Source organism: Erigeron canadensis, chromosome 3 (genome assembly GCF_010389155.1).
Source record: "Erigeron canadensis isolate Cc75 chromosome 3, C_canadensis_v1, whole genome shotgun sequence".
Classification (NCBI taxonomy): Eukaryota; Viridiplantae; Streptophyta; class Magnoliopsida; order Asterales; family Asteraceae; genus Erigeron; species Erigeron canadensis.
Window position 1 is genome coordinate 7642358 of NC_057763.1, and position 72089 is coordinate 7714446.

The 72089-nt window shown below is 34.3% G+C and overlaps 2 protein-coding genes across 2 annotated transcripts; both read right to left on the minus strand.

Moving 5' to 3' along the window:
- Nucleotides 1–27715: 27715 nt before the first annotated feature.
- Nucleotides 27716–39517, minus strand: LOC122594373 (protein DETOXIFICATION 16-like). The gene is made up of 9 exons (XM_043766839.1): nucleotides 39263–39517; nucleotides 38629–39173; nucleotides 38020–38106; nucleotides 37880–37936; nucleotides 37563–37801; nucleotides 33197–33315; nucleotides 33032–33118; nucleotides 32787–32819; nucleotides 27716–27742 (listed from the first exon to the last, which is right to left on the minus strand). Exons 1-9 carry the CDS (start codon nucleotides 39515–39517, stop codon nucleotides 27716–27718), a joined length of 1449 nt encoding a protein of 482 aa, XP_043622774.1.
- Nucleotides 39518–63505: 23988 nt separating this feature from the next.
- LOC122590448 (keratin, type I cytoskeletal 9-like) lies at nucleotides 63506–64333 on the minus strand. The gene is made up of 2 exons (XM_043762652.1): nucleotides 64275–64333; nucleotides 63506–64131 (listed from the first exon to the last, which is right to left on the minus strand). Exon 2 carries the CDS (start codon nucleotides 64121–64123, stop codon nucleotides 63641–63643), a length of 483 nt encoding a protein of 160 aa, XP_043618587.1. The 5' UTR covers nucleotides 64124–64131; nucleotides 64275–64333; the 3' UTR covers nucleotides 63506–63640.
- Between the last annotated feature and the right edge of the window lie 7756 nt (nucleotides 64334–72089).

A 72089-nucleotide genomic window follows, 5' to 3' on the forward strand; every position in this document is an offset into this window, starting at 1 on the left:
TACAACTAAGCACTATTTTCTATTCCTAACATTCTCCCCGTTAGTGCTTGGTTGTCCAACATCACTTCCTTTGTTGTCTCCTTCTCTTGTTTGCTCGTCTTTGCTTGTTCTTTTTCTTCTTGTATCTTTGAGCAGCATTTGAGGTTGATGGCTTGTCGATCTTTGAACTCCAGAAGGCTCTCTTCTTGTAGCTATTCCACGTATCGTTCCAATACTTCTTCGGAATGAAGTGCCAATTATCACCTTTAGGACGTTCATCTGGTAACTTGATATTATCTTGGAAGTTCACAAGAGGAATGTTATGAGGACCACGTTCATGGCTAGGATTCCAAAGAACCCATGAACCTGTCTTGGTGTGAATGATTCCTTCTTTGGGCTTAGGAGTTCTTGTGACAATGAGATCTCTAATCCTTTGACGCATATTGAGAGTATCTCTGATACGTCTTATATGATCTTCTCTCTAAGACTTGATGTTTTCATCCTCTTCATTGTCAGAATCTTCATCTATTGCACTCAGAATGGATTGGCAATATTTCAAAGTACCATCTGAATATTTTGGAAACTCAAAGGCATGAATGAAGATCTTTCTCTTAAGTCGATTGATGAAGACGAATCCATCCAAGTCTTCAATCGGATCTCCAATCTGAAAAGAATCTAGCTCATAACCTCCGGCTCTTTGATTTGGTCTTGTAAGATTAATTCTGCTAGTTCTTCTTTCTAAGCCAATTTGGAAATCATTGAACTCATAAAATCTGATCAAAGCTTGAATATGACTTTTCAATGCTTCATAGGCTAAGAGTTGATATGGAGTCTTGATAATCAGATAAGCATATTGATTGTAGAGGTAAAGTATGTCTGAGATCGTCATGTGTTGAAAAGATTCTTTTTGAACAACATAGACATTGCCATCAGCTCGGCAAACTTTGAAACGAACAAGTCTGAGATTGTTGTTTTTGAGAGGAGCAAACAACTGAAGGACTTTAGTGATTGATATTTGAAATTGCTGATACCACCATTCAGCTCTTATAGAACTTTCTGCATTCATCAGCTCCATGTATGCATCTCTTTGACCTTGATGTCTAAATAAAAAGAATGCTCTTAATCGGTTCAAGGTCATGTTGAGTCTTTCATCTGATGAGCAATAGATTTGAAAGGCTCTTTCTTCAAGGAATCTTGCTCTGCATACAATCTCTTCAGGTCTTGTGCTCAAATCCAAGATCTGTTCATAATTCTCGGCAAAGTAACCCTCAATGATCTGCCAGATTTTATCTTTTGAGATCCTTGGGTGTCTCACTCCTTGACCAAGTTCATTGGGAGTCTCAAGATTATCTGCATTTCTGAGGTGATAGACTATTTCTTAAAAAATGTCTTTTCCATATTCTTGCTGAGATTGAGAAACAGCTTCTCTATTTGGAGCATCATCAGGATTATCAGAATCAGAATCATCATCAGTATCATTTCCTGGCTGAAATGGATCAGGATCACTTGACTTATCAGAACTTGACGTTGTAGAGTAATAGTGAGAAATGTGTCTGACAAGTGGAGGTAAGTCATCCGAATCTTGAGCTTAACTTTCAACTTCTTGTTCTAGCTCCCTTAGATTTGTATGTCTTAATTGTTCAGCCAGTTCTTGATTTTGAGCTCCTCCTTGATTTTGGTTTTCTTCTTAAACAACTTCTTGAGCAATTTCTTGACCAACTTGTTCTTGTGTATCTTGACCCTCTCTAATATTCTCCCCCTCGGGGTGATCATCAGGATCTTGATCATCTCGACGCCTTGAGATATTAGCAAGTCTTCATTGTTGGTCAAGCTCTTGCACTTGCTTTTGAAGAGCTTCAATTTCAGCTTGTTTTTCAATTTGAGTACATCTGGCTGACAAATATGCAAGAAGTGAATGAAAATTTTATCTTTTATGTGATGAAAGACGTGGTTCTTCAGATCTTAACCGATTCATACGTGCAACAATAAGAGTGTCGGTTGATAAAACACTGGTAGCAATCCTGTTCGGGGAGCAATCACTTAAGTATTCAGCGTCAGATTCAGAAGAAGAACTGGAGGAATGATGTGGTGAATTCGTATCTGGAAATGATTGTGGTCTTGGTGTTGGTGGTATTGTTGTTGTAGTTGTTGTTGTTAGAATTATTGTTGTTGTTGTTGTTGGAATTGTTGTTGTTGTTGTTGTTGGAATTGTTTGAGGTGTTGTTGTTGTTCGGGATGGTGTTGGAGTAGCTACTGGAGTACCAATGCGTAAAGTACCTCCAGTACGCAATCTAGGTAATGGTGATCTTGTTTCTGAGGCGGGAAGTTTACCGGTGATGATGTTTCGTGAAACAAGTAACTCACTTCTTTGACCTTCTACAACACCTTCGACAAAATGAGTGATTAATCTTTGAGCCTCGGGTGGTAATGGAATATCAGAAACTGGCACATCAGTAGTCTCAAGTGATTCTACCGAGTGACTTGAAGACATCATGACTGTCTCAGGATTTCCTGTTGGTTTAGGAGTATGAACAACAGTTGATGATTCGGCTTCGCAACCAGAATCTTGTGGAAAATGGATGTAAATAACACCGGTGTCACTTAGACTTACCGTTATACCCAAAGCACGAAAAGTTGACGCAACAGAATGAGCTCGTAAGAATTCAAACTGTCGCACAGCTGATCTAGCTACTAGGGCACCTTCGTTCAAAGCTGGCGTGATGTTAGCAATGGAAGGACTTCCAAATAATCCTCGAGAGGGCACAAGATCCAATCTCTCTATGTTTGTTCCGGCAGCATCACGTAGATGTGCATAGGGTATCACAATCGGTGTCTTAAATGTGCTAGACACACATGCAAAAACGAAGTTCAAGAGAGGGGCAGGTGTCTCTTGTGATTCAACATCCACAGACTCTGAAGGAGAATGGAATGGAGTACGTGGTTTTTGCCCATGTGAAAATGAGACGTCATTCTGTTGAGAGATTTCCGAATGGCTTGCGGAGGTTTGTACATGCGAGAGTTGGGAGCTCTCATTTTCTACCCTATGGCGAACCCGGCGTTGAAAGACGTTTGATACTAAATTGAGGCCAACGTTTTCTTTTTACCTTTCACCTAGCCCTGACCTCTCAACCTCTCCGGTATTTTCAACCCCTCCCTCATTCCCTCCTTGTTCCTCCGAGATGTCCATGACATCATCAGCAAACTGATTTGCATCATCAGAATCAAATGCATCATCACTTGAATTATTCACATCTTCTGGTTCGGTTGCTTGAAATCGATCATACTCAAAGCGAGATTTCTTGAATGTTTTTCGGATGTTTACAGGAATAGATTTCTTTTGGCCTTGAGTATATGTCGGTTGAGGGGATCGAAAAAATGATGATGATGAAGGTACGGTTGAAGATGGAATTTGAGATGAAACCGATTGAGGTTGTGGTTGTTCCATGGTTGGTGGTACAGGAGAAATTATTTCTGGAACAGGTGAAGATTGATGAATTGGTATTTGAGGTGTTTGAGGCAATTTAGGCGAAGATGAAGATGATGGTCTTTGAGGTGATGGTGTTCTGGCTGATGGTGATCGTCTTAAATTGGTTGTCTTGGGAGGTGGTGATCATATTGGCTTTGGAGACCCAGAAACAGAAATTGTCTCCTCAGAAGATGTAGGAGAAGAAGGTTCAGCAGGAGTTTTTCTTTTGAGTTTCTTTCCTTTTGATGATCTCCCCTTCTTCTTCTTTTGATGCACTTGCTTACTCAATCTTAACACGAACATTTCACCTTTTTGTTTCTTTTTCTTGGGCTCACTGGAACTGGATACACCCTCACGCTCTTTTCTTTTTCTCTTTGACCCCTCACTTGGTAACCTATGTATAGCCTGGGTAGGAACCGAGAGGCTTTCCGGTCCCAAAGCTATTCTAATCCAGTCCAAATAAGCTTTCTTATCATCATCGGAATCAGAAACCATGTCTAACAAAAATGATGGAATCAGAAAAGTATAGTCAGCAGCTCCTGAATCTCTGACATACTTGTAAAAATGAATAGTCACTTGGGTGCTGTTTTGAAGTCTTGGAATGCTTCGATCATGTCTGACTGCACTGTAGATGATTGCTGTTAGAAATCGAATGAATGGAATATACTTCTTAGGAGCAGATACTTTGCCATTGAACAATACTATCAACTGGTCCCACAGAAGTTGAGCTATGTCATAGTGCTTGTTGAAAACAACACCATAGAAGTTGTATAGCATTGGCTGAGTTAGATTGTCCATGCCTCTTGTGTATGGAGATAAGCAGTTGCTGAGGATGGAATATACATAATAACAAATCTTTGGTAGATTCTTCAATTTGAAATCCTTTGTCTTGGTTAAAGGACCTTCATAACCAAGAGAAATCAAACCAGCAAACATCTCTTCATTGGACTCAAAAGTATCATAATCAGCATGTTCATTAGAGTTTGCTTCAGGAAGCCTTAGGATCCTTCGGAAATCATCAAGATTGAACTTCAACTCATCAGTTCTATCACCAGAATGCAACTGATATTGAAAGTAGCCTTGACGACGAAGTTCAGGTGATTTATATTTAGCTTTGGCTCTTGGAATTGTTGGATCTTGAGGTTGAACAAAGGTAATGGATCTCTACAAATCAAAAAGATAGACTTCAGCTAAGTCTAGTTCAACGGTAAGTACATATGTGAGAGGGTGATTTTGAAATATTCTTGAAGCGATTGGAAAGCCGGGAGCAACAAAAGGATCAAACAATGCTCTGTTGTTTCTCATATTACTTGTGTTACCGGCAACAAGAATCTCTTCAATCGATTCATTTAGAGAAACTTCTTCGTCATGCTTAATATCATCTTGATGTTCCATTTTTTGATATTTTTCTGATTTTAAGACATAAAACAATTTAACGCACACATAAAACAATGTTTAAACAGCAAATAACAAGTTACACACAAGTGATTTATATAAGATACAAAGAGGTTCAAAAAGGCGATCAACTCAGTGTATTCTATATAAATAACTTGATATGAGAAAATAAACACAGAATAGCCAAATACATATTCCTATATATAAACTTACAAAGAAGTTCACAAAGGTGATCAATTCTCTGCACTTTTATATATTTTCACATGTACTTAACTTTGAAAATAAGGTATAATCATATAAGTACAAAATATTTGAGAATAGTAAGGAAGTACACAAAGGCGTTCGATTCCTCGTATTTCAAATATATTGCAATTATATGACAATACAAAGCATTTTGTCACTCCACACAAAATTTTTAAAAATTTGAAAAGAAAGAAAAAAAATTTTGAAAATTTTTTCTAAGTATGGAAAGCCAGGATGATCTTGCTGAGATCGTCCTCAGGTTGAACTCAGGTTTGAAAAACAAGACGACTTAGGTGAAGATCGTCTTATCTTTTGTTTTTGGGAAAAAGTTTAAGTATAGAAAGGAAATTGGGACGATCTTGTATAAGATCGTCTTAACATTTATCACTTTGAAAGATTTTGAAGTGAAGAGAAGGTTTTTGAGACGATCTTAACAAGATCGTCTTGAAAACAAAGTGATAAAACACTTCACTTCTCTTTTGAAAAATTAGACATGACCTTCCCTTATATTAATAAGTCTTAGTTTTGAGCAAACCGATCTCTTTCGAGTTCAGTTACCCATTCAATTTGATTTTCAAAACAATTCAACATCGACACAGCGAACAGACCCTAGGATGATCCTGACAAGATCGTCCTGGTCTCAGTCTCATGGGTTAAAAGGCAAAACGAATGTGTGGAACTAGGACGTTCTTGGCAAGATCGTCCTATTTCCAAGTTGTTTTGGAACCAAGACGGTCTTGGAAAAGATCGTCTTAGAGCCAAACAACCTTGAATCAAGGAAGACTTTTGCCAAAGTCGTCCTATTTCCATCAGGTCATCACACAACACAAACTGAATCAAATTAACATCTAAGCATAGCAAAACACCTATAAGATATACTGAAATCAAGATTTTACAATACAAATCTATTAAATCGAAAAGTAACCTAGATCAATATGAAGATCGTTCTATGTCGTCTTCCTCAAAAGAACAGAGGTTCCAGTTTTTGAATTTTTCGAAAACACAATTTTTAGGCATTTAAACATGTATAATTCATACACATATAACCTAAACATACTTTTAAATCATTCAAACATCACAGATTCATTAACAGATGCATAAATTTCGAGAAAATATGAAAAACAAAAGTTACATTCAAACTCGAAATTCTACCTGAGGATGTGATTAGATGATAATGATGTAATGGAATGAAATGATCAGTAAGAAAGTAGCAACAAAACCCTTATTTTTGTTTCAATGATCAGCCAAATGAGATTTGAAGTGATTTGTGTGAGAGACTGTGTGTACGTGAGTGTTTTTATGAACAAATGAAATGGATATAAAAAACATTTTCCCACCATCTTATGAAAGAAGAAAGCAACTCAGTCGGGTCGGGTCTAGTGGGTTTGGACCGGATTGAAAGTATTGGATTCAAATATTAGAAATTGGGCTTTTAACATGGGATGGGAGTTTCGATAACAATATAACAAAAAAAATTATTAAGAGAGAAAGAAAAAAAAACTTTTGTTTTGTTTTGTTTTTTTATTTTTTTTGATATTATTATTTTTTATGGATTTTTCATCTTTTCAAAATTTGTTTGTTTTTCTAAAATTAGCAATAAGTTTCTCTTCAAATATTACAAATACACAAACTCCCCCTAGATTAATGAATTATCCTTTTTTTTTCTCCCCCTCAAACATTGCATGATATTTAAGCACATTGCACATAAGCATATCATCAATGTTTGACAGATAATGAATGAAAGAAAAGAGATGAAGGATTTGTACAAAACATGCAGAGGCAAGTAAGTGCATTGGTAATGAGCACTTATTTGAGATTGTTGCTTCAAAAAAACTCATTCCAGGATCATGTGTTGAACAGTATCCAAGGTTGTAATACTAAACACAGACCTTTATTACCTGCAAAACACAATCAAGTCTTCTTAGGTACCCACCTTTGAATGGGTCCTTTTGAGTTAGTGGAATCAATCAAGGTATACAAATGAGGTTTACGAATAAGAGGTTTATTCTTAAGATCCATCACAATCCCATTGGGATCAACAATCAAAGGTTTTGAAATCACAGTAGAAGATTTAGAATTTGATACAGACCAAGTTTTAGCTAAATTACTCAAATTTGAATCAAATTTCCTATCAGAAATTTTCTTCTTGTGATCATTAGCTATCAAACTTCTTCTAACTAGTGATTTATCATACACTTGTGTTTTAGCATAGCTGGTAGATTTTATCAATGAAGATTTAGAAATCCACTTATGGTTACTAGCTAAGCTCTTCTCTCTAGTAGCAAATAAATTCTTAGAATTAGATCGAGGAGTTAAAAACACATTTTGATTTTTGCTTTGTTTTGGGAAAAATTTGATATTCTGTTTCTTTGGAGTTGCAATAGTGAACCAACCATATTGATCTCTATAACTAGTTATACCATTAGATTTATCTTTTATTAACAAATCTTGGCTAGATTTAGACATCTTGAGTAAAGAACTAGTTTGAGAGATAGCTTTAGAAGCAGGGGTTCTAGAAACAAATGAAATATCAACCTTGAACTTTGAGGTAGTAGGAATGGTCTTTTTACCTTTGACAGCTGGAGCATGTTGACCTTTGGGTGAATAAAATGAAGTTGGAGCAATCTTAGACTTAGATTCCTTCTTTGGTTCAACTTTATACTTTTTGGGTGAAAGTTTTGCAAGTTCTTTTTCAACTTCTGGTTTAAAAACATGATCAGTTTCCAAAAACTTATCAAATTCTTCAACAAAAAAATTTGGTTAAGTAGACTTTACATCTTTTGTTTGAACTTCTGGGTTGAAAACAGTTTTGTTAGTGAACTTTTCAACTAATTCTTTTGCTTTAGCCTTAACATCTTTAGGAATCTCAATCTTGTGCTCTAAGTTCACTTTATTTTGGTCAACAGGGGTTATCACAGGGGTATCAAAAGAAAGTATCTTCTTGACAGAGGCACAATGTTTAGCTTTCAGGGCTTGAACTTTCTCTTCAATCTAGAAGAATGATGATAGCATTGAGGTGGACATATCATGAATCTCTTGAGGAGAGATGCTATCAACCTGCTTATCTTTGTTTGAATTCTCACTCCCATTGGATGGAGTGGAGCAATCAACAGAAGTTAGATCATGCAACATTTTGGTAGGGGTGGTCTCACTTATCTTTGCAGAATGATCTTGAGTTTTCAGATATTCAATGACTTTTTGTTGAGACTCAATCTTTTGTTTTAAAACTTCAATTTCCTTTTCCAATATGGTAGTTGGAATGTAAAATCTTTGGGAAACTTGTTTTAAACAATCTTTTTGAGAATCATTTTCAGTAATTGAAATGTTGTCGATTTCTTCTAACTCATAGATGGATCTGTTATGAGTTTTCTTATACGTCTCATTAACAGCAGCATAATCTAATCAATATTAATCTGAATTGGTTTTGGTCTTTCAACATCATCTGACTCAAAGTCATTCTCAGATGGTCTGATGAAATCTTGAATCATGCCTAGTCTAAGAAATTTTTCATCATAAAGTGGACCAAGGTCTTCTTTTTGGATTTTTTCTAAGTGTGTTGGATTCTCATAACCCAAACCAAGAAGAAGTTCTGATCTGTCAATCTTTGACTTATTGTAATAAGCAGTGAAATTCAGAAGAGGATTTTGTTCAATTTTATAGATTTTTTCTTGATAAAATAGAACATTTGCTTTTAAATCCTCAACTTGTTTTTGAAGAGTCTCAATTTCAACTCCTTTGAGAAAATAAGTACTGTTTAGATCAGAAATCTGTCTTTCATGTTTTTCACAATTGGGTCTAAAATCTTTCATTTTATTTGTGAGAAATTCAACATCAGCTTGTCTTGCATTTGCTCTTATCCATTCATTGGTTTTCTCAAGCTTTAAGGTTTCAATGGTTTGCTTGAGTGAATGGACAGTCTCTTCAAGGTCTTGACATTTGTTAGTCAAATGAGCATTGGGTGAAACAACTTGAGAACTGTTACTTGACAAATGCATTTCTTTTAAAGAATCATAGTTCACTTTGAGAGCTTCATGAGTTATTGAGAGTTCTGAAAAATCTTCATTAATTTTATCAAAACTCTTGTTTAGCCATTTTTAAATTGTTTTTCAAAGTTAGATTTTGCTTTGTCAAGGTAGCAGCAGTTGTTTGGACACCTCACTTGTTGTTGCTTGTGAAGTAGTTTGTGAAGGAATGGTTGTTGAAGTAACAGATGTCATCAAGCATGTGAGATCTTCAGAATCAGAATGTGAAGAAACTTGACTTGAAGTGTCAATGATCTTTTCTTGAACATGGAGAGACTCAGACACAGCAAACTTTGTAAATTCATCCCATATCTCCTTGGCATTGTGATCATAGTTAACAGTTGTGAAAATCTCATCAGAAAGAGATTGATGGATATAGGCTTTAGCTTGCTTGTCAGCATGAACTCTTGCTTTTTGATCATCAGTCATTTGTTCATTTGAAAGAAGAAGTCCATTGGCATCTTCGAATTGAGCTGGACCTCCAAGAAATGATTCTCGAATGAAGACACCATTTGATTTGATTTCAAGAAAATCCATGAATTCTTTTTGCCATTTGGTATAAGAATCTTTATGAAGAATTGGAGGCTTGATGGTTGACAACACTGGATCAATGTTAATTGTTGTCATTGAAATGAATAAAAAAAGATTTGTGAATTAATTTTGTTGTTTTTGATTTTTGGAAGGTAAAACGATCTTGAATGAGATCGTCTTAAGAAAAGAAAGTTGTTTTTGAATTTTGGACTAGAACGGTCTTGATAAAGATCGTCCTAAGAATTGGTATGAAAAATTTCTAAGTATGAGTGAAGGAAAGGTAGGACGATCTTGAAAGAAGATCGTCTTGGAAACTTGTCTAAGAAAGGTAAGACGGTCTTGAAGAAGATCGTCTTAGAAATCTTGGGTAAAATTAAAAAAATTTAAGTATAGAAAATTTAGGAAATTTGGACAGAATGATTGTATGTTTTCAGAATTGTTGAGCAAAACCAATCTCAAAGAGATTAGTTACCCAAGGAAGTGTTTGATTCTCAATCACAACAACTTCAAAAGATCAAAACACAACACAGTTCACAAAGAACTCAAAATGTTAGGACGATCTTGATGAAGATCGTCTCAGCACCAATGTCAGAAAATCACTAGGACGATCTTGAAGGAGATCGTCTTAGAGTCCTTATGAAGATCGTTTTAGGGGAAACTCTGCAAGAACACAGAAAATGACAAAATAGTCGAATATATCACTATTTTGCTTGTATCTTACTCAATTTTGAGAGTTAAAACTCGATTCAAACACAGAAATGCTCAGAATTCAATCGCGCACAACCCTAGCAACAAATTCATAGCCCAAATCAACTGAAAATTCAAAATCTCATCAACTTTCCAAAAATTTTGGATTATGATCAATACTGTGAATTGGATTCTGAAACTTAACAGGATGTTTTTCGAGGTGATTTAGAATGTATTTGTGAACAAAAACAAGAAAATTGAGTGAAAATTGATGGTGAATAGATGAAGAACAGAGACGGTTATTTTGAAGAACACGAATTGTCAAATTTGAACAAAATTTGCATCAATCTGTGTGAAATTTGTTATGGATTTTCAACAGATTGTTGTTTTGCTCTGATACCACATGTAGAAACAAGTTTTGATTCGTGTTACGATGCGGAAGTAAGGTGATCAACAATGGTGGAAGTGTGTGTGTTAGTGTGTGTTCTTGAGAGAGAAAGGTGTGTGTGTGGAAAGCTTGATTGATTGATCAGGAAAAGTGTTACAAGCTTCTTAAAAGTGTTAAGGCTTGAGGAGTATTTATACTCTAAGTATATTACAAAAGCTCCCCCTCAACCTTTCAATAAGTACATAAAATACAATGTATAGAAATACAACTAAGCACTATTTTCTATTTCTAACAAGTTCAATTCATTAACTAATAAAACAAACACCCAAATGTTCCAAATAAACATAATACCACACCCAAATGTTCTAGATAAACATAATACCACAAAATAAAACTTCGTCTAAATCCAAAAACAAATTCAAACAAACTTCAGTTAAATCCATAAGCAAATTAAGCCTCATTCACTTGACCTCATCATTTTTTCTTGCATAGCCATCCGCACAGCAATAGGACATCTAAGTAATGCTCGTGTTTCATCAACATGTTTAACGAGATATAGATATGCGTTGAATATGTCGTCGTGTGTCATACCCATGAGCTCCAGTTCCTAGTAGATCTCGCTCTCTGAATATACACGTTGACTAGAGCTTCGTATAGCTTCAGCAACATTGTTAATGGAATTCATAAGATGACCCTCGGAATTTTTTTCTTCCTCCAACTTTCTTTTCTTTTTTGTCCCTTTGGTTATAGTTGGAAGCTTCGACTGGGAAAGTAATGGGTTTGACAAACCTTTAGTATCATTGTGAATTCTCCAAGGTAACCGCATTGGTTTCAAGCAGTTTATTGACATATTCAATCGTCTCTATTCTCTTCACATTTTCCATCTGCTTTCTGCTCTCCTTTGCGGTTATAGCCTATGTACCTGATGCTCTATCTTTTGCAAACAACTGCCGCAATTCATCGTAATGACAAATTTCTTTTGTCTTTCATTTCGCAGCTTCAGGCTTCTCTTACATATAATCAAAAGGAAGTTGTATTATATTATAGAATTATTAAATGAACAATGATAATATAGAGTTTTGAGTCAACCCAGCCCATTCAAACCCGTATAAAGAGTAACTCATAAAAAGAAAACTTACACTGATCAGTTGTTCCCACACTTCTTCTTCGGCATCAATCAATCTTGTTTCCGGGTTCCATGCATATCTACTTTGTGAAACCCCTCGAAAAAGATCAGAACATTGTGAAAAATGTTCTTTGAGCGTTTTCAGTCTGTTTTTCAAGTGATATTTCTTAAACTCCTCATTGAGCGTTGATGTTAATGCATTTAACATATTGGTATATGCTTGAAGCGTGAAGGAGCCATCAATTCTGTTTTCGTCTTCCTGTTCCTTAAGCATGGCCTTAATGAATGCCTCATCCATCTTGGAAGTCCACTGAAACCATTCTTCTTTCACAGTAGCACCCTCATGATGCTTTTTAACTGTGTTTAATCTATGCATAGTAATCAAGCATATCAAACTTAAACAAGTAGTCTAAATAGATATATAAAAAACATCCACTAATAAATGGTACCAACAAAAAAGATTAGGTAAAATGTTACTTAATATAAATCTCATGATATATCTTACACGGAGCTCTAGCTCCATATCCGAAGCAGACACGTAGGCACCTTCACACAGGTAAAATTACCTGTATCTATATCTAAGACGGAGCCCGATTTCCGCTCAATGTAAACACTCCGGAGCTCCTAAGGTAACTAATACCCAGCTCCGAGGAAATATATAAGAAAGATCGGGTATAGATCTTTTCCATGATTATTCGATTAAACATATATATTAAGCTCCGAGCATATCGGACATGATTTGTACAAGACTACCACAAATCTCCTCAAAGAAGAAAATAAGATATTCTCAAAGGAGGAAGAGATTTACCCTAATTCTACTACCCTCTTCTCCAAGTTATTTACCCTCTATATAAATAGAGGAGGATGTCATACGGCACAGGATACACATCATATACACGGCACATTCAATATACAAACATATAGTTTATTCGACCTCCGAGTACAACCCCAAAACGAATCCCTTAAACCCTGAGTCGTATACAAACGGCTTGGGATCAACAAACGATAGGGCGTAAAGCGGTCTACGACCCTCTGACCAGAAGGAAATCACCGAAAAAACACCACCAAAGCCTTCATCCCACACTCACACCTCCGGTTGAGCCATAGTACAATTATTTGATCAAACAAATTGGCGCCATCCGTGGGACCCCCCAAAAAAAACAACAATAGAAATAATAAAAACAAAAAGAGAACCCCACCCATGATAACAATAATCCATGGCCGATGGAGATTATTCTCCAAGAACACCTGGTTCAGGGGGATCCCGAACACCCCCAGGAGGATCAGACTTCAAGGACAGGTTTTCTTTCGAGACGACCGGTCAGAACTATCGCCCACCCATCATTACAGCGGGTAGCCATAACTCAAACCTGGGTGAAATGTCGAACGTGCAGAGTGCCTCCGGAAGACCAAGAGTGATTCACCCAAACTTCAAACCAAGATAGGTCCGTGGTGATCGCCCAAAACGGTACCCGAGTAGATCTTCGCCACTGGAACGCGCCATAGAGTGATTCGCACCGATGGAGCGTGCGTCACGAGGATCCGCATCGCAGGAGCGCGCTATGGAACGAACCGCCATGGAGGAACGTGCATCAAACAGATCTGCACCAGAACCAAGCGGACCTACAGTAACATTGCAAGGCCAAGGGCTGGAAAAATTGGTGTCACAGTGCCCAAACCCCTTTAAAATCCTAACGCCTCCCCAAAGCCAGAATTCTAGAGGGCCAACGATGAGCCCACTAGATCAATGACTGAATAGGTCCACGGTGACACCTCCCCGGAGCAGTAGTGGGTTCATATTAACACACCTCCAGAGACCAAATCCGGAGCAGGTTAGGTCAGGCTTTGCATCTATAAGTCAAAGAACACAAATACCCGTAGGAGGTAGTAACGGGGCATCCACATCAAGTGAGCACGAGATAAATGATGCATATGTACGAGCTAACAATGACACCCTAAGCACAATCATGAACCGCTTAAGGGAAGCAAGTCAGATTCGCAATGTCACCAGGAATCTGGAAAATGAGTACGATTTTGACTCGGTAGATGAACACATCGAGATGAAACTTACCCCGTGAAGAGCAAATAGGGGAACACCCCCCTATCAGGAAAGGCGAACACAAGCAACCACAATCCCGCCAAGGACAATGGGGATACAGATAGGAGCAAGGCCAAACCCAACCATCCAAAGAGAAGAAGCGCTTCAAGAACCACTCCAAAGGCGTACACCTAGGACTAATAGAGGTCCGGAGATTCCTCCAGAACCACAACAAAACAAATAGGTAGATCTCTCTCACCTGGTTAACACAGAGAGCCCCTTTTCCATGACCATACAGAGTCACCCCCTACTGCCAAAAATGAAATACCCACAGCACTTGGGCTACTATGATGGGAAGAGTGATCCGGACGACTTACTAAAGAAGTTCATCAGAGCGGCTCTAATCTAGAGGTGTGATATGCCAACTACGTGCCATGCATTCTCCTATTCATTAACTGATGATGCACGGGAGTGGATAGATGGTTTACCAAAGAATAGCATCGACAGCTTTGAAACGCTCAAGACTAAATTCAAATCCCAGTTCAACATGCAAAAAAAGCACAGGAAGATACACATCACTGTGCACAATATCAAACAAAGAGAAGGTGAAAAGACAAGAGATTTTATTGTCAGATACGCCAATGAAACACAACAAGTGCAACGGCTACCAGAAAGTCAAAGAATTTTGGGACTCATCCATGGGCTGCGCATAATAGATCTCATAGAAAACCTGAGCACCGATCTGCCTGAAACCTATGATGGGCTGACAGGCAAAGCTCACATCTGGTTAAATGCCAGGGAAACTATGAACGCTAACTTCTCCTTGGGAAGGAAGCGGAAAGAATACAAGATAAGACAATCAATCGGGAGGAAGAGGCAAAGACAGTGAGATCGATATCGTGTTCAGTCTCACTAAAACTCTGAAGCAGATTTTACTCACGGAGCGGATCGCTTCGACTTTCCCAACCCCAACCAAGCTCATAACGAAAAAGAAAAACATGGAAAAGTACTGTAAGTATCACAGGGACCATGGGCACGACACAAACAACTGCAGAAACTTAAGAAGGGCTATAGGAGAGGCTGTAGAGTCGGGAAAGTTGGAACACCTTTTCAAAGGAATCCGCAAAGCAATAAGAGTAAAAAGCGAACCAGACAAAGCTGAGAAAAAAAAGTGGAAGCGAACTCATCATACGCAAATCGACTAAGGGTACTAGTGATAATCCGTAATCCTCTCTTTGACATCGCGTTATTTAACAGAAGAAAGCAATGAAAGATAGTAAGATTACCTGGTAATGATCGAAGAAAAGGCAACACGGGAAGGATTTTTCAGAGTACAGTTATGCGAGGCAAAAACCCTTTATGATAAAGCAATAAGTTGGTATTTATATGGGTAATAAATCACGGGTAACTACCCAGTGATAAGTTACCCCGGGTCTTGTTCCAACAAGTTCCCACTAAGGGATAAACCATCATTATGGTGATCCGACCTTAATGACATTTACATGCCTGATTAAGGAACTACGAGGCACGGAGCAATGGAGCCCATTTTCTTTAGCTTCAAAAGGTATGATGATTACTTAATTCTTTTATTTTTAAGTCTAATGCGATTTTCTACAGATAGAACCTTCCATCAGACTGGGGGACTTGATGATATACCCTATGCAGAGCTCCACCTCCCTATCCGAAGCAGACACGAAGGCCCCTTCGTACAGGTAAAATTACCTGTATCTATATCTAAGACGGAGCCCGATCTCCGCTCAATGTAAACACTCCGGAGCTCCTAAGGTAACTAATACCCAGCTCAGAGGAAATATATAAGAAAGATCGGGTATAGATCTTTTCCATGATTATACGATTAAACATATATATTAAGCTCCGAGCATATCGAACCCGATTTGTACAAGACTACCACAAATCTCCTCAAAGAAGGAAATAAGATATTCTCAAATGAGGAAGTGATTTACCCTAATTCTCTTACCCTCCTCTCCAAGTTATTTACCCTCTATATAAATAGAGGAGGAAGCCATACGGCACGGGATACACATCATATACACAACACATTCAATATACAAACATATAGTTTATTCGACCTCCGAGTACAACCCCAAAACGAATCCCTTAAACCCTAAGTCGTATACAAACGGCTTGGGATCAAAAAACGATAGGCGTAAAGCGGTCTATGACCCTCTGACCAGAAGGGAATCGTCGACAAAACACCACGAAAACCTTCATCCCACACTCACATCTCCGGTTGAGCCATAGTGCGATTATTTGATCAAACAAAATCAAACAACTTGCACCACACATGTGCCAAATGAAAATTAAACAAACGAACTTAATTAGACATATCAATTTCATTGTTCGGATCAGACAAGTATGTGTTCCACATTTCAGTTGCAATTGAGTTTCTTATATGTTCCCCTCCCTCATCTATTTCTCTTTGAGATCGATATACTTCTTCTTGTTGTGCCTTTAAAACTTCTCGTGCCACTTCATCTTCAAGTTCTTTATCATGATCTACTTTGAGTAAAAAGTTGTGTAAAATACAACATGCCAAAAATATATCTGATTGCGTATCAGGAGAGTAAAAAGGTTTGTTTGACCTTCAAATTATAGCAAATCTTTTCTTAAGCACTCCGAACGCCTGTTCAATGGAATTTCATAATGATGAATGACGAAGGTTAAAGAGTTCTCATTGATTCTGAGGTGCCCGAGATGCGTACTCCTTCAAATGATATCTAACGCCTCTATAAGGTGCTATAAGTGTGCTTCTATGAGGTAAACCATGGTCAATCAAATAAAACTTACCTATAATCACATAAACATAGTAAAATAACTTTCATAATATGACATTACAAATTTTTAAAAATTTGGTCGAGATATTACCATCGGGAATAACTAGCTTATCATTTGTACTAAGGGCATCTTTTATTATCCTCAAGTCTGATGTTGTGCCTTCCCAACCACTCAAAATATACGTGAACTTCAGATCGAATGTACATGCGACTAACACATTAATTGTGGGATAAACTTAATGGCAACAATATCTAGATGTATCTTTATTTGACACTCTCACACGAACATTTGTTCCGTCAATTGTCCCAAAGCAATCTTTAAAAAAGGGATAAAATCTCTTCTTTTCTTGAATCTCTTTCGGAACAACATCACCCGTAGGTTGTTGAATGTATTTTAATCTTCTAATGCTATTGTTGCGTTCATAACTCTATGAAAATCTCTATTTATGGCTAATTCAGATCGACGATATAACAAAGAGACTACAGTTATTCTTACATCATGCCCTACCAAATGCAAAAATTTAATAACTTGTTCTTCAACCGAAATACGTTGAGTTGTTCGAAAGCCACCCTCACTTTTTAATTTTTGACACAATATATTGAAAGCGTTCTCGCTCATGCGAATATGTTTATGGTATGAGCCAGTTATGGAGAGGTAGTGAAATATATCTTCATGATCACGTATGTAGTAACGTACATGTTAAGATGGCCCAAGGGCATGGGAAGACAACCCTTTTGGTCCATTCTTTTTATCTATATATATATTGTAAAGTGAGGGACAACAAGAGGAGGTCACAACAAAAAATAGGTTTCTCTTTATTAGAGAACAAGAAAAAAAACACATACTCCTTCCTTATATCATATCTCAAATACAATATACATATCTACTTACAATTTTGATATCACATATAACACAAGAACATTCATATTTAATATCCGCCAAAGATCGAAACATCTCTTTGGAAAAATCATCGTACACCTTAGTTTCGTGAAGAATTTACTAGGTTTGCACTGCGTAGCATGAGATCATGATGATTTTCGTGGTTAAACCCCTTTGTGATTGAGCTCAACAACCCATGCTCAAACATTGGCGCCATCCATGAGACCGAATAACATATGCCTCGTGTCTTCATCACCATTCAACATACAATCAAGATATGGTGTTCGGTAAGTTTTCATCACACTTTCATGTTTTCTCAATTCATCAAAATATACAATTATTAGTCGTTGTATAATGGCTAGTGCATCAGCAGCCACTACATAAATAAGAATGACAAAATCTATATTTCTGGTATTCCTTTCCGCTTGTTACTAGAGAAATGAAGTTCGGACTAGAAATGTTACTTTCAATAGTTCAGGGATCAATTGTATAAATAGTTTAAGTCAATTTCAATTTTAGTTGAGTGGGAACCATTGTATAAGTACACCCAATTATATGAAATAAATCAGATTTGTGTGTAAAATAAATTCCTCTTTCTTTAAAACCCTAAATTCTTCTATCAATTTGGTATCAGAGCCAAAGGTCCTCCGACCTTTGGCCGTGATTCCAGCCGCTATTCATACGACTTTTTGCCATTCATTCCGGCGTCAATCGCATCTTCTTCTCCTCACGCGATGACGACACAAAATCAAGAGTTGGAAAAACTCGCTAAGGATGTGGCGCGTATGGATCAAGTAACCGTCACTGGATTGAGCAGTTTACAACAAACAATTGAATCAATCCGCCAAAAAATGGAGCAGAATCGACAACAAATGGAGCAGAATTTTGCTCGGATTGAAGGTCAACGGCCAGTCAGCGCTGTAATTCCAGGAAATGCTAAAAGAATCTCTAATAACTGCCTTACAAAACTCAAATTCCCTAGGTTTGAAGGTGATGATGTGGAAGGTTGGCTGTATAAATGTGAGCATTTCTTTTCTCTTGATGAAACCCCTGCAAATATTAAAGTTAGATATGCTGCTATAAATTTAGAAGGTAGAGCTTTGTCGAAGAGTACACTATGAGCATGTATTTAAAAGGACTTGAGCCTGAAATCAAATGTCCAGTTAGGATGTTTAAGCCTAAAACATTGAGTGAAGCATATTCATTGGCTAGATTACAAGATAAGGCAAATAAAACACTTAATGTCAAATATGGATATCACTCTAGTAGCAGTGGTTATAGATCTACTAATTACAAGAAGACAAATGCATTAACTAGTGTTGCAAAACAACCTATACTGGCCAATCCTATCAATTCAATTCCCTCAACATCCACTTCCATAACTTTAGTTCCATCTACCTCTTCTTCCACTACAATAGTCCCCAAGACTGTCACAAACAAGTTTTTAGATGATAAAAGGGCCAGGGGAGAGTATTTTTTCTGCAATGAGAAGTTTGTCTCTGGACATAGTAGAGTGTGTAAAGGGAAGAAACAATTATTCTTAGTAGAGGTGGATGAGTATTTAGAGGGAGAAAATGATCCAAGGGGTGGAAAACAGAATACAAAATTGGCTTTGGTACAAGAAGATCTACAGATCTCTTTAAATGCTATGATGGGCATTCCCTCATACACTACCATGCAAGTGGTTAGATCTGTAGGAACAAGAAGACTCCACATTTTGATTGACAGTGGCTCCACTCACAATTTTATAAATATCTCTCTAGCATTAAGATTGGTGTGTCCACTTATTGAAATTCCTAATGTGAAAGTGTCCGTTGCTAGTGGGGGCAATGTAGCTTGTGCAACACTTAGCAGGGATTTGATATCGTCTATTTTTTATATATTTATTTTATGCGATATCATTTATTTTATTTTTAGATTATGCTTATTTTATGAATTTTTATACGGTGAATGTATAACAAAAAGTTTAAAATCAGTTGTTTTTAACTCAAGTTTGCAATACATATTACAAGTTAGACGAGAACAAAGCTCAAGATTATATGACATGGAAGTAATTTTGTTTGAGTTCAGCTGGAAGGAGTTTTGGTTCCATTCGTGGGCTTCCAAACGCAAAGAAATAATAAAAGTGGTGCATATGTGGGCTCGGCCCACAAATGGAAAAGAGATAAACGTGACAGCCAACTAGCCCATTTATGTTGAAGATAGTATTAAGCCCAAATTAGTTAAAGTTGGGAAGCTGCTGAAGTCGGTTGGAAAGGGTGCTACAACAACATACATATATATAATTATATGTGTCACATTAATTAGCCGCAAGAGAGGTACTTGGAAGGACTTATTTGTACGTGGGGTTTTTAGTAAGAGTGAGGTCGGCAAGTAAAGGAGGAATTGGACGGTGCAAGAGGAAGCCGCAAATAAGGTGAAAGTCGAAGTTTATTTTTTCGGTTCTTTGCTTCTATCGAACAGCAACAACAGCCGTAGCATCTTTCACTCGTTTGATTCTTTTCTCTTTTATTATTATTAGTTGCTTAATTATAAGACTATAGTACTATACAATATTATTATGGATTTTACTTATCTTATGATTGTTAGTTTTATTTGTCTTGTCATGAGTAGCTAAGTCTTTTTATCATCTATTGAGATGAAGTGATACAATTAAATAATGGTTGTATAATCTTTTGAATTCAAGTTGATTGTTAAACGTTTTGTTAGATCTTAATGTTTTGAGTTCTTGTGCTCTTATCTATTGATTTGTTGATAATGTATGAATGATTTAGAGGTATCTAAGTTTAGGAGTACATTGTTCTAGTTGATTAGGTATAGTCAATAGGTGTTGAATTGTGGTAACGAGTTGATAAACGGCAATAGATAATATAATTCAAAGTGTTAACCGTTTGGTAAAATCAGTAGACGAAATTGTTTACAATAACAAATCAAATTAGTCAATTTAGTAGGTCTTGATAGGGAAGGTGGTAATCGGAACTTAGAGATTGAGCAATTGGTTAATGGGTTCGGATAGGGTAATAAGCTAGGTGCGCAACTAGTGAGTTCTTTGTCTAACCTCGTTATCAAATCAATATAATTGAATTGGTTTTAACTTAAATGCAACCTGAATTTGTAGTGTCATGAAGTCAAAGTAGATGATCTTTTAATTAATCTTGATAAACAAATTCTCTTTTCGATTAATTCTACGGAATTACTAACTTTTTCAGTATAACTAACTATTCTCAAATCCAACGTGACGGGAGTCCTTAAAATCCAAAGCTTTTCTAAACTACATTAAACTCGCTAGCTCTTGATCGGTCTCTGTGGTTCGACCTGGACTTACTTTTAAACTATATTGCATACGAACGGGTCCACTGCCCGAGAGTGTGTAGTAGTCGGTTCTAGGGTATTTCTTGTTTTTAAAAGTAAGACTAGATTTTACACATCAAGTTTTTGGCACCGCTGCCAGGGATCGAATTTTAAGATTTTTAGTTTGATATTTTGTAGTTTGATCCTTTTTCGTATTTCTTTACGAGAAAGTTACTTGCTTTATTAGTTTAGAGTAGTTTAGTTTTATTTTTTCTTTTAATTAGTTTATTAGTTTTTTTTTTAATTTAGTATTTTGTGTTACACACTTGCTTTTCACGGCCTTATTAGCTTATTCACATTCAGATCTTGGTGACTTGACCATGGAGGAGTTTTTAGAGAAATTTATGGAGCCCGGAGATATTTTGAGTAAGATAATAATACAAGAGGCTCAAGAAGCTGATTTACTTTCATTGTCATTGGTGAAAGTTGATTTAAAAGAAATTGATCCATTAGACTCCATTCCTTATGCGAAGAAACCAACAAGTTTGTTACAACCTGACATGCCTTCGACTAATTATATTGTTTCTCCTTTCCATCTTTGGTTAGGGAATTTACTTTTCAGATGTATGTACTACTACTATCACCCCACTTAAATTTAAGTGTGGGGGAAGACACCCTAATTCTTTGTAAATACCATTGGAGTCAAACTAATGACTCGAACAAAAGTTAGCGCTTCCGGGAGGCAACCCGAAGTTAGGTAGTTTTATTTTAATATCTTTTGTCTAGTTTAAATGTCATTTTTTTTTTATATAAATTTTAAAAAGTCCAAAAAAATTGAAAAAGTTAAAGAAAACAAAAAAAATTTGAAAAAATTAAAAAATCCAAAAAATTTTTTGAAAAATAGAAAATACAAAAAGATTTTTTATTTTTAGTTTAGTTTGTTTATTTTTCATATTTATAATTTTTACTATTATTTTTAGTTTTTTTTTTTAGTTTTTCTTTTTATGTTGGTATTTTTAATTTGTTTGTGGAATGTGTTTATCGCTTATTTTTGGAATCAACCGAGCATTCGGAGCATGCACATTAAACCCGGGAAGTTTCTTTTTCTTTTTTTCTTCTTTTATTTTGTTTTTCCCTATTTCCCTAGTTTTAATTAGTTTATTGTACATTGAGGTAAACAGGAAAAAACGGGTGAAAATTGTTAAGTTTTTTTAAGGTTTCTATCTTTACATGCATGTTTTTAGTCAAAATTTTAAAAACGTTAGAGTTAGCTTGGTTAAAGACGAAAAGTGATGAATTTGTGGGTTTCAAAAATGTTAGAAAAATAACATAACTAAACATGAAGTTGGTTGTGATTGGCTTTCATATATCTATTGCTTGTGACATTTCATCTTTCCAATTAATAGTAGGTTTGTCTTGAACTTCAACACAATTTAGGATATTACAAATGCATGCGTTAATTGTACTTAATTGAAATATGAATTAGTTAATGACTCCATCATATGATGTACCGGTAGACACAAAGCACCATAGTTCCACTCTTGTGGGGAACATAACTAGTTATATGGCTTTGAATGCATGCTTTTCACTTTGTGAATTGATCTTGTCCTTAAATCTTGTGAAAGAGCTAGTGTTGTTACTTCATGTATTAGGGGTTTATGCGGGAATGTCTACAAAGTAAAAAGCATTAAAGGCCACAAAGCCATCACAATGGTGAAATTTAAAGGCCATGAAGCCATCCCAAGGGGGAATAAGTTCAAATTCAAAGTCGTAAAGAGTACAACGTACAAATGAAAGCAATGAAGTTGAATAAAGTGTTGTTTAATTTGTTTAAGGACATTTTCCGTATAGGTTTCTAGTATGTGTTTGTTTTGATGCTTGTATCGATTGCGGGAGTATGGCTAGTTATGGGATACATAAGTGAGCTTATAAACTTGAGTGCGCTATGAATCTACAAAGTAGAAAGTACTTATGGATACCCAGAAGTGTCGAGTGTTTAAGTTGACAACAATATCGGTAATCGTCTTGGATTGTTAATTAAATCGCCCATTTATTTGTAGGCGCACATCACTCCTTCCACTAATTGGTATAATGAAACCTCTGTGATTTTAGTCACACATGCTAGTCTAGTTATTGATGCATGTTATATGAGATAATGTCTTGCTATGGCTTGAATACTCCTTGATTTGTGACAATATTAGTCAGTGTTTGCTGTCAAAGGGCCTGATGATGCCACTTAACTATTTGATATCTATATTGAATATTATCCTGAAGAGTATTTACCTAAAAGGACTCATATAAGAGTCCACCATTAGCTAAATGGCATCCATGTTTCTTACTACTATGGGGCTGCACAAATTTGAAGTCATTTATAAACATTTTGCCAATCCCTTGTGGCTGCCTGAATCAGCTATTGCTGGTACAAACTACATAGTTTCGAAGCTTATCATATACGGGTTAGGGCTGCCCCAAAATTCGAGTAGCTGCAAGTCTACCAACCTACTTTTGGTTAATGACTTTTGAAGATGCTTTATGAAATGCGTAAACAAAAAACTTTCTAAGGCTCTATCAAGCACTTTCTGTGAGCGTTGTCGAGTTTGACGTTTCTTGTACATACTTTGCTAACAAAAAAGATGCTTTTTAATGAACCTTTTAAGAATAGCACACATCATCCGTATGTGAACAACATTGAAAAGGAACCAGAAGTCATGGATGACACAGGTGTAGACCGACGGCTTTAGATAGAGGCCAACTTTGTGCACATTAGGAAGGTGTTGGCAAGTTATTTTGCAGCTCATTGTTTAATAGAAGAAAAATTATATCAGTTACTTGTTTGAGATGGCACTTGACAATGGATCTTCATTTATATTCTCGAGATACATGTAAGGTCTTGTACCCTTTCACAATATTCAGCTCCACATACATGCAATGTAGATACTCCGTTTGCTCATGGCTAATGATAGTGGAAGTACTGCCAAGTACATAAGGAAGTATCAACCAATGAAAATACTGGTAATTATTTTGAAAGACATAACCAGAAATTGGAGACCCTGCATATACAGTGAGCATTGTTGACTTGCTGCTTAAATGCATAAAATTGTTATATCGACCCGAGGCTGGTGATATAAGGCTCGGGGAGGATTTTCGTAATGCTAACATGTATGAGTATCATATCGACAAGACATGTAGCTGATGCAACCCATAAAATTGGGCTACTTTTAACCCATGTAACCCATAAAGTTTCTTTTCTGATTATGTGAACATTATTACATTTGTGCTATTATTGGTTTGAACCTAGGCAGCCTTTCGCCATATCTATCAAACACAATTTTTGCATCTGCATATGTGCTCGGTATGAATTTGGACACAACAGTCTGCAGCATTATTATCAGTGCAGGTACATATAATACATTGGCTTTGGTTTGTGATGTGACCTCGCAGATTACTCTCTCGTTTTAGAGTACGAATCCAGATCAGGCCACAATCTCCATACTACTGAAATGAATCCATACCTTATAGTAGAGTAAAGTTTAAGTTCGGTTCATTTGGTTCACTGTTTGGCACCCCTAGGATTTAGCAATGTCATCTTAGAGGGTTTTACGGCATGCATCCATTCTATATAATTATTTGGGGCTAGATTGCAGCACACAAAGTTGGACTGCTGAATTCAAACAAGGATATAAAGATACCTTGCTAGCTACTTCCCTCCTACCTTTACCAGATCACATTCATCGACCTTTTTCTACAATGTTGTTGGCATTACTCTTTACCAACACCGAGGGATCTCCCAAATCTTGTTCTGCCAGCAAAAAATGATTCAATGATACAAGATCTTGAACCAGTGAGCAGGACGATTTCACATCACCCCAACTTGGTGAAAAATAATCTTTAGAGAGATCAAAACTTCCAGCTCTGAATGATTACACGAACTTGGTAACTTTCCAAGTTTCTTAGCTCCATGCTAAAATCAGGATTAAAAAGATGCAAAAGTTTCGAGGTCACCTGTCTCAGAATAAGCATCAAAATCAAGAGTACGACCCACCAGGTCCCACTCATCGGCGATGTCTCAACGTCATCGGGGACCTTTCTCTTATCATACATATGGAAACATTGGGTGCTGCATCTGAATTATGTTATTCAGTGTATATACATGAATGACATAAGCAGTATTCAGTTATAAGAAAAAGACATCAGTAAGAATCCAAAATGAAAACATATACGATGAAAGAGAGAAAAAGCTTTAACTTTATTTTAATTTATTGGTAAACTAGCAAATTAACCCGGTTCATCCCGGGTTATTAATAAAGTTTAATAATATTAAGGGTTATTAATAAAGTTTAATAATATTAAGTTACGTCGATGTTTAAGAGTTTCGGGATTGTTCAACCATACTAATAAGCTCGGAATAGTATACCTTATATTTTGAATAAATATAATTAGTTTATTAAACCGCAAAATATGCAGAGAATTTAAATTTGCTATGATAAAATTATTTAGATTATTGGAATTTAAAAGACCATGTAAAAAATATTAGAGTGTTCAAAAGAAAATAAAAACTTATTTTTTTATAGAAATAGATATTATAAATAACAAAAATAAAAAGAATAAATTTAAAGAAGTAAAGTGCTTATGATATCATAAGTAAATTAAATAAAAAAAAATCTAAACTTTAAGAAAGAATTTAAAGATGACGAATAAGTTGTTTTTATAAAATGATGATTTCATAACAAGTGTCTTTTATTTAATATACCTAGGTTGATTGATAATATTAAGACGAAAATAAATGATGATATTATTTATGAAAATTAACAAATATTTTAAGAAAAATTTTAATTAGATTATTACATGAGACTTAAGTTAGCTAGAAAAAAAATAAATCATAAATCAATTACAAAATGAGTTAAGTTTTAAATGGGAAGTGATATGCGTACCAACAATTGATAAAATTACTACACATGTGCTTTACTGACTTGTATAATATATTATAAAAGTTGTACAATGTGGTAACTAAGTTATTATTTGTGGTACTAATATCACTTCCCAGTTTAAATAAGATGATATTATAAATCAAGACAATAAAAAAGAGGTAATTAATATGAAGCATTCTAATAATGTCAAGTAACCATTATTTAAAAATTAATAATAATGTTATAAGAATTATATTTGATGATGTTATAAAAATTTTGTTTTATTTATATAAAAAGATTTTTTTTTTCCCTAAAAGCTGAAATCAAACAATGAAAACAATCTTTGTCGTCTACTATTGATGGTCCTACAAACAAACAAGTTAAATACAAAAGCATATTTTGAACAAAGGGATAAATATTCGGCTAATGTCACCGCCCAAACTTTCACCATTCTTTAGTTGAGCCTACAGTTGTAAATCAAAGGATTAAATAACAAGAGTTGGTGTACAGTAGTGGTTTGTTGTTCCCATAGGATCTCAGGTTCGAATTTTCTATCTATCAACTTGGAGGCAAGGTTTACTCCTATTAATTGGTGTACAGTAGTGGTTTGGTGTACAGTAGTCTCTCTATGAGAGTTTGTTTTGGGTATACTCAGATTCAAGTCTGGGAGGCAAGGTTTACTCTTATTAATTGTTGTGTCTTCGGGCGGATTAGTTTGGGGTTTTTCCCCATTGGGTATTTGAAATAGGCATTTCTACTTCGAGAGAGCTCTATAGCACGGACTTAGTTAAAACAACGTATGCTACCCGCTGTCAAAACGCGACACAGAGTTTCAAGCGAAATTTAACTTTCAAAAAAAAAACAATTTAATAATTTAGTGTCTTATTTACAATATACATATTTTTTTAACATATATTATCAACTACCAATTACATCAACTACTTATACCATTCGATGTAATCACCATCACCGAGAGCTGCAGCCACCATCAGATTGTGGACACTGTCATAGCCGTTAATTGCATAACCTTAATTTCTATTCGATATGATATTTCAAATATTTAATATATAAAGTTATTTTCTGAGAAGACTAGCTAGCTAGAAATCCTAATTAAATTTATAAGGGAAAATATGAATCAAAGTCAAATCTACAATAATCTACTCATAATTTAAGTTAATTGAACAATTATGGAAAATCCGATCCTAGGACTAACACAAAATAATATCACCTGAATGAAATGGAAAATACATAAAATCTTGTTTCATTATAAAATTTAAGTCTATTTACCATGCCAACTCTGATATGCTCCTGAGTCCTGACAACAGAATATATTAAATCTTTCTTTAAGAAAACACACACATTTACCCAAGTTATTTTGTTTGTTTGTTCGCTTGTTTGCAATTATAGTACTCATATATGAAAATGTAAAACAACTTTAGTTTTAGAGCTAAAATTTGAAAAACAGTTGTTAAAATGAAAAGCTCAGCTCCATCAAAAGATAACCTACAAACTGAATCAGAAAATGGCAACAAATTCAACAAATCTCTTCAAGTCAGCAACTACACCTATCTGATCTTCTTGTGTGTTTTCATAAATACTTTAAGTATTTGATTAATATGTTTCATGTTTTGACATTAATTGGATATATATTTTGTTGCAGGATTTAAACGGGCTGTGTTCGCAGCTTCACCAGGCAGCAGAATCATATCAATCTACTTTCTTAAAATCTAAGCAAAAGCAGCTGTGAGCAACTCTACCCACTTTATATTTCCATATCGAGTTCTCCCATTTTATTTTATTTTCTATTATGAAGTGTTTCAACCTTCATTATGACAAAAATCGATATTGTTGTAACAGTAAGAATAATGGTTATGATCTGCACAACAACATATTAAATAGAACCACTACCATTTCGGTGTATATCACTTATAAGCTATAACTTGTAAGTAAAAAGACTATATCACCAGTCACACCACGGGGAGCTGCGTTAGACTCTGCTAGGTTACAATTGTCTCATGAGGCTTACACCAAAAGTCTTGCAAGTGAGTAAAATAAAGCTTACTGTTTTCTGTTTGTTAATTAACTAACATCAAAAATAGAACTGATACAACCATTGCAAAAGGTCTAATTAACTTGAAGAATATGCCAGGTGTACGCTCAGTACCTCCTAACCCGTATAAATTACAATGAATCACTAATTAAATTCCTAAAGAATGCACCACAACTTGTATTTACAAAGATAGAAGAAAATAGTACATAGGTAAAGTTTAGATTCTCAAAACATGAAAATCTCCTAGCTTTATATGTGATTGTATTCTAGAAACTCTGTTTGATAGTCCACTTTGTTAATGAGATATGTACAATCACATTTGCAGAGTTATAAGGAACACAAAGGAGTACATATGCAGCGCTTTGGTGACTGTTGTGGATCATTTAAGATCAGTTTCAGCTAATCTTGATCAACATTTATCTACAACTAGCTCAATCTACCAAACTGATAAGAAATTAAGGCTACTAAATCAAGTGAGTCACATTAATCACCTCATGGAACTTGCATTATCTGATTATATTGATCGACTTGTTTATTGATTTACCCAATAGAAGTTGCTGACCTGCCAAGATTATTCTCACAAGATTGCTCTAGCCAAAGTTTCCGAGAGGGAATACAATCCAAAATACAACTCTCGTTATATCAGACCACGTACGACTTTAGTCTTTTTTTTACAGTTTGTTTCCACTTACTAATGCCTGATATACAATATTATGCCAAAATCAGCCATCTCAGATGTCAAAAATATTAACGAAGATGATGAATTTGTCGTGGATGAAGAAGTCCCACTCTTTATGTACACTTGTAGCCGTTACAAGCCACCATCACTTCTTGAGAGTTCAATAGTTCCAGGTATATATCCATGACATCTGGATAGACACCAATGTTTCTTTATTTTACTAGTCTCATTGTTGTGCTATGTTCTTTTCCAGTTTTGCCCGTTAACGATAACCTATCTGCTCAGCCAAAATCTCAAGATTTTCTGTTACAGGTGATGTGTGTATATCAATAATTTGGTTAAGGATTTCTTGTTTATGAAGATAGACATAGACAGATGAGTAACTGATACGCAGGGTTAAGTGTTGCTTTTAATAATTGTTAATTTGTTCTCCAAGTTAGGGTTGTCCTATTTAAATAAGGCTTGTAGTCACCGTGTAGGAGGTGTGGATTGAGTTTATTGTTATTTTACTATTTTAATAAGAGCCCAGCCCAGCCCAACATTCTGTCACCTCTTGATCCGTATCACTACTCCCCTCCCCACAACACACCTTGTCCTCAAGGTGTGGCTTCAAACTCTAGTTCAATCAATCTTAGCTCCAGGATTCCATGGTTTGGGTGGACCTTCCATCACGTCTGCCTCTTATTCCTCTGGGTCTATAAGTAGACTAAGGCACCTCAAATCCTTCTCTGGACAACGATGACCCAGGCCAAGCTTACCATTACACCAAAAACATAAACCCTTAGCTCTTTTATCCGCAAACTCAGCATCACTCAAGTGTTTTGTCTATGTAAGATCCCCAACTACAACATCTATATCCCCAACTGTTGATTTAGTACCAAACCCAACTCCGCACTTGAAATCTCCTTTAACAACCTCAGCCCTGTCGCTAGCTCTATCATCATCAATCATATTTGCTAGTTTAAGTATTATATAAACCCCGCGGTTGTAACAATCGAACCGCGGTACGTATCTCTGGCTTTAATCCGTTTATGAAAGTACTGTTGAGTCTTGGATTCGCTGACCAAATTTGCTCGCTGACGTATGTCGTCAGCGAGTGTTTAGCGAGTCCAGTGACTCTTCAGCGGGTTGGATGTTGCCCAAATTGTTGGTCAAGGCGGGAAGATTTCAAACCAGATGATGACAAAACTCACATGGTGGTTCTTCCAACTGTAAAATACCTTATATGGTAAAGATAAAAGTTGGGACCAAAACAAGGGTTTTCTCTCTCATACCCGTTTTGGTAAAGAAGCCAAGGGCCCTTGCATAAAAGTACAAGGAGCCAATGGGACGTCGACAACCACCATCTATCACCATCAAAGGAAGGCTGTGTTGACCTAATTTTTCCTCTATAAAAGGCAACACAGCCGCATTGTATCAAGTGTGTTTGTCACCTCAAAAGTGTGTGTCACTTGTAATTGTATAAGTTTTTAGTGTGTCTAGACTTAGCAATTACTTTGTTCATTTGTATTCTTGTAAGTCAAGTTTGTAATATCGATCATGTATTCATCGTTTAATCAATGATACATATGATTATACTTGCATAGATTTATTACATTTGAACTTGTCTTTATTCTTGTTGTTTACCTTCTTATTTACTTTCTTGTCTAGCTTAATTATAACATAAGTTGTGCATTCGTGGACTGTCAAGTACTAATCATGATCCGTTCAACAATTCCCCCCAACTGCGTCGCCATCCTCTCGAACAAGCTCACATATTCCCGTACAGTGCTTCCTACTTAATGGACAAGAACTGCTCATACAAATCCCCAGCTTGAGAAGGTTGAAAACGGTCCAAAATACAAGCCTTCAGCATATCCCAATGATGAAAAGGTTCCCGCCGCTCCCTCCAACGAAACCAATAACGCCTGATCTTCCAAACAAAACGCAGTAGCCCGCAGCCGATCCCCTAGTTGTGTGAACCTTTGGACATCAAAGAAGCGTTCCATCTTATAAATCCAACCGTACACATCGTCACCTCCAAATAAAGGCATCTTCAGCTTCTTGAGTCGGTAATCAGCCCTAACAAGAGGCTAACCCCCAGTAAAAGGCTGACCCCCAACCCTAATCCCCTTAAAGAAAGAATCATTTCCCCCGTTCAATATACGAGAACCAGATGCCCTGTTCGTATCAGATCCCTCAAAACCAGAAGCTGGAGGACGATGACCCTCTTTGAAGATACCCTCCTTCCCATTACCACTACCCCCATAATCTAACCTACTGTTCGAGTAGCTGCCACTGAAACTCAGGGATTGAAGTCACAGACGAAGCTGAAAGAGTTGGTGTCGACTGAGAAGTCGAAGCTGGGGTTAACGGCTGAGATGGTGTTAGTTTAGCAAGTGCTGCCAATAATTCTGAATGTGCCATCAAAAACTCCGAACGTCTTTTATCACCTATTGCAGTCAACTGATCACACGTCCCCTTCAATCCTAACAGAGCCTTTTCAATAGTCTCCAAACGCGACTCCGTTGTAACCAGAAATTGTTGAGTGCTGAGTTGAAATTGCTCAGATGCAGCACGTAACTGCTGCACTTCCCTTTCCAAATCAGACGCCTCTGTTGATGAAGATGTTTTCTTCGGACACATTCCTCAGGTAGCAAGATGGTAGAGGTAGCAAGATGGTAGCTCTGATACCAATTGGTACGGTACAGACCAGATCTTCACAACAAAAGAATGTAAGACAAAAAAATAACTAACAAAAGTCGGCTGTTGTATTATTAGATAGATAAATACTGAGTTTGAGTCTTAGCAGCTCCGAATGAAAAAAGACCGTGAATAATAACTAAACACTAATAATTCTCCAATGACCTAAAACACGGTGGCTAAAAGCCTTATTTAAATAGGACATAACCCTACCTCTAACTTGGAGACCACATAAAAAGTAAGTAAGTAAGTAACTGCTCAGTGCCACTTTTCGCGGGTTTTGAGCCCCAATACCTTTACGGTGTATGGGGGAGGTTAAGATGTAGGCAGACTTTACCTCTACCTAAGTAGAAAGGCTGCTTCCAGTTTCTACCTAAATGGTAGAAAAGGCCCCCCAACCTTTGCATGGGATGAGGATCGAACCCATGACCTCTGTCTCCAAAGACAAGGATGTTTACCACTGATCCAACCATGCTCCTTTTACTTGGAGACCACATAATTAACTAATAATAATAAACCGTAATTAATTAATAAGGGCCCAGCCCAGCCCAACCTTCTGCCACCTCTTGATCCGTATCAGTATCTAAACTTTTCCAATATATGCAGGAGAAGAGTAAGAGAAGGGGTGGTATATTGTTTAGGAAGTCACAATCCGACAACGAAATATTGTCTGTAGGTGGAAGTCGAAGAATATGATTATATAATCTAGTTTATCAGAATTCACATAATAAATGATGTGAAGCTTCCTCAATGTACGTATTAGTCCATTGTCATGGGTTTGTGGTCATCATGACAAAAAGAAGTTAAGTTGCAACTTTTTAAACAAATTGATTAGTGTGATACTTCAAAATGATTGAATTGGTCCGTACATGACAAACATGTATATGATGTACGGAAAGATCATTACTCTCGGCTAATACAGGATGAGCATTAACAAATACTAATAAAAATGCTCATCAACAAATTAAGTTATGCATATTATTTATAAAAAAAATGAAGATAAATGTTATATCGATCGAAATGGATAAATTTATTGTTCAAAAAATTAAAATTTGTGATAAAAAAGATACACAGATTCATGTTTTTTTCATTGAGAATCCACAAAATATTTGCAGACGGACTTTTTCTTATGTGAGCTAAGTGACATGGTTTATTTTCTAGTTAGATTGATTGGGTTTGTCAAATGTTTGATGCATTGTTTTTTCTAGTTAGATTGATTGGGTTTCTCAAATGTTTGATGCATTGTTTTCGAGCGATACTATGGACGAGAATTGTTCATTTTCTTCTCTTTTTGTTTGTTGAGCAAGGTTTGTGCGGTCTTGTAGCTGAAGAAAAATATGGCTCATACACCCCAAAACCAATAGACATAGGATTATGTCGGGATATAATTACACTTTCTATATATTGGTTCGAGTAATATCTATATCTGTACAATATAATGAAGAAGTAAGCCTCCTCTAGCTTATTATCCTTAGATTTCCCTGTTAAGTGTTACGGATAGTTTCTTGTATCTACTTTAACATTGCTGTACAATATTTCGATCGTCCACACATTGGGTTGTCTCTATCTTCGATTGAGTTCCTTCTTCATACACATTGGTGGCTACAATACTTTCATCTCTGATAACAGAATCATTCACTCTATGATTAGCCTTCTTTGCCTGCAATTTCAAGAAATTAAACAAACACTAGAATGAGCTTCTATTGTAAGTATATTCCTCTACCGTTTTTTTTTTTTTTTGTAAGTATATTCCTCTAACTACATACTTGATGACAACACTTTCATATAGCATGATCATATCAGTTAGATGGAAGTCACCTTATACAATTCATATTGATTCTGAGAAACAAAAAATAAAATAAGTATACATACTTCGCTTTCCCAATTAGTGCGTACAGTCAAAATCGAAAGGGATAGCGCTTGTGTGCATAATGCTGCAATGATCCCCAACCAAAGCCCCTGCATAATTGCAGAAAATTACTAAGAAAATCTTTCAAATGAGTGCTGTTAATTGGAATAAAACACAAATGTCCTTGCCTTTCCTCCCATATGAAATACAAAAGCAAATAAGACAGCCAAAGGAATTCCAATAAGATAATAAGCTCCCAAATTCACAATTGCACCTGTCTTCTGTCGTCCGCTTCCTCTAACAGCACCTAGCCAATTGAAGTCAAAATGTATTTGTAATTTGAAAGGAATTAATGTTAATGTAGTATAAAAGTATAGATAATAGATGTGAGTATATATGGTGACACCGGTCACATAATTGATGAAATTTTTTTTGAAACAGTGTTTTTGGGAGCGTGTTTTGTCACACAAGTTTTCGCAAAAAATTTTTTATAGAAGCGGGTAAACCGGCTTTTCAAAAGCCGGGTTCAATAAAGTTGGTTCGAGACCAGCTTTCCAAAATCCGGGTTCAAAAAAGGGACTTTGAAACCGGCTTTTCAAAAGCCGGGTTCAGAGTTGTCAGGTTGATGTGACGACACGAGCAGAAAGCAACAGTGGACATTGGCACTAACTTCGAAACCGGTTTTTGAAAAGCCGGTTTCGAAATTTGTATATATATATATATATATGTTTCCTTTGCAAACCATATATGTGTATGTATACGAGGTGAAGAAGAACAAGTCAATAAATTAAAAAAAATATGGCAGGTCAAGCATCTTCTGGTAGTGGTGCATACCCAAATATCACTAAGGCTGGAGCATGGAACTCCATTGAGTCTCACATGGCTGCCGATTTCAAGGTTCAAAAGGACGTGGAAGGCATAATTGATTGTTTAAAACAAAGAAAGTCGGCTTTCGAGGCCGAACTTGCAGAACGTAACACAGTGATCAATCCGAATAAAATAGACCGAAGGTATTTGATGTATCTGCAGTCGAAGGTCGAATGGATGAACATAACCATTAACAATCTTACTCATGGCTCTATGTCAATAACGAGCCAACTTGATGAAGCGCAGCGCTTTCAACCTTCATTTGGCCAGGTGGGTAGGCGGCCTGACGGTTACGTGACTGATCCGGGAGAGGAATACGCAACACAAGACCCCGAACGTGCAGCCTCACCTCACTATGAGCCCGGTGAATACATTCACCGTAATGACGGTGACTGTTGGCATTTATGTAGTTGTTTCTTTTTTCAATAAAATTGAGTTGCAACAATAAAATGTTGTTTTTTATTTTTTTGTTTTTTAAAAAATTAGTGACAAAAGGATACCGAATAAGAAAAAACAAACATAAGTTTCATATTGAAACTGCCTAAAAAAGATTAAAACAGCATCATCTTACATTAAAACACCTAGGAATTCAGGAACTAAACTTATTAAAACAAAACACAAAAACAACACAAACTAACGGAAACAGATAAGCGACAACATTATTGTCATATTCAAAGGCCAGGGCATGTCTTCTTGTTATGGCCCAATTGACCACAAACACCACATCTAGCTTGTTGCCTTGAGGTTGAAGATCTGCTGGTAGAACTCTCATCCATCTCGTTCCGGTACTGTCTGGTGCGTCTCCTACCCCTTTGCGTCACCATTTTTTCTGGGTCTCCCTAGATCTGCCAATCTACCTGCACCCAATAATTCACCTCTCGGAGGGGAGCAAGTGCGACATTATACTGATTTATCCACGTCCTAGTTGTGTACCTCTTACTTGGAAGATTAGCAGCTCTCTCTTGTCTATATCCGCAAATAGCAATGGCATGAGAACATGGAAACTTTTGATGTTGCCAAGCTACACAAGAGCATTTTTTCCTATTCTCGCCCATGACAACATTGTAACTGTACTCGCCTTGTGCATTTCTTTGGTTTGTTCGAACCGTGTAATTTCCTGTTCGTTCATCAAACACTTCCACCTTATGGCTTGTTGAGGCTCTTTCACGCATTTGATAAACCTCCCACATTTTGTGAGCTAGTGGTGGGTTCCAACTACTGGCCTTCCGGTATTAGCTGACAAAATGGTCTCTTGTCCAAGTAAAAGTGCTCTCAATTAAAGCTCTAATAGGTAGCATTCGAGCCTTACCAAGGATATTGTTTTGGCACTCGGCAATGTTCATCGTTAAGTTAGCCCACCGACGAAGCCCCGAGTCATGCCTTAGACTCCACTTATCCAAACCAATGTTCTCAAATACGGCCAAACAGCATCATCTTCATCTTTGACTTGATTAATCGCCCAAGTATACTTGGATGATTGGGATGTCGAACCGATAACCCAAGCCAGATTTTTGATTCTCCTGTTCTTGAAGTGCGAGTTCACGTTGCTACAAACGTGCCTCAAACGATACCGATGATGCCACCCCTCAATTTGGTTCACTGCATTAAGAATGCCTTGGTGACGGTCTGAAATGATACACAAATCATCCTGCCGCTGGATCCGACATGCTCTTCAAAGAGATTTAGAAACCATGCCCAACTTTCATTAGACTCTTCATCAACCAAGCCAAAAGCGACCGGCAATAGTTGTCCATTGGCGTTCTTCATCACTACAGTTAGCAACTTACCCTTGTAGCTGCCTTTCAAATGAGTGCCATCGACAAAGATCACCGGAATACAACGTTGGAAATCCCTAATTGCCGGTCCAAACGCCCAAAATACAAACTTGAATGTATGTATATGGCTTGAATTGGTTGGAGAATGGAGCCATTCCACAACAGTGTCTGGGTTAGCACGTTGTAATTCAGCAACATACTTGGGCAATGCATCAAAGTTACTCGGCCAAGTTCCATACAACCTTTCAATTGCTAACCTTCTTGCATTCCACGCCTTGGCGTAGCTCACATCAACATTGAAAGTTGTTTTTACTTGCGCCTGGATCTGTCTAACTTTTAAAGTTAATTCCTCACGCACTTGCGACAAAATTTCAGAAGCAATCATACTTGTTGTCATACATCGGTTGTTGTTAGATATCACTTCTCCATAACAATTGTGACTCTCCACCCACTTTGTGATCTAAAACAATCCTAACCTGTTTCTGTTAGACCCAACTACAACCCACCTACACGGGACCCGGTCCATGACACCACGATAATTCTTCCCCCTGGTCATGCACTGTGCTTTCCAAAACGTTGGCCTCGTATCCATAACAATAAGTTTTTTGTTTTCTCTTATGTTCCAAAGCCTAACAGCGTGTACAAACTCCGCCTTGGTTTGAAAAAACATTCCTTTTTCTATCACATTTCTTTCTTGCGACCAAAATACCACATCTTCTTGAACTTCATTGAATGGCATTAGACGATCTTCATTATCATCTACAAGATTAAGAAGTTGTTCATGCTCCAAAGGACCTTGTACATGAGCCCCTTCTTCTTCTTCATCTCCAGATACATCCTCATCAACGCTATATGCGTCGATGGTATCATCGCTTGTATAAGGTGCCTCGTCACTTGATCCACCACCCATTGGGTCAATTTCATGATCTTCAACATGTTCATCGTCTTCATCGTCATTGTCTTCGTCACCGTCATTATCTTCATCACTTTCGTTGTCTTCATCATCTTCTGGCTGGTTACTCCCTTGAAAAAAACACTGGCTTTGAGTCAAGCTTAACAACTGGTTTGTAAAAGTAGGCTCGAACTTCACTTCAAATTGCACTTCACCGAGATGATAAATCATTGCCAAAGTATTATCATCCGTAATTAAATTCCTAAAAGGAACACCCTTAAATTCATACCACAAATATAATTGCAATTTGAAGTCTTGTTTTGAAACACCAAAACAACTGTAAGTCATATCACAAATTTGTGAATAAGTCATTACGTGAAAAAGTGGGAAACTTATTCTTTTCGATGGATCTCCATTTTGAAGGATCCCATTTACGAATGATACACGGTCATCCCATATTAACAGAACTACAATTGGGTTGAATGATGATGAAGATGTCATTTTTTATAAATATAACTATTAAAGTGTTTGAAATGTTATCTGAAAATATTTGTTGAAATACTGATAATGATTCAAGATACATCACATATACTATATATAGATAAATAATGAATTAGGTTTACATGTGGTATTAGGGTTTCACCAGGTCCTAACACGTGTTAGGGTTTCGGCCGAAACCGGCTTTTCAAACGCCGGGTTCAGGCTTTAGTCACATCGCACTGTACCAGTCAAAGATTCTCTGCAAGTTGCTACTGTTCCACTTGACAACTCTGAACCCGGCTTTTGAAAAGCCAGTTTCAAAGTCCCTTTTTTGAACCTGGCTTTTGGAAAGCCGGTTTCGAACCAACTTTATTGAACCCAACTTTTGAAAAGCCGGTTTACCCGCTTCTATAAATTTTTTTTGAGAAAACTTGTTTGACAAAACACCCTCCCAAAAACACTGTTTCAAAAAAAATTTCCATAATTGATAGATACATTAATTTAAAGCAGCTCATTGATAATTCATAGACTGGATTTAACCTGAAAGCACAGATTGGATGCCTTCAATAAAATGAGATCCTGCAAGAAGCAGCAGCATTTGTCCAATGTAACTCGCAACTTCTTTGTCGCTACTATAACAATAACCCCATAATTTTCGGCCTGAAATCAATATTATTGCACCAAATACACCTTCAGTCACCGTAGAAAACATGGAAACATGTATTGCTACACGTGCTACTTGTGCCCGTCCAGCACCTAATTCATTTGAAACCCTTACGCTGCAAACAATATGGAACAAATGTAAGAAAACAAACAAATTAACTTGATATCCGATTACGTTGAATGCTCAATATCACCTTGTAGCACCGCCTAAACCAAGAGGAATTTGGAACATCATTGCGGCTATATTCAAACTGTCACACAGATAAATCACATCTTTAGATGACAAAGTACATAATACAGAACTCAATGTTTTGCGTAAAAGCCATCGATTAACCTTATAGAAAGAACTGAAGCTTCAAACTGTGGATTAGGAAGAAGACCAGACAGCAACACCATCATCTCAAATGACCATATCTCTAAACTGATAAAACATGCAAGCAATGACGAGTTTCTTAATATGGGTTGACAAGAAAGGCAAAACTTTCTTTACTGTATATGAAAAGTTACTTCTGGATCTTCTCTAAACAAATAAAGATAGTATATTGGCCCATTCATACCAGTTTAGTGAGAGCTCAAAAGCTTTTGTAAACATCATCGATAAATAAAGGATGTTTTTAATGGCGGCCCTAATAACTTGCATAAAAAGTTCGTATGTTGCATATAAAAAGTCCACCTCCTAAACAATGTTATGCACACATGGTTGTCATTAGCAAATATAAGTAACAACCAATGTTGTCTTCCACGGATCTTGAGTCTCAATACCGTCTTCGACTATGGTATGGGGGAGGTTGAGATGTAAACGACATTCACCCTACCTAAGGTAGGTTGTACTAAAGGTAGAAAAAAACTTCAAGCCTTGCTCTACATGAGCTGTCTCTAGAGGCAAGGACTGTCATTAGCAAAACTTATAAATATATGAATCTAGAGCCTTTACCAGCATTACCAGATCATGACTGCAGAAGGAATTGCAAGCTTCAAAAAGGTTGGAATGTTAATGAAAGCGTCTTTTGAGAAGCCAGTCCAAGTCTTCTTACACAAAGATGCAACACGAACATAAACAGATAAAAAGATCACATTAATCCAAAGGGAAATTGCATTAGCCAATGCTGCACCTTTACTTCCCAACCCAAATTTAAATACCATAATCCAACATAGTAAAACATGAAGCACAGTCGTAATCCCAGTGATTAACATCACAGGAATAACATTGTTTTGAGATTGTAGAAAACGAACAAGGCATTGGAGTAATGCATATGCAAAACGACAAGGGATCATATATCTTGCGTATAACCCGGCTTCAGCTGAGATTTCAGGATCCTGCCTCATGAACACAAGCATTTTTTTTGCATAAAACCATATAACCGCTAGAGGGACACTAACTGACATTAGAACAATCATCGCTCTTTGCATATGAATTCCTAACAAGTGATACTTTGTTGCACCAAAAGATTGACCACAAAATGTATCTAAAGCACTTGACAGTCCAACCTATTCACCATCGAAATAAAATTAAACTTTAAGCAATTGTTAAAGCAGGGGAAAAGCAGGGACAAAAAAAAGATGCATATAAAACCAACCATTAAACTTAAACCAGTGACAGAAGTAAAAGAAGTAGCCACTGAAGCACCGGAGAGAGCCAGCTTCCCCAAATGACCAACAAACACTAGCGAAATCATTGATAACGCACACACCAGCAGATTCACAATAATCAAAGGCCCTGCTAAGTATAACAGTTTCTTGAATTCACAAAATATCTTCTCTTTGCTGTTGGACGCCATCCTCTTTTCTGAGTTTTGACCCAAATGTGGTCTTTGATGCTCATCCTCTTCCATTCCTAATATATTTTTTTTGTCAGTAATCGAAATGGCAATTACATATATAGTGAGATGTAACCTCTAGCACCAAGTTGTTCTTAAGATATCTCCTATCAATGTTATTATACATCACATTGTCTTACATGCATTATAAATTTAGTGATGCTTTAACCTCTAGTATTCGATGTAACCTCTTGCACCTACTTGTTAATAAAAAATATAACTTTTGTCCCATTCGTTTCTCTTCAAATAAGGTTGTTAAACTCTTAAGAGTCACGAGTCGACGCTTACGAGTCGAGTCCTTTTACACCAAAAACGAGTCGACTCGTTAGGTGACTCATTTTTATCCAGATTCTTACGAGTCGCTGCGTGAGCTTGGAACGAGTCACGAGTCGCAAACTTATAATTATTGTAGATTGATACTATGGTGATATATATATATATATATTATATTTAATTTTCTACATTATTTTGTGTGTTATCTATGTAGTTTTGATTATTTTAATGCAAACTTAGATTAATTGTAACTTTATGTCTCAAATCTATTGAATATGTAATATTTTGGTAAATTTATTAAGGAAAAATCCATAAAAAGGTAACCTATTTACATGAATTTCCTATTAAAGGTAACCTATTTTCTTTTTGTCTATTTAAAGGATCCAATTTTCAAAAAGTTCCTAATAAAGGGTATCTTGTTAGTTTTTGACAGGCGGAGCTCGTTAAGTGATACGTCATCGATGCCACATCATCAGTTTGCTGACGTGGCACTTTGACTTTTACGTGGCACTTGACTTAACTTGACTTGGACCGGTTAAAGTCAAGTGCCATGTCAGCAAAACTGATGATGTGGCATAGATGATGTGGCACTTAACGAGTTCCGTCTGTTAAAAACTAACGAGATACCCTTTATTAGGAATTTTTTGAAAAATTGATCATTTAAATAGACGAAAACAAAATAGGTTACCTTTAATAGGAAATTCGTGTAAATAGGTTACCTTTTTATGGATTTAACCCAATTTATTAAGATAACGAACTTATATTTTGCTTCTAAAAAGTTCACATATATATATAATTATACATTATGTATTACTTAAAAATGTCAAGACTCTTACGAGTCAAGTCACGTTCCGAGTCACGAGTCAAAGAATCATGTTTTCGGGTAGAGTCAAAAGTTACGAGTCGACAACTATGGTTTTATTATTAGAGACTGTATCCTGGTAGACCCTCCAGATATTTATATACCTTACTATCCAGTACCCTCACGATGTACGGTAGCTGTATAGATGATAGCATAAAGAAATTCGAATATGATTCTTACACGATTCGTGAATATGAAATAAATTGTGCTTAACGTATAATAATGATCAAAGCTAAATTATAATAAACAATAATGATATATATATATATATATATATAATATGTTTGGTTAGAGTTTTGGATTTACCTTAATTTTTTAGAACCACGTCAAAATCAGAACTTGTAAGCATAATAGATGATGGCAAATAGCCTTGTATTTTCGGATCGTAAACTCAATATTTTGATGTTTTCATGTTAATAACTTTACTTTAGTTCATAAAAAAAAACACTAGAATATAAAAACTTTAATTTAGTAATATTAAAAAAACCATCGAGTTCTCTACTTGCAGGTTTCGTTCCTAAGTTTAATAAATTACAGTTGTGTGTCTGCGGTTCAAAGAAGTTGTATGTCTGTGGTCCCCCAAAGATTTGATCAACAAAGCTGAACGTTTCTCCATGCGTTTGGTTATCAGTATCTCTGAAAAAACTTTTTATGTCTGGGAAACATGATTCGCTGACCACATACTCACTGTGTCTGCCACTTTGAGGCCACTGTGGTTGGCTATTAGGATAGTCGAAGAAACTTGTAGTGTCCACAAAACGTGATTAGGTGCCCACATATTCTTTGTGTCTCCCACTTTAAAGCCATTGTGGTTAGCTTTCAGGTTCGTCGAAGAAACTTGCAGTGTCTGGGAAACGTGATTGTGTGCTCACATATTCACTGTGTCTACCATATTGGCCCTTTGCAAAGAATGACGGCTACGAAAAATGATCGGAAAACGCCCCCATAGACTTGGTATCCTGGAAAGTCAGTCAGGAAAATTGCACCGACTTGGATTTTTGAAGACTGGAAGGTGCTATGTTTGTCGTTGGTATGTTAATGCCGGGCACCTGCAACAAATAATAAATGAATTAATTATACTTCGATATATACTAACAAATAGGGTGCACTTACATAAAAGATAAATCAACTAATTATACTTCGAATTTCGATTACTTGAGGCATTTTTTTCTTTGACCCGATTGGTCTTGCACGTTTATTTTCTATAACGGAAGGGTCATTGATGTTGGTTCTCCTCGGATAGACGATGTCTTTTATTTTTGATATCCAGTTTTTCCTTTGGGCTTCCGTTGCTTCAACTTTACCTTAACATCCTCTACTAAATCATCGATACATTCGTCATCGTCTCCATCTTTTCGATGATCATTGTCTGGTAGGCACGTCGACGGTGTTAACTCTAGCTTTTTCCAAAAGCCATCTATCTTATCAACCTCAACACGTTTGCCTACATTATTTAAAAGTAAATATAAATTTTTTGCATTTAAAAAAAATTCAAGTATGGAATATTTAAATATACTTACTTTAATGCATGTATGAGGCTATTTGGCAAGCACATGGTAGCCCACAACTAGCCCGAACCTTATACCCGCACTTTTTCCAGTCTTTACCCATCTTATTTTTGAATCGATCAATTTCTTCAACGATAATATCCAGAGTTGTCATAGATACAACACAAAGCAGGTCCTTCAAACATGGATAGTTGTGTTTACCGTGTCTATAAATCCTGCTCACTTCTAGTTGTCCCTTGATTTCTGTGTGTTGACAGACGTGGATAGAATTAACACATTTAATGATTCTGTAAAATATACATTGGCCCTTCAACTCGGACTTCAGGAGTGAATGCTCAGCCTCAACTCTGTTTGTAGTGTATTTACGGTAGTTGAGATGTTGATCGTCCCAAAAAGACACAAACTTTTCCTTGTACGGGGAAAGCCACTCCTTCTGCAGGTACTTGGATCTCTGTAAATATAATATTGGGTTAAGACATGTGGATATATGTGATTTACCAACAAAAAAAATATATATTCATGTGCACTTCACAACTTTCTAAATCTTTTCCCATCTTCTCTTTTAAATCTTTTTCATTTTCGGTGCACTCTTCTAGTGTCCGCGATTCATAAAGTTTTTTCCCCCACCCGTAAAAAGGCCCCCATTTGCCTTGCTCGTTGAATGCCAATGTTCCTCCATATGTGGGTACTACAAAGTAAATGTTTTGCTTCCGGCATAACAGTTTTGCATGCTTTCATGTGGGCCAGATCTCTGTCGGTAAGTACGACACATACAAAACCCTTCACCTAGGGTCGACTTTAAACACTCCAACACCTATCTATAATTATGCTCCTGTTCACTATATGCTGAAGATCCTCTTTGTTAAAGTCACCCCGACAATACGGACCAACGACATGTTGTACAAGTTGGTTTTGGACGTAGCGTCTATTTGGATAACCTAAGAAATTCAAGCCACAACTCAAAGGATGTCGGATGTATAAAAAACAGATTTTGCAACCGACCAGATGTACTATTTGTGGTGTAATAGTACAAGTTTTTGCTCTTGTAGCAAAGGGAACATAACCTGCGATGGTTGAACAAAATGGCGTAGGTGGTGATGTGTGAAATCGCGTTTTATAATTTATAAACACGAATCACCTAGCGACTGACTACAACACACTTACATGTAGTAGACCTGTTCGTATACAGTATAGTTAACTGGGTAAATCCTATGTCGATCACAAGGACTAAAGTTACATAAATTGTTCAAATAATGCAATTCAAATTAAAAGGGGGGGGGGGGTGATGACCAAATTGTCACGTTGCTTTTGAAATCCGTTAGTAGATTGAGAATCAAGTTAGTAATTCCGATGAATTAATTGAAAAGAGAGTTTTTGTTTTTAAACAATAAAATTAAAAGTCATCTACCTCAAATCCACTGGACAACAGTTCGGGTTGCTCATGATTAAGCTCAAATTCAATTTAGTTGACAATGATAATCGTGACCAAATAAAGACACATACTAGTACCACCAACGTTTATAAAATCATTTGAATCACCTAATTAATCGGTTCCTTTGTAAAATCTTGTACCACCAATGCTTTATACAATTTCCCTAAACAACTAGTTTATTTGATTATCGAATTAACAATTGTATCTATGTGAAAACAACGTGGTACCACCCACCATTAATCAACAAGTTAACAAAATGAATCCTTTTATTAAAATGACATTCACTATCATACCATGAATTAGTGACAACCGATTAAAGATAAACAATTGAAATCATATATATATTTAACTAGTACCACTAACGAAGAACATATATATCACCAATATCAGTATAATAATTAATAAAGAATCAATTCATCAAGATCTCGACACAATAATAATTGAAATCAACATTGAATTAATAAAATAATGCAACCGTCACATAATGTCTTATTTCATCTCGGTAGATGATATTGGTGATATAAGTGTACTTCCCCTTATAGCTCAATGGTTGAGCACCAGCTTTTCATGTTGGAAGTTTCGAGTTCGAGACATGAAAAGGACATTTCAAAGGTGTTTCACAAATAAATTCCTCCAGTGAAGCAGGGTTTTACCCCAATTAAATGGCGTGCCTTCAGGCGGTTTAGTTAGGAGTTTCTCCTCCTACTAGGTATTGAGGGTAAGGGGGCTCTTTAGCGCGGACCCGGTTAAGACAACGTAAGCTAGATCCCCTGTTGCAAGCAAATGATCCACACTTTTCAAAACAAAAAGATGATAAAATAAATTAGCTACTCATAACAAGATAAATAACACTAACAATTATTTAATATTATCTTATAAAGCATTTTGCCTTTTTTTTTCAAATCTCAATTAAATAATTGAACTACCTAAATTACCTTTCTTCCTTATTCACTAATTTAAATATCTCTACCTAATATACCTATAATACCCTTAAATCTCAACTGTTCATTTTTCTCTTTCTTCAAAATCTCAACCACTCATTTTTTTTCTCTCCTCCATAAATCATTTTATTCTTTTAATTCATTCAAAATCTTTTATCTCAAAAACTGTATATCAATAAATTATAAAAATTGTATGGGTGTTCTTAAAACTTCATACTCTTTCATTTTGACGAATTTTTAAATCCCAGGGCAGAGCCCGTACGGTTAAGTCATTTGGCTATCATACTTTATGTCTTGACCTTATCACCCCACCATCTCAACACCGCAACGCGCGGGCACTATTTGTCATTAATATAAAATAATTCATACTAATATTGTGTGAAAATAAAGTCTTGTATCAATATAGCTTAACAATTAAAATAATAAAATAAAAAGAATTCGTACTGAGATTGTCCGCGGCTGCTGCTTACTGAAAAAATAAGAGATTGACCCCTCTTGTCTTCTGCGGCTCCCCCTCTTCAACCAGACTCAAAATCAATAAAAAGAGTAGATATAACAAAACTGCTTTGACTTTTGATGCCCAAATTGGGCTGACAACTTCATGCCCAACACCCCTCTACTTATTTTCTCTTGTTGTCTAGTATATATGGCCTTTTGATGGAGAGCCCAAAATAAATTGCAAGCCTTTTTCTTCGTTTCTTATCCGTGAGTAGAGGTGCAACAATCGGTTAATCGGTTCGGTTAACTTTATGTAGCAACCGATTTCGGTTATTTTTTTTTAGAAAAAAACCGATTACGGTTAACCTATATCGGTTAATAACCGGTTTTTAAGTTTTAAAACTCAAACCTATTTAACCGGTTTCGGTTAATATTAACCGGTTAACCTATTCTGTTTTTTATTTAACCGTACATTATTATAAAGAAACACCACTCCAAACCTCCGTCACCATCTAAACACTCTCTCTGCTTTGCCATTTTCGTTTTTTGAGTAAAACCCACAGAAACATTACATCAATTTCATAAAACCCAGTGATTTGTTAAACAATTTATTAGATCGAATAAGAAACTCGAAAATCACTCTTTTCCTCTTGTGATTTTCGCCTAGATCTAAACCACTATCGAATCCAACTCCCAAATCTAAACAAACTCTAATTTAGTTAAATAATTGTTTTGTTTAAAAAGCTTTGAGGTGGCAGAGGCGGTAATCAGACGCCACTATTCTGGTAATCAGACGTCTATATATGTATATACATGAGTGTATGTATATATATATATATATATTGATTGAATCATTGAATGTAGATATATGTATATATAATATGTGATTAATAAGAAATAAATCGGTTAACCGGTTATTATCTGAGACAATTAACCGGTTATAGGTTAACCGGTTATTAATCTATTTTGGTTTTGAAAAGAGTAATCCATTAGTTACTGACGGTTTCTAGTAACCTATAATCGGTTTTTACTATTCCAGTCACTAACCAATTTTGGTTATCGGTTAACTTTCGGGTCAGTTAGGTTAACCGGTTTTTTCGTACATCTCTATCTGTGAGGTCGTTTTTATGTGCGGTCAAAACATTTAACCAAAATGTCAAGACATGGACATAATCTAATAATCTCATATACCGTTGTTGCCAGTTGCTAAACAACCCACCAGAGTGCTTGCTGCTCATACTCATGCGACATAAAATTAATATGCATCACATTCTTCCTCTTTTCCGCTTAAATCTTTTTTTCTATGATCTTGATTTAGTCATTCTCGTCATATTTTATCATATAAACCCTACAATTCAATAAACCATACATTAAGTATCAAAACTCATCAAATTATTATAAACTAAACACAAAAACAAGCGATATCGCGTAAGATTAATATAAATAAAATAGGCCATATCACGTGGTTTGTTTCAAATACCCTATTAAAGTAAATAAATATTAAAAAAATGTATATTTTATATATGTAATCTGCATCTAACACCCCACCATTGGCGGAAACATGAGGTGTCATGAAAAATACAGCACGACATGGAATTACATAGATACTGCTAAATGAAATAGAATATAATAAATATATTCCCAAATACATGAGTTCAAAGTCATAACAGTGCTAAAATAGCTTATTACAACCAAATCCATAAACAAAATAATTCAAGGCATGTAGCCTTAAAGTCTGAAAATAAATAAAGGAGCACTAATCTCCAAAGTCCAAGCCTAGCATAGCAGTCTTTATTCCTGATTAGCCTGAGTACCTGAAAAGTATACTAAAACGTGTCAACACAAAGGTTGGTGAATTCGTAGGTTTTATGTCAAAAGTCTAGTCGAAGAAATAAGTCTTTTGTCGATTTTTTTAAGTCTAACAGGTAATAATTCAATATATAACGAGCAGAGTTACGCCATAATAAGTCCAAAAATCTCAAGTCTCAATGTCTCAAAGTCCGGCCTTACGGTACCTGCCTTAGTCCAAAGTCTCAAGTCTCCAATACACATAAAAGCACGTCATATAAGCACGTCATATAAGTACGTCAATAAGCACAACAACAAAAACATATTCACACACGCACAACATGACAAAAGCACATCAAATGGCACAAGTAACTCTATACGCACAGGCTCAATATTGAACATAAAGCAGAAATCGACAAAACTGTTTAAAAAATAAGTATACTTTCCACCCCAAAACTTGCAATAAAAAGGGGGCTACGAAACTCACCCGAAAGGTGTTATGAAAGTATATCGAACGAGCACGACAAGCACAATCAAAGTCCACGACAATCAACACCTATCAATAGTACATGGCAAGTCACAATGAAAGTCTTTTGTCTTAAGTCTTAGCCTATTAGAAATGTCTTTAAGTCCATATGTCTTTATTTAACTTTTAAAACGACGTTTGTTAAAATTTACGAGACTCGAATAAACCGAACAAGAGTCTGGATTTGACACCAATGACCTTTCTTAAGTTTAAAATATATTATTTTATCAATATAACCTGATTTGAAATCATTACATAGCCCAAAATAAGTTTTACTCGAATTTAATCAAAATTAGATGAAACCGGAGATTTTAACCGAAAAGCTTACGAAACCGAAACGAGTTGAGGTTGAGCTCAACCTTATGGTTGAAATCGACCAACTACAGCCCAAAAATGTTATTTTGAAACCATTTAATCATACGTTAATCAATTGGACCAAAACTACACTTTTTGAGAAAACTAGTCAAGTTTAAGAACCGATTAAGCGCGTATGGACACGAAGGGCCAAAGAAATAGATTATATGAGTAGGAAAGTGGTTGAACTCGACCATGACAGGTCTAGTTAGACCTGGACAGAGGTCAAAATGAGTTATTACCAGAACTTGAGGGTCCGAGGGTTAAAACAAGTCATTTCGGGTCAAACTAGTAACTTTACGAGACGTTTAAGCGATAGAATCCATGAGAGGTCGACCTAGACCAGCAGAGGTCGAGCTAGACCTGCCTAAGTAATGCTAGACCAGGTAGAGGTCGAGCTAGACCTGTCCGGGGTCGGATTTGGACGCATTTTGAGCAAAAACGAACTATTTCGATGCGATTTTGTTAAAACAACGAAGATTATGGCTAGCCAATTCATACCCATGGGTCTTGGATGCACAAAAGTTACACAATTCAGTACAAAAAGGGTGATGTTCGACCGATTTCATACGTCATGTGATTGACAATTGCACAAATCTTGATCTAGGATACGAAATCGACTAGTTTTTTAGTCTTTTAGCCAAGTAAAGGATATCTTCAATATGTAGTTGCACAAAACCAATTACATGAATGCATAATATGTCAAATCGAAGCCTTAATCAAGGTTCAATTCGTTTCTTACACACAAATGTAACCGAAAGATGCACAATCCACAATCAAACGACATGATTCACTTAGCTTTTGATAAATACCGAAAAAGTAAACGTATATATACATATAGAACGAATTAAATAGATGAGGAACATCCTTACCCACGTTTTCGATGATGATTATGATAATACACACTTGTTTCTTGATCGATGATTGAAGCCTTGATTGATATACACGCGTTTAGAACCGAAAATCAATAGAAAATTTTGCTAAAATTCTTGAAAGAAAACCTTGAGTGTGTGTGTAGCTATGTGAACGACCAAAACAAGGAAAAGAGGGCAAAAGGCTTGGTCTTCTATTTATAGGGAGAGCCAAGGGAGGGGAGGTCCGTCAGACTAACGGAATGCCTGACAGTTTTAGTCCTTTTTGCTTACCGGACGAACACCGAATGTCATAGAAATGATTTGACCATATTTTATGATATGTTTTTGAATTACGAACACAACGACTAGTCACATGACCATATTTGACTCACGAAAGTATTTTAAGTCTTTATTTAGGCATTTCTATTAAACAGCTAGTCTTCCTCAAACATTCGCACCAAGTCTTAAAAAGTCTAAAACACTAGTATACAATAAAATGACATGTCTTAATCATACTTTAATCCATAAAAACTCACGTCTATAGACTTATGTTTGACGGTTACTAACATTATTCGAACGGAAAAGTACAGTCAGACGAACACTCATGTGACGGTTGTTACACTGCATTGGAGTGTCCCCATGTTTTTTGGCTGCCCACTTCTATAAGGTTTTTAGAAAATTGTGAATGTCGTCGTTGCGGCTCAAGTTTTCTGGACATTCATCTTTCAACCGCTTTACAATATGACGGGGCTCTGTACCGCAATGATATTAAACTTCCACAAATGATTTTTCAGCTTCACTCATCCTTCTTACGTAGGCGTAACCCTCCAGATTATTAGCTGAAAAGTGATTATCTCTCGTCTATAACGTTGACCGTCTAACCACCATCGCTTGTCAAGCGGCCGTCCAATCTAAAGGGGCAGTCACTTTTTACTGACCTTTTAATGAGCCCAACTAAATTTTTATCTTTTTGCCCACGAAGATTACAGACTAAGGTCATTTTATTGACAACACCATTAGAGCCGAAATTTGTTCGTCGTGTGATTAAGACATAACCAAGTGCCTTTGCTATTCTTTGGGCATAGTTGAATAGTTCTTTGTGTGAATGAAACACCTGAAACAGTAAAGTGTGCCCGAAACAAACAAAAATCATTATTGTGATAAAATTTTTAAATAAACGTTGATGTCATCATTTAATTATACCTCCACGGAGTAGAAATTGTTAGCGTCATAGTCAAATTGGGGGGCCACATCCGGGGTTTCAAATTCTTTATAAGACTCTTCTAAATGAAACTCAGAATTTTGATATCCCCGCGTATTCTCAAAAGAATCCATCTAAACACATTTATATCAATAATATGATTAAACATATATATATTAAACCTGGCAAAATGGATGGTTCGGGCATGTTTGGGTAACAGGTCAAAAGTCAAAACGGGTGTGGGTCGAAACAGGTGCGGGTCTAGGCGGGTAATTTTTGGAATGCGGGTCAAACGGGCGCGGGTAAAAACGGGTTGGATGCGGGTTGGGTACGGAAAAACCCACATTTTTTAATGATTACTATTATTTTTATAATGTCTTTATAAAATATAAAATAAATTATTTAAAGATATAAATTAATACGAGTAATATTACCATCATTTTATAAATTAAAAAATCATACAGAAAAGTCAAATATATTGTATACGATTCTATGACCGTATATATATATATATATATAGGGTAACACTCCGGTGAGAACACTTTTGAAATAAGAACAGTGAGAAGACTTAAGAACATCATTTTGAAGCTTTAAAAGTCTATAAAACTAACATAGTGCATAAATAATAATTTACGAATAAGTGTTTAACAATATATTGATCTGTCAAAATCGAAAAAATCATATTTTTTGTTGGATGCATTGTTATGATGAACATGCATCTAAGATGGATGCAAAAAAAAGAATGATTTTCTCGATTTTGACATACCAATTTATTGTTAAACACTTAAATAATGATAATTAGTTATATATTATGTTAATTTTATATACATTTAATACCATCAAAATGTAATTTTTAAATGTTCACGTTTTGATGCACATATACAACATCACTTAACTTAGGATGCACAGTCGTATTAAAGTATGCACATTTATTTCATAGATTAATTTAGGATGCACAATGAAATTAAATTATATATAGATTTGGGATGCACTATCTTACAAATAAGATAGTTGTTTCTTTTTTGGATGCTCAATTATTTCATAAGTTAATTTAGGATGCATAATTATCTATACTGTATATGGAAAGTGATATTCGTACCACAGAACTTGATTAATTTACCACTGTGATGCATTACATATTTGTACAGTATTTTATAAAATATGTACAGTGTCATAAATACATCAAAAAATGTGGTACGATTATCACTTCCCATATTATAAAGCAAAAAGTCCTTGTCTAACATTTTAAGTTTCAACATTTACTTCTCTAAAATATCTCTTTTATTAATTATATATTTACCAAATACTCTTTCTCTTTCTCTCTCCTCAAATCTCAACCAATCATCTTTTTTCCCCCTCCTTCATAAATCGTTTATTCCTCCAATTCATTCAAAATATTTTATCTCACAAACCGTACATCGATAAATTATAACATTTATATGGGTGTTCTTAAAATTTCATGCTATTTCATTAGAGATATCATTCGATATACTTTCGACGAATTTTGAAATCCAATGGCGTAACCCGTACGGTTAAAGCATTTGGCTATCACACTTTATGACCTATCATCCCCGCCATCTCACCGCCGCAATGCGCGGGTACTTACTCTCGTATTAAAAATATACATAATCTAATAAATTACTTTGGGATGCATCTTAATATATATTATAAGACAGTTAAACTAATGACTTATTAACCAATTAATTAAATCGCTCAATTTCATCAAATTGACTCTCAATTATGTCATCATTTAGATTAACTTTAAACTAAAAATCCTAATAATCATTATCCATATATATTATTATATTAGTATTTATATTAATTTGGAGAAAAAGTCTCATAAATTTACATTTTTTGTTTTCATCAATAATTTACACTTTATAAACCTGAATTGATTATCGCTTATTAACTACAAATTAAAAATCTTAATAATCATTATCCAAATATATTATTATATTAGTATTTATATTAATTTGAAAAAAAAATTTCATTGATTTACACTTTATTGTTTTCCATCAATAAATTACACTTTATAACCATGAATACTAACCATATATATTATTATATTAGTATTTATATATATTGTTTTCCATCAATATATATATATATATATATATATGGGAAAAGCGAATATAAGGCTGTCTGATACATAAGCTTAGGTGTGGAACCCCTCACATACTAATATTTTATTCTTTCTTGTTTAATGAATAAATGCATGAACCCCCATGATTTTTATGGATTAAAAAAAATAATATATATATATATATATATATATATATATTTGGTAAAATAAAATAAATATTAAAGTAAAACAAATAAAACAATATGTTTTTATTCACTAAAAATCACCGTGCATCATGAAAATTATCGTGCATCAATTGATACGTGAATCTTCGTGCAACAATCTTGTCTTATTTGTTTTACCTTAGTTATTGTTTTACAATAACTAACCCCTATATATATATATAGTAAAAAGATAAAATAAGAACCAAGTAATTGTCGAGAACTGCGAGAACTAATATTTAATTAATATGTTTTGGGGTATTACTGTCATTTAGTCAATATATTATATTAATTATTAATTCTAAATAAAATTAAATTCCCCCATGAATAGGTCCTCCTTCATTAATAATAGGCAGTTAAAAAGAAATTCTCCTATAAGCCCATCATCAACGACATGTGTACGTAAACAACACATTTACATGATTTAGCAAATGCTATGTCTTTTTAAATCATATTAATACATATGCAGGTTTAGAAAATCATTAGAAAATTTTTTAACATGTCTACCATATTTATTTACGCTAAATCAAAGAGAAACAAAGTTATAACTCATTTATATAAATGTATACATTGTGGAACACATAGGTTTAGGCTAAAACAAAGTCATAATTTTACGATTTGTTTACGAGTTAAATGTAACCATATAATCTTATATTATTAAAACATGTGTACTAGTTAAACAATTTATAGTTGTTAAAATTATTATACGTGTGTACTAGTTAAAACATGTGTACCAGTTAAAAATTATAGTTAATTATTATACGCTTATGAATTAGATCATACACATGTGTACCGGTTAAAAAGTTTATAATATTTAAAATTATTACACATGTGTACAAGTTAAATCATGTGTATCATTTAAAAAGTGTCATAGTTAAAAATGATTGAACACATGTAAATAAAGTTATTCCAGGTATGTATCACCCAAATAATTATGGTTTCAAGTTTTTTATATATTTGTGACTCACATGTTTATAAATTAAATATGATCACACGTGATAATCTTATATTATAAAAATATATCGATATTTTAGTTCTTTGCTTGTTGTTTATTAATTTATAAAAAGAAGAAACTTACATGTTTTAAAAATTTCACAAAACATAATTAAAAAGAAAGTTGATTTAATTACAAACTAAAAGGCTCTATTTTTTTTTCTCAACCATTTGTACGCATAACGCATCCCTCTTTTTTGAATTTTCCTAATTTGTAGCAATAATTACGTTAACAATAAAAAAAGAAAGTAAACAACTATAAAAGGAATAAAACACATCCATGATGTTCGTGTGATTAATGGTGTGACAGTTTCATTTTTTTCTATTCCAATCATGCCCTTATCACAATTATTATTTATTTGTGAATTAATTTCTATTAAAAATAATTACATTAATGCCATCATCTATTTACAACCATTGATCACTTTCATCTAATGGACATAAATGGTTCTCATAGTTCTCGACAAAATTTTAGTTCTCATAATAACTGAACTATATATATATATATATATAAATATTAAGATTGCAAAATGGAAGAATGCAAGTGAAAGCGAAATTTATGGATACAGACCCTAAGTTTGAAAATTGCAGTATAAGAATCTATAAAGGAAATATGAAGAAATGAGAGCGATCGAAATGAAAACGATAGCGAATGAGCAAATGAAAACGCAGTATATAACTACACACGTACACTTTTGACCAACACTTTTACTTTTGTCGTACCCGACTTTCCGCAACGACATAGCTACGGATAGTTGAATAAGGACAAAACGTGGCTGTTGACTTTGATAGTCGACGATGACTTTTGTCCAACTAGACTATCCGCAGCGGAAAGTTGGGTACGACAAAACAACACTGTGTACGGATAACCGTATATGACTTTTCACGACGACATCGCTTGGATAGCCTGGTCTATAAATTAAACACATTATTATTTCCTTCACATATATCGTGGTTGGATTGGAATCCAACCTTATCCATTAATATCAAAAAAGCAGAAAGGATCTCCGATAATCTGATGCATGTCGCCAATTTTGCAACACTATGGCCCAACTCAGGTTGCATCAACTTTACAACAATATTATCACAATCCGAATTCATAAGCTTAATCCCATCTGTAAAAATTATAGGTAACTTCATCATACATACATTATCAAAAATAATGTTATCTATATCATCTCTTTAATAGTATGATTTATATATTGTTCTTCAAAACTATAAATAAATGAAAATATATGCATAAAATCAAACAAACAGATGATTCATTATTATCAAAACGAAATGATAGTCACCAAACATATACACATGCATTATCCAGAGAATAAACTCTAGAAACTACTCCAACCACGGCCACATCATCCTTGTTGATACTATTAACAAACACACACTAACCACCTACATTAGTAGTAGAAGCCAGAATCATATCCACCGTCATCACTATACGCACCGCCATCGTCACTGTAACCGCCACAGTCATCACTGTACGCTACACCATCCTCACTATACGCGCTATCGTCATCACTGCACTCGCCATCATTCTCATTACACGCGCCGTCCTTTTCACCACACGCGCCGCTGTGTTCATTGTTCACAACGTCCTTACCGCCATATTTTTGGTTGTTGTATGTGACGTCACGAATCGTCTGTTCGTTATAGATCTCAGTGTAACCGTTCTTATCGCCGACTCTCACAGTCTCAGTTTGCTTGTACTCGCTCCGATTTCCACTCGTTCCGTTCTTCCAATTGGAACTCTCCTGCCGTCGCTTTCTCAGTCGCCGTCTCACGCGTGTAGGATCCACTCTGTTTGTCGTAGTAACTGACTTGCGATTTGTTCTCAAAACTGCCACGATTTCCTCCACTTGATCTTCCGGCGGTTGTTATTGCCGGAGCATATTCGATCGCATCAGACGGAGTGGAACTTTGCGATCCTTTGGACGCCATTGTATCTGTATCACAATTCACAAACAAACGATTAAAAATATTATATATGAGTATAATTTTGAAAATAGAATGTGGAAATAATTATGCAAAAATTATTGTAAAAATAAAAAGTTAAGAGAAAATGAAGAGGAGCTGAATTGGGTTAATTGTATTTGTGTGTGTGAGAAAAGTGATGGAGTATTTATAGCAGAGATTAGGAATATTGATAGAGGAAGTTGTCAAGTTGGGGAGGGAGTGGGGAAGTGGCCGAGTCACCTGAGTGGGATTGGTATGTACGAGCAAATAAGGAATCGTACAAAGGGGTGATTGGAGTAGCGTTTTTAAGATAGATTATACTTTAGGTATAACGAGAACGCGTGTTGCGGCAGTGATAACCGTGATAGCGGTGGCGGTGATGTAATGGCGGTGGTGATGGTGGTGGTGGCAGCGAGCGGCGGTAGCAGGCGGTGGCGATTGGTGGTGGTGGTGGTGGCGCCGGTGAGTAGTGAAAGTTATTGATGTAATATGTCTATGATGTATGATATATCATGCATTATACATTATTGAAACTTAAAATCAATATTGAAATTTTAATTTTAATGTTTAAAAGCAAAAGTAAATTTGATTTATAATATAGTACTAAATTAGATTATAGGCCCGTGTCCAACACTGGACACGAGACTTATGACATTATTAATATTAGATATTTTTACATGTAACTCATAAAAGCTTATAAGTTCAAAGTTGAAGATATAAGTAGATATTAAGTATTCAATTCAAATGTCAAGTATGTTAAGCTAATAGAAAGAAAACTAATGTAATAAAAGAACATTGGAAACATATATTCTCCTTTATCATTTGAAAGACTACTATCATAGACGAAATTTGTTGTAGTATTTTTGTCTTCTCATCTTTGTCACATATTAACACCTTAAAGCTCGTTCTCGACAAGGGCGGTACCACATCGGGGGCAAAGGGGCAAATGTCCCCCTCAAATTTAGATTTTGTCATGCATTTTCAAATTTTTCATCGATTTAAAAAACTTTCTTATAGGTTTTTAACATTTTGACCCCTTTTATATTTATATTTTACTGATTTTTTAATTTTGCCCCCTCTGTGATTTATCTGGTACGGTCTCTGGTTCTCGACTTAACTCAAGATACTCCAATGTACAATTGTTCGTGTGTGAAACCGGGCTTTGTAGATAGAAACCAATTTTAATAACATTGTAAAAATAATTATTTTAGTTATTTGTTTTATATTAATTACATAAAATTATGTAAAAAGCTAAACGATGATATCAGCGAGAGTCAATTTGATGAAATCAAGCGATATGATTGGTCAATAAGTCATTAGTTCAACTATTTTTTATTATATATTAAAATTAAAATTAAAATAGTACAATTACTATTAAAATCTTAATATATTTACATTAAATTTAATTTATTCTTAATTAATTAATTATACATATAAGATAGAACATATTATTGGATATATATTAGTTATTATTTTATTAGATAAATATTAGCTATTATTTTATTGGATATTAGCTATTATTATTCATTTATTATATTAAATTTATTGGGTAAAAAGTGTAAATTTGTGATGGAAAATAAAAAATTATAAATTAAAGTCAAAATTGAAAACAATAGTCAACATTAAGAAATCAAGAGCTATGATTGGTCGATAAGTTATTAGAGCAACTGTGTTTTATTATAATAAAAGATTTTAAGCCCGTAAACAATACACGAAAGTTTATCATTATCAATATTAGATATTAATTTATTATTATTTATAAAATTTAGCTTATTAATTTTATTAATAAAAAATGATTCTTATATTAAAACTTTGAATTTTATATTAAAATACTTTTTTTTTAAAATATGTTAATTGAAACTATTTATTAAGACATAATTAGTATTTATCTTTATATTTATATATTAAAAGATAATGACCTAATGACTTATTAACTAATCATAATTCTTTATTTGTTCAAATTAAACATTGATAATGTCATCTTTATAAATCTTTAATATTTTAAATTAAAACCCTTATTCTAACTAATTAAATATCTTTAAGAAAAGAAACCAAAACTACTCTTCGTGTTTTCAAAACACTCTTGGCCGAATGAATCTCTAAATATCTACTAATCTACCAATATATATATAACAAGGTCCTAAATTCATGGATGAATTTCATCTTTGATTTAGAGTCATTAGATCAAATTTAATTATTTCAACTTTAAAGAATGACAATATTGATACTTATGCTTTATATGATTAGACAAAAAAAAAAACCCTTAAATCATAAACCATAAATATTTATTATAATAATAAATTAAACAAATAGCCGTAAATATTACTCCGTATTACATGTACGCCTACCATTATAAGATGGATATAACATTAAATAATCATTATATTAAGATCTACTTTATATGTATTATGGAAACTTTTAAAAAACTTATTTTCGTTTTAATTATAAATTTATAATAATAAATTCTATTTATGTTATTTAGTGTTTTTTTTAATAGCAATTTAGGGATCATAATTATATTTATACCAGCTTATAACCCGCGTAACACGCGGGATTTGTATATATTTTTTTTATTAAAAGACTTTTAATATCTGAAAACTAATATCATCTAAATAGATATTTACATACTTAGACAGCAATTATAATACCATATTCATTGTCAAGGAAATATGTTATCAATTCATGTTTTCAGCCATAACACTAAATTATATACATGAAATATTAAAGAGATATATTTATTAACAATAAGTTGTAACTAAATTTTTACCCTAAGGTACTAAAGGTGTTATTTTAATTTATGTATTTAAGCAATCACATCAACACACCATGTAATTATAAAGATTTTTGAAAATTATTGATAGCGTTGTTGAATTAAAATATTATTAATGAAAATAATATGTAATTGGAAGTTTTGCTAACTATATAATACTATTAATGTTTTATTATAACTACATTAAAAACGTAAAAAAAAATATCATACAAATAAAATTTTTTATTAAAAGGTAATTAGTGAAGTAAATGGTACATGTTATAAACAAATAAATAAGCATATAGTAAATTTATCAAAACTTACATATCTTATTCAATTTATGAACCCATATTAAATTAAAGCTTTGTCAAATACTCAATTAAACTACATTGGAAATGCAAATATACAACATATAAAACTTTGTATGCATGAAAGTGTAATATATATACTATATAAATAAATAATTTCGTTATTAGTTATAAAAAAGAATACTATATAAAATTTAATATACCTTGCCACTTTTATTCTAATATTTTCCAAATAATAACACATAAATATTTTAATAATTAATACAAACATGTCGATCCGTCTATATAGAGTTGCAGTTAAGGTGCATTAAATAGTTATATAGTTAATGTAAAATTAAGGGGCGAACTTTTGATATAGAAACTACAACTTTTTATACACGTTAAATGCAGCCCTAAGGGTTGCTTTTAGTATTTTTCCTATTTAATTTAATTAATCTAATACATGTAATGTAATTATATCCTACTATAATCATTTTGTGCGGTCATGACGGCAAGCTATCAAACAATGTGGTGCTCAATCATATATTTTTTTTTTGATAAATACTATAACTTTTACTCTTTTATTAGACAATATCACCCCATTCAACATCTTATATTTATGTTGTTAAATTATGATAGTATAAAAATTTAACATGTCATTAAGTATCTCTAATATATAAAAAATTTAGCAGATAATATCTACATTTAACTTTATACCGACACAAAAGATATAACTAATATACATATTTTACTAATAACTTTTGATACAAGATATTTTAAAAATGATAGTATTATCAAATTTCAACCTGTTTTATTCATAATTAAATATATTATAAATTATAATAATAACTTAATATGTTTAATCCGTTTATTATGCGGGAATAATCTAGTAATAGGGAAGAAAGAAACCAAAATTGATTGGTTTTTGGATCTCTTGGTCTACGAAACAAAGAAACCAAAATAATACTTTGGTTTACATTGAAGAGCCAAGTTAGGATTTTTGGCTTTTGGTTAAGTCTTTCAATCTCTGGTTATTTTGAACGTGTTCGTGTGGACAATCTATAGAGATATTTTTTATAAATATTGGTTTCATTCTATGAGTGTTGAATTCTTTTTTAATTTAATCCACAACAGTTACAGGTAATCAAATCTATCTATTTATTTTTTATGTTAACTGATTGTATACTATACATGATCTGTTTCTCTAATGCGTTTAGTCATGACCTAGCCACTTATTGACTAATAACAATTCTCAATTCCTATAAAATCATTTTATAAACAGAAAAGATAGTTGTTTTAATAACTTTTCGACTAATTACAACTTTTGATTTTCTCAAATTGACTTATGCTTTTAACATTGACTTTTACTAGCTTCTTATATACAAAGAGATAGTCACTCTAATAACTTATCTACCAATCACAAGTCTTAGTTTTATAAATTGACTTTTGCTTTCAACTTTTTCTTTAATTTATACTTTTTTTTATCGCCTATTTATATTTTTTAATCAATAATTTTAATATAATAAGTTAATATATATCCATTAGGATAGAATAGTAGCTAATATATATTATAATAATAATAATACGTTATATATTATTAATGCAAACATGATTAATTAAATATAAATATAATCTAATGTAAATATGATAAAATTAATGAATTTTAATCTTATTTTAATAATACGACTTTTGTCATCAATTTTTTTAAGTTTTGTATACCTCAATATTTACTTTATTTACATTTTGGTTTTTAAATACAAATAATACTAGTCTATTTTTAGTATTCATATCTGAAAATAAGAAAGTTTTAGTAAGAGATATCGTTAATACATAAGAAAGTTTTAGTAAGAGATATCGTTAATACATGGATTCGTCGCTAAAGACTTGGTCACTGGGTCATTAGCGAACCATCATCAAGTCCAATGACTCAAAAACAACTGTTTATTCTTATCCAGTTGTGTGTCAAGGCGGAAAGAATTAGAATAACAAGATTACAAAGATCAGATGTTGTTGGTTTACAACTACTTATTGAAAACGCTCATCAATAAACTCAAATAAATTCAATTATATTATTCCCACCGTCTCATATTAAGTGTTTTAGTTTGACTTTTTGAGTACGTTTTTTTTTTAGATTAGGGCGGGCATTTGCCCTTTTAAAAGTTTTATAGATAAAAAGAATTAAGACAAATTATTATGGGCACATAGAGGGTGTACACTTTACAAAATATTAGTGGACATCTCAAATTTTAAAATCAAAACTATAAGTAAAAATAAAAAGAAATACGGAGTAATAGTTTATCAAAAGACTTGTTACAATTATCTATACTATATTATAAAGCAAATACAGTTTCAACTTTCAACTTTCAATTTCAACAATGTACACATGACAATACGTAATGTATCATACATCAATGCCTACAACTTTCTCTCTCCTCCCTAAATCATTTTATTCCTCTAATTCTTTTAAAATTTTTTATTCAAAAACGGTACATCGATAAATTATAAAAATTATATGAGTGTTCCTAAAATTTCATGCTCTTTCATTAGAAATGTCATTCGATATATTTTCGACGAATTTTTAAATCTGAGGTTGGAGCCCGTACAACTAAGATATTTGGCTATGACACTCTATGACATATCATCTCCTATGACCTATCACCATCTCACCGTCGCAACGCGCGGGTACTTGCTCTCGTTAACATAAAAGCAGAAAATACAAAATCTAATTTTCAGATCCTCGAAACCATGTCTTGGAATAAATTTAAATTCTAACAAAAATCAATATTGGCAATGCAAAACACTCTGCCCATAAGATCAATACTTCAAAAACAATACTAGTGTACTTTCAAATCTAGCACTGCACAAACTTTGCCAATGAAAATTTTCATTTCTTTGGCATCTCAAATCCGTCCCAACACTGCACAAACTTTGCCAAAGCCCAATATACCTTTTCCAGCAAACATCCACTGATCCACAACTACAAAAAAACAAGCAAATGACAATCCATGTACTTTCACTCAGTGTCCATACAGAAATCATACACAACAAAAACACCAAACTACATACAATCATTTTCATAATATTTTTTCCCTCCAAAAATAGGACCAAAACTCCATTGACTCCAGAAGTCAACTCTAATAAAAACCATAGAAAATCTTCATAAGCCTTGGAACTAACTACCTTACTCAACATTATCCAATATCCCTTCTATTAAATCTAAACCATACTTCCAAACAAATGTATAATCTAAATAACTAAAGGAATTCCATTTCGATACTTCAGTTACTCCCATCTTATCCTTTACAGGCCTCTGACTTTTGAAAGTCAAAACAAAAAACTTAAAACAACAATTTTTTAAAAAACATAAGACACACTATTAATCCAAATCCTCCCCTGCTTATAAGAACATAAGACCAAACCAAACTTCTGCATATAATTTTTTAAAAAACAACAATGTCTTTGAATATGAATAGCTTTCCCATACCAGCAATATAACAACCCTACTATCCAGCTAGCAGAAAAATAATAACATTTGCTGAACAAAAATACTACTACATATGCCCCTAAAGTAACTCTAAAGCTTAACCAAAGCTCAAAGCCGATACGACCCCAACCAGCCAAACAAACAGCCATACCCAACCCCAAAACCACCCAAATGACTCTGGATACACACACCAGACCAAAAGAAAGAAACAAACCTGAGATCCAACACAACTTGGCCTCCCAACAGCACCAAGAAAAAGTTAAACAAGTAAACAGGAGTACTTGCCTAAGGCCGATGCCAACGGCGAGTCCTTGGCTTCTTCCTTGGGCTCGTCGATGGTTCTTCCTTTTGGTAGCACCTCGTTGACAGGTGGTTCGTGGGCAGGGTCTTCGACCGGTGGAACAAGAACGAAGAGAGAGAGAGGAGCGGGTGGTGGGACTGAGCAGAAGAATCAACCAAAAAAAAAGAGTTTTTTTTGAAAAAAAATTATGTTTCAAGCCACCATTTCTTTTTATTTAAACCACCATTTCACCATCATTTCTCATTTAACTTTCAATTTTCAAATAAAACACACACATACATTCCTTTCTATCTTTCAAATCTTTATTTCATTTTCTTCCCCTTAACCAAAATCATGAACAACAACAATGATAACTTCAACCAAAATCACAACGTGGGTGCCGATATGTGGCAACAAGTATTCGACTACCCGGCACCGGCGAGTTCATCAACAAACCAAAACCAAACAAGCCAACCCACATGTTCTTCCAACCCGCTGCCCAATATGGGTCCTTTTGCAAGTTGTTTCGTGAACCCATATTCACAACCATTTTATAACACTATGGGTTACAATCCATTTATGGGTCATAATTGGAACGAACAACAACGAATGGCGTTAGCCCAAGCTCAGATGACTTTCCAATACCAAAACCAACTCCAATATCAACCACAACAACCAAACCCGGTTAATGCACATGAAGCAGGTAGCGTCGCCTCTGATGATGATGAAGATGAAGTTTTTGGCAAAACCGGTTCCTACGGGTCTGTCGAGGAAAGACTTGAAGGCTCACGTGGCATACCGAGCACACCTGCAAGAAAAGTGGGGGTTCTATGCAAATGCCGATGACGAGGAAGAGGCCGACGAGGAGGACGTAGGCGACGAGTAGTTTTATTTAGTTTGAATAATGTAGTTTAATTTAAATGTAATGTTTTAATTATGTACTTTGTTTGTTATGTTTTTTTTTTATATTGATATAATGTGTTTTTATTTAATGGGATATAATGTTTTTTAATAAATAAAATTAAGTTTGTGTTTTTTATTTTGATATATTGAAATAAAATAAAAGTTAGAGGAAGAGTTGAGGAAGAGGTGGGGTTGGTAGTGAATGAGGAAAAGGTGTTTTAGGAGAGAGAAAAGCTAATGTGACAGTGAGGAAGAGGAAGGAAGAGGTTCATGGTTGGCAGAGGCCTAAATGTCCCTCTACCTAACTCAAGAAACCAGTCCTTGACAACTGATTACACAAGCTGAAGAGAAGATGTAGAATGCTTAACAATCCTACTCGCCATAATCACAAATTCACAATAAATGTCTCCAGGAATTACAAAGAAGAAGCAAACTTTGACTGGACCAAAAGAAAGCTTTTTAACAATCCTACTCGCCACTAAACCCATACTTGCCTGGACCAAAAGAAAGCTTAATTTTTAACTCACACACACGAGTACCCCAGAAGTAGACAGGGTAGACACAAGAAGAGACGGGAACAAACCTCCAACAACCATTGTTAAAGCACAAGTAAATAGGAGATGCATCCAAAGCTCGACGTGTTTGTTATCAAACTTTGACTACACTCTTGTTGTCGCAAGTCCGCCTTAACAATCCAAGGCATGTCACAATATTTGCAACACAGTTAGGCCGAACCAGTTGATATCATAATCACAAATTCACAATAAAAATATGAACAATATTACTGGTACAATTTAACAAATAGAGAGAAACAATATCAAAACACAGGAAATAATAAAAGTTGATTTTTTTTTTTTCAAAAACATTTCAACAAAGAGATCAATAATGCTAACAACCAAAAGATCTGATTTCAACCAAAACGATTGTCATTAACTTCTAAATAAAAAACTCCTAAAAAGTAGCAACTAATTAAACACCACTTTATTGTTGCTAACAGAAAAGCAGATTCCATAACTATCCATCTCCTTAGTAATCGGAGTCGGAGTCATAGTCATAACCACCGTACGAGCCACCGCCTCCTCCATACGAGCCACTTCCGCTTCCACCATACGCGCCGCCGCCATAATTCGCAACGCGCTTATCACCATAATTGTCATAGGTGACGTCACGAATCCTCTGTTCATTATAAACCTCAGTGTAACCGCCTTTATTACCGAACCTCAGAGTCTCAGTTTGTTTGTACTCGCTCCGATTTCCGCTCGTTCCGTTCTTCCAGTGGAAATCTCCGGCCGTCGATTTCTCAGTCGCAGTCTCACGCGCGTAGGATCCACTCTGTTTGTCATAGTAACTGACTTGCGATTTGTTCTCGTAACTTCCGCGATTTCCTCCACTTGATCTTCCGCCGCCGTGACTCACGGCGGTTGAGTTCGCCGGAACTACCTGCATCAAACCGATCCTTGCGGTGGTGTATTCAGACGGAGCAGAATTTTGAGATCTTTTCGACGCCATTGCTGTATCTATATAACAAACGATTAATATATTAATAGAATGTATTTAATCAAAAATAATGAAAATTGAGTGTGCAAATGATCATGCAAAAGGGAACAAAATAAATAAATAGTAAAATCACGATAAAAAAATTAGAGAAAATGAAGAGGACCTTAATTAATTGGGTTAAAATGTGTGTGCGTGACTGTGCTGGAAAGATGAGGGAGTATTTATAGCAGAGATACGAGGGATTGATTGAGGAAGTTGTTACGTGTATATATAGGTTCTAGTTGTATGTATATTTTTTGGGTAGTGTGAGGGGAAGTGGGTGAGTAGGATTGTTACGTGGACGATATTACTTGCTACAACCGTTCAACACTTCAACTTACGATTCATTTCATTTAACTAGAGGGCTGTAAATGATTATAAATGTTTTTTTTTAAACAACTTCATTTTCTATTATTTTTAGAATTGATTTCAATTGATATTATTATGAATACTATTTAATAAAGTAAATTTCTCTCTATTAATTATTTCTGTTTTATTCTCATAATACTCTTTTTACCTTAAAATCTGGCATGCTCCAAATACTGTCCCTTTTTTGTAACCCACAATTTTGTTGAAGCTGATATGAAAATTCCTACCATCAACCGTTGTCACTTCCGCCCACCGCCGCAGTATACTGTCGCTGCATCGCGCGAGTATCCATCTAGTTACCAATAATACCTAAACACTTTTTTATTTTTTGATATTTTGATTTGATTACTTAAACATATATTATTATTATTATTATTATTATTATTATTATTATTATTATTGTTATTGTTGTTGTTGTCGTCGTCGTCGTCTAAACTTAAGAAAACCCACCGTATATATTTGTAGAAAATATTTGTAAAGATTCACTTTGCAAACCTAACATTGCTATTAATTTGCATAACATTATTAGATATGTTAGTGTGATTTGATTAACTTATTTGATCTATATTATTATAATAAAAAATCACATACGTATCACATACGTTTGGAGGTGTGGGACAACGTCCCTGGGGTCCAAGGAGCGACAACCCCTAACAGATTCTGACAGGTAGAGCTAGGGACGGAGTCAGAATTTTTTTTGTGAGGGAGCAAATTTAAAAACCTCTTATTATATTTATTAGATTCATCTTTGAGGGGAAAAAAATTTTTAAACAAAAATTAACTCTCAACGGAGAATTTAGAAAAAATGGACCCTTAAAATAATTTCGTCTGAGTACCAGTTATGAGAACATCTATCTTTAACTTGAACATTGTTCTTTGCAATTTTAGAGCATGTGATAAATTTTGATATAATTACCCAAATAAATAAAACACTTTCTTCAACTTCTCTTTTTCAACTTCGTTAAAAATCAAAATAACTGAAGATTTTTAGTTTACCAATAGAAGATTTTATCTCAAAACTAATGATCATAAGTAACATACTTCCACAGAAAAGGCTTATGACAACGATGGTGACATTTGTATGTATAATGTATTTTCTGTTTATTGTTACGAGTATTATTTAAGAATAAAAACTATAAATATACCTTTAAAAAATTACATTGTACCAAAATTGGAATGGGGGCAGTTGCCCACACTGCCCCCATTGTGGAGCTGTCCCTAGGCAGAGGCAGTCTTCAATTTTTGAAAATTGAGGGACTAAAATTGACAAGTATATATCTGCTCGTCTTCTTCATTCATGACCATATTCTTTCTCTGGTTTTCTCTTGAATCAAACACACAACACATTCTCAATATCAATTTGTATTTGTTTGAATATTTTGGGATGAACCACCAGATTAATTTAATCTAAAAACGATTACATGCCTTTACAAATTTTTGTTTATATGAATTTTGTTGGTGTTTAACTGTATATTCCCAACAGCCATAAGAAAACAAAAACTAAGATGACATTTACGCTAAATACCTTATTTCATGTATAAAAATATACATTATAAAGTATTGTATAGTTTATTTTTTTAAATCTTGACATTGTGACGTAAAGAAAAAAATATGTAAAGAAGCTAAGAAAAATAATGTATGTAAATAGCATCTTTTAAAATGATTGGTATACATACATGACTAGAGCTGGCATATTGTGTCCAACACGACACGATAAGACACGAACACGATAGGGTTAAACACGAACACGACACGATAGCTAATCGTGTCAGTTTTTCCAAACACGACACGATTTTTAACAGCTTACACGATAAGGGACCTGTTAAGAGACTTGTTAAAAGTTATACGATAAGGGACCTGTTAAGGGACCTGATAACGTATCTTATCGTGCCTTAACGTGTCTTATCGTGTCTTTAACGTGTCTTTAACAGGTCTTTAACGTGTCTTTAACAAGTCTTTAACGTGTCCATATATATACTACTTGTCTTATCGTGTCTTATCGTGTCATAACGTGTTTTAACATGTCCGGACCTGTTAAGACACGATAACTATTCGTGTCTTAACAGGTCCGGACCTGTTAAGACACAAAACACGTTAAAGCCAAACACGAAACACGAAAAAACCAGGTCGTGTATAGGTCCGTGTCGGAAATTGCCAGCTCTATACATGACCCCGTAGTGTAGACAAATCAAAATGCTATGCATAATATATACACAAATTAAAATATTATCTATACTCTATTATAAAACAAATTATTCTCTTTTCTTTTCAACTATTTACCTTTAAAATACTCGAAATACTCTTTGTTTTCAACAAATTCCTAACTCACACACTAAAGGGGTCTTTGGTATTGCGATTACAAAACAAAATTTGCGTTTTCAAAATAGATTATGCGTTTTCAAAACTGTGTTTTGAAAAAGCATATAGGTACATGTTTCTCCAAAATTGCGTTTTTATAGCCGATAATCACTTTTTTATAAAACACTTTTTTAGATTATCTGCGTTTTACAAACATAATAATCAAATAATCACTTTATAACGCAATCCCAAACACCCTCTAAATTTACTCAATTTATACTTAAAAGATTTTACAACCATATTTATTCAAACTATTTATGTTCTTTATTCATTGATTTAAATATTTCCACCTAATCTACCAATAAATTAAAACAGGATTAAGATGTTTTTAAAATGACACGTGACATAATCCTTGATCGATGCTTGTCCTTTTAACTTATTTATTTTGTTAAATGAACTTTTTTTAATTGTATATAGATTCAATTTTCTTATTAGACTTAAAAAGATACTCTAACTCTTGATTTGTTAATACAAAAGACATTATTATTTGACTGATCATTTCCCATTAATTAATTATCTTTTTTCCTTTTTCAATTCCTATTACTTATATCACTTATAATAAGTTATTAACTTGAAGATTTCAAAGTTTGAGTTTACAATCCGAAATCACAAGGTTATTTTCCAACATCCACTATGCTTACAAGTTTCGGTTTTGATGTGATTTTAAAATCTTAAGGTAATTCTAAAACTATAAATAAACATACATTATATTTATCATTATTGTGTATTATAATTTAGTTTCTATCATCGATTTACTTTAACCTGAATTTCTTTCATATTCTCGAATCATGTACGAGGCATATTCGAATTTCCTTATAATACAATGTATATTTATATAGTTATCGTACATCGTACGACTATTAGGACTAGTATCTCTATAATACTTTTAATAAAATTATTAACAAATAGAACATCCTTTAACCATAAAAAACTATATTACTATTTATATCAATTACTTTTAGATTAAACCACATCGTTACCACCACTACCACCATTACTACCCATTACCGCCATCGCCGTCGCATTGCACGGGTACCCATCTTGTGCATTAATGCATAAACTGCTTGGTTGCATATTAAAGGTATACCATCACTATAATGGTGAAGAGTAATTATGGTTGATAAAAAAAATTTCGATTTCTTTTACTTTTGTAATAACACTTGTCTTTAAGCCCGTCTAATGGACAGATAATCTCAAAATATTTATATTATAAATAAATATCAAAATAATATATAACAAAACATGAATAAAACAAATTTAAAAAAATAAACCCTTTTGTAGTTTAAAAAGAAGTCATAATCAAATTACAACTAACAATAAACTAAATTAATAGAGATGAAAACTAATAGTAACATTACAATTCAATATCAAATAATAAATAAATACGAACAAAATTTCAAAAATAAAACTAATGAGATAAAAAAAACGCGTATGTTTTTTTTTTAGATTATTTACTGAACTTGATTTGTTTATTAAAGATATAAAGAAGAGTAATATTATGAATAAGAATGATTAATAAAAATTTAAGTTGCATATATAATAATTTATAAAAAAGATAATTATATATATTTATTGGCAGTGTTTTAAAGGATATTTATATATCTTTAAAGTTTTAAAAGTTTTTTTTATATAAAAATATTTATGGATATAGTTTTATTTTATATATAATTATCTATTTAATAAGAAAAAAAAAATAAAGAGCTATATTAATTAGAAGAGAGAATTAAGCCTAAGAAGAAGGATTAAGGATGCCAAGTATACCCCAACCTCATATTTTAATTATATTATAGATACTAATCCTAATACCCGTATGATATACGGTAGCTATATAGATTGTATCAGAAAGAAATTCGAATATGTCTCATACATTTGTAAGTATGAAATAAATTGTGGTTAAATTAAATCGAATATGTCTAGTTTGGTGGGAACTTGGAAAACTATTTCCAACCTCAACTCCCACCTTGGAAATTTCAATGTTTCTTTAGAGCATCTTTTTGCAGGTCGTATTGGAAACGGTGAATCCATCCGCTTTTGGATTGACAACTGGAAAGGAACAGAGCCACTTCAGTAAACCTTCCCGGAGTTATTCAAACTTGAGAAGCATAAAGGCTGCTCCATCAAAGACAAATGCAATGGTGTTGGACGTTTCTCACAATGGGAGTGGACATGGCTGAGACCTCCCTCGAACGCCATTGAACTTCATCAGTTTCAAGAACTTCTGACCCGAATCTCACAGGTGTCTCTTCGTGACGAAAATGACTCGTGGACATGGAACAAGGATAGCTCAGGAAACTACTAGGTCAAATCAATGAAAAATCATCTCCTGTCCACTATGCATGGGCCGAACCCGTGGCTTTTTCCTTGGAACCCGCTTGCACCCCTCAAGGTAAACATCCTTGGATGGAGAATCGAGATGAACAGATTGCCTACCATTGACCAACTACAAAGAAGGAACATTGCTATCTCGTCCGCATCCTGTCCACTGTGCCTGCAATTTGATGAAACAAATGAGCATCTTTTCATCCACTGTTCCATTGCATCCTCACTTTGGCACTCCATCGTTACTTGGTGCAATCTCCCGATCACTAGGCTCTCAAATGTCAGAGAATTCTTCGAGATCCACAAGCATGCAACGATTCAGCCACCTAAAAGGAAACTTCTTAACCTGATTGTCCTCACTTACTGCTGGGTTATTTGGAAATGTCGTAATGAGCGTGCTTTCTCTAACAAGTTTCCTTCCATTCGGTACGCCTCCGAAGAAATCAAGAAAACAAGCTTCCTTTGGTTAACTAATAGATCTGAGAAGCACCAAGTAGGTTGGGAAAATTGGAAAAGCTTTAATGTTTAGCTTTAATGTTTAGCTCGGTGATGTAGTTTTTTCTTCCTTTGACTCTGTATATTTACCTAGCATCTCGCTAGTTTTTCTTTATCAGTAAAGTTTTGAATGTTCGAAAAAAAAAAAATTAAATCGATGACCGAAGCTAAGTTTTAATACACAGTAATGATAAATATAATATATGTTAGTGAAAGTTTTGGATTACTTTAAAATTTTAAAATCACATTAAAAACGGAATTGAAATTGTAAGCATAGAAGATGAAGGCAAATAACTTTGTGATCGGATCGTAAACTAAATTTTTAAAGTCTTCGTGTTGTTAACTTATTATAAGTAATAAAAGTTGAAGAATTGAGAAAGAAAAATAGACATATTCATTAATAAGAAAACGATTAATTAAATAAGGTTATAATGTATCTTGTATTTATAAGCTAAAAAGTTAGAGTTTAATTCTATGTCTAATAAAAAAATTGAATTTATATACAATTAAAAAAACTAATTTAATAAAATAGATTAATTAAAAGAACACGTGTTGATCAAAGATTACGTTACATGTTGTTTTAAATACATCTCAATCCTATTTTAGTTTATTGGTAGATGCCGGACCAATAAATACAAAAAGTAAATACAAAATAAATACAAAAAGTGGCAGTGCCATGGACATTGTTGTCGTTGAGAGCAATAATGGGACATATGTTAAATGGTGTTTTTCTATCGAAATAGCTTTGAGATTCTGGGAAAAACAAAAGATAACATGAAGCATTTATGATTATTGTTTTGATGTTTATACTTTATAATGCTGAAAAGGCTAAATGTAAATGACATTTGACCAACAGATCGATGATGAATTGATGATGATGATGATGCTGTCATTAACAAACGGAATACCATACCATATACACTACGAGTATATGACATTTGATTCATTCAAAAGAGTCATTCATTGTCTACAATAGTCCTTAAAACTTACAAGGTGTTTGGTTGAAGAAAATCATAATGAAAATTTTGAGGAAAAAATTAGGTAAATAGATTCGTTGCTAGATACCATTAGAAAATGAATTTCTAATGAAATATTAGAAAATAATTATGAACAAATGGGTGTGACAAAATAATTATGAAAGTCTACACTAAAAAGTGTGAACTTTTATTTCTAAAGTGCGAAGAAATTTTCACACACTTTTAATTCAATACATTTCTACACTATTTTTAATTTGTTCACACTCACCTAAAAATATAAACAAATGCAATATGATTTGTAGTGAACCCCTGTTTTCTAACCATTCTCTACTGTTTATATAGAATGAAAATTATTCTAACTTACTCTAATCACATTCTCATTTCCATTGCAATCAAGCAAAGGAAACCTATCCTATTCCTTTTCCCTCAATTTTATTCCTTAATACAAAACACCCCAGAAGATTATTAAACCAAGAACCAGAATCATACAAATACCCATCTTGATCAAGCCCATTACCCACTTCACATAGGTTAAGTAGTTCGTTTTACTGCCAATTCCATCATTTCCACAGATGTCTTTGTAGCTAACACGACGCACCCTTTGCTCGCTATACACCTCTGTGTAGCCGCTCTTATCGTGAATTTTCATAGTAGAGCTTTTCTTGTATTCCCTTGTACCATTTTTCCAATCGTACTTCTCCATTTTCATTGCTCGTCCGTAGCAACCATTATGCTTTTCATTATAACTCATTCGCGAAGTAGTCTTGTACCTACCTTCTTTTTGGTCACCTTCAATTCGGCTTAAGGTTGTTCTCAGCGGTATAGAAGATTCATATGACCCATAGGTTGCCAACATCTTTGAGGCAGAATTTCTAGATCCTTTATTCATTGTTGTTGATCTATAAGAAGATCCAACAAATTACACATAAATAAATACACAAAAATCGACCTAGTACAAAAGGATAATTGTATTGACGATTAAAAAAATAATAAATATAGACTAATTAATGATTCAATATATTCCGTATTTGTGATAATCCGATAAATTTCTGGCATGCCAAACACGTACTATGTTAAAAATAAATGTTCGTATTTAATTCAATGAAACAATCGAATGGTGTATGTTTTGATTTCATCTTAGATAAACTACTAAAAAATAAAATAAAAAATAAATAAAATAAAACAATCGAATGGAGTTTGCATGTAAAAAAATCGCGTAAATGGAAGAAATTAAGTAATTAAACTACTAGAGGAGATCGAGGACCTTAATTCGTTGTTTTTATTGAACATTCTTAATTCGCTGTTACAAAGTGAAGCGTACGATCGGGGTTGAAAGAATCAAATAAAGTTCTACGCTTAATTTATCGAATCTTGTTGTTTAGGTAAAACCGTCGTTCCAACTTTTATGTTTTCAAAATTGG

Bases quoted from the DNA above. Each gene is read 5' to 3' on its own strand.
- LOC122594373 (XM_043766839.1), bottom strand. From the start codon at position 39,517: ATGGAAGAGGATGAGCATCAAAGACCACATTTGGGTCAAAACTCAGAA. The intron at 37,937-38,019 runs GTTAATCGATGG...TCTGTGTGACAG, and splicing joins GCTTCAGTTCTTTCTATAAG to TTTGAATATAGCCGCAATGA. The intron at 37,802-37,879 runs GTGATATTGAGC...TATTGTTTGCAG, and splicing joins GGTTTAGGCGGTGCTACAAG to CGTAAGGGTTTCAAATGAAT.
- LOC122590448 (XM_043762652.1), bottom strand. From the start codon at position 64,123: ATGGCGTCGAAAAGATCTCAAAATTCTGCTCCGTCTGAATACACCACC.